Raw genomic sequence first — 72,089 nt, 5'->3', positions numbered from 1 at the left:
GTCAAAAATAAATTAAAAAAAAAAATAAAGTGATGAAAACTACATTTTTGTTTTATTGTTTTAATATCCAGGCATAGATTGCATATGGTCTAAGTTAACTAGGGATGTGATAGTATAGCATTAGGCTGTAAATTACAAACTTGTGAAAGTCTTTCTATTCACAAGAAAACGTCTTGACCGGTCTTTTCTTTGTAAATTGAGAAAAGCTGACATTTTCTGTGCAGCTTTAACTGATATTTGCCAGGCTTGTTATTTGTGGGTTTTTGCTGTACTTTGAAATATTCCACAAATCCTAACTTAGAATCAATCACACCCTTCAGTAGTTTAGCCTGTTGCAATGATATACCGCTTCTGCTGTCTTCCTTCAGTCTCCAGCTTCACGTATATATACACCCTTTCCTGTCTTCGCACAAAGCAGTTGTTAATGTTTGTTTATAAAATGTATCAAATTTAATTGGTAAGTTCAAGTCACTCTTTTAGGCACTAGAGGCAGAGACAAATGCACAATATACATCAATCCTCTATTTCCATTATGTAACCTCTTTGAACTTCCATTCTATCTTCTATAAAATGAGGATTACAATAAATCAGAGAGTTGCTCTAGGAATTAGCTGAAAAAGTGGATAGAAACATCTAGTTCACTGCCAGCCACAGAGTTGATTATTAATAAATGTAAAAATATCTTTATCTCCAAATCATTATGAATGTGTGAAATCACAGCATCTTGGTTCTACTCTATTTCACCCTGAATCAGATTTGCCCAATAACTATTCCTTACTGATAATAAATGAAAGCTCAAGATAGGAGAGAAGATCTCGGATATGTTTATCTTTTTGTTCTACAAAAGGCGGAAGTCTAACATAAGAACACACATAAAAATATATGCCTCTTATTTACTCGGCGACTGATATTTCAAACGCACTGCTTTGTTTCATGTCTCATCTCAAACCTTTGAAGTATTATCTTTATTTTAAAAATAAAGAATCTTAGCTGTGAGATGTTAAGTAAATTCTGTAAGATATCCTGCTTGGGAACAAACCTGAGCCTCACGTCTCCTAATTTCAAGCTTTTTATTACTTAAAAAGTCCTTTTGAACTATGCTCCAGCATCAACCTCTAAAGACATTACGGCTGTTTGATACTGAGCTATCAGACAGTATTAACAATTTCAAGGAAACTAGCAGAAAGGAGGCCCCAAGAAAACAGTGAGAACTGAAGACACAGACATTAGTCAATGGCTCCCAGGTCTTTCCTTTCTGCGTCTGACATTCTTTCTCTGGGCCAAGTAATAGAAATTATTTCTAAGTGAGGTTTTTGTCACCTCATACAGCAACAAGTGTTTACATTACCAATGTTTCCATTGTATAACCCAGATAGTTGTATAACTTATGTGACATCAGAGAGCCACAACTCATAAATCCATAGATTTTAGGATGGGTTACCGTAAACAATCCTGAACCAAGGACTAAGGGCTCCCCTCCTGGCAAATAGAATTAGTCTATTTATAAGAAGGTACAATTACCAGCGTGCTTACACAGATACTAGACAGGATGACTTATCTTTCTTCCCCCCCCCCAAGGGGGTCACCAGATGTGTATGTTTACTTGCTCTCCAACCCAGTTTATATTATTGAGAATATTAATTCCCTTTCGGAGAAATGATACAAAATGTGTGTGTGTGCATAAAATAGCTTTTTAAATATATTTCTTACAGAATCATAGGATTGTAAGTCTGAAAAAAAAACATTAGCTGATCTGCCCTTTCATCTTATTGTTTTGAGAAAATTAGAATAGTTATTCTTTGGATCAATTTTTTCAGCACTAAATTCACTTTGCTGTGTATTGCATCCAGTTTGTTCATTTATTCATGCAACAAATATTATTCTGGGCCTGATATACAGCAAATCAGACAAACATCCCTGCTCTCGAGATATTTATATTCTACTGAGGAAAACAGACAAAAACTCAAGTAAGGTAACATCTATCTATACATAATATAGCATGTTAGATACTAAGTAATAAGAAGAATACAAATTAAGCAAGAAAAGTAGAGAGTAAGTTGGCAAGGGCCAGGATGGGGAGATAAAATCTAAATAAACTGGTCAGGAGAGGTCTCTGTGAGAAGACGGTGTGGTGTCGAGAACGGAAGGAATGAGGAAGTGAAATGTGTGTCTTACTGGGGAAGAGAATCCCAGGCAGGGATCAGCATGTGCAGAGGTCCTGAGACAGGAGAACCTCTGTTCTGGAGGAATGGCAGTCTAGTGTGCCTGGAACAGAATCAGGTGATAGATTGTAAGGTCAGACAAATAGTGGGGTGCTATGTCATGCAGGATGAGCACTGAATATGTATCTGTATTCTTCATTTAACTGAAGTTTCTAGAAGTCAGTGTCTTTTTAGCATGCTAAATCTATTCACCCAACGGTCTTGAATCTATATGCCTAACATAGTGTCTTCCTTATAAATCTCAGATCCAAGTTTGTTGGTTGAAAGAACAATGTTTTAGAATCTAATTTTTTTGACCTATTGAAATGAGATTCCATTAGTTCATGCCAAAATTTTAAGACATAATAATTATTTGAATAAATACATAATTATATCACTTTCAAAGTTGTTAACTGCCTTGAGAACTACTTTATGATTTTCTGCATGTTCTCTTGAGCATAAAATTTCAAAAACTTCTTGGTCATAGAGGCTCACATACATGTCCAAATTACAGAAGCTACTAATTATTTATTAGCCACTACTCTATATGTAACTATCTTCCCAGTTCTATTCTCATTTCCCAAGATCTCAGGTAAGACTTGGCTTATATATTAAATGCATGTTTGGGAGTAAAAACTAGTTCTCCCTAATTCAGTTGGGATTCAGCATATTTAGGTTTGATTAACCGCAAATCATAATGCTTCTCAGAAATTGATATTAATATATGCATCTCTTTATACTATCTTAGATTCTGTAATATTTTCCAGGATATGCGGTATTGTTTCTTGTACTTTTAAAACTTACTCTGATAAATATAAAGGAACACACGTCTCTTTTATAGCTCTCAACTATATTGTGCTTCCTAACGACATAGTTTACCATTATCTGTAATAATAAATCAGGCTTAAAGAATTCTGGCTAAAACATTGCCAGAAACAACAGAATGCAGAGAATGGCAAGATGCCATAGTGGGCCATATGACTTACAGTAAGTTGTCTGAAGAGCAGTTTTTAAATATTCTTACAATCTCCTTATGCACTTTCTCCTTTGATGTAGAGGAACGAATACTTACTCTGAAAAAATAACCTCTGTTGAATGTTTCTTCTCACACATTCTGACATCTGCCATACAGCTATGGTGCTGAAATAGGATTTCACATCAAGTATTTATATAATAATATATAACAGTAGAAAACATTATTAGAGACCATTTACGAAGACCCAAATTGCATAACATTTTCGTTTAAAGAAAGCTTAGCAATTCTATGTAGATAATATTAGTTATCTTATCTCTGTAATAAAAATGTACTAAAAATTAAATTTTACATCCTGTAATAGAACTATGAACACACACACACACACAAAATTGCACACCAAAAATACATGAAATTGAACCTGAGTTGTTTCACTTGGTGCGTGTTACTCTACTTCATACATTTCTCCCAGTCTGGCACATTTGAGAAATGCCTAGAAAATGTCAAATTAAGAAAAAGCCAATGCGGCATCTTCATGTTATTCCAATCCCTGCAATTCTCATGTCTGGGTGACATAAATGGAATGGCAGCTGTTTCTTCAGTGCATTTGATATATACTCTCAGAGTCATTTCCTGATGGATATTTTGGTTGTTACATTTCCAGTTGTTGCAGCAGCGATGATGACTCTGACACTCTTCTTTCGAGGTAATTAAACTTTCAGCCCATCTGTGCAGTAACTTTCATAATATTTTCAAAGGGCACGGAATGCTTTTAATATTTGTACCACTTCACTGTTACTTGCTCAGGGACCTATTATCTAGCTGAATATTGTTGAAACAAGTTTTTCAAAACCTGGCTAGTGAAAGGGGACATGAAAATGTCACATGAGCAGGAAAGTAAGGCAACTGATGCTGAATTTTAAAATAACCCGAAGGGTACCTTGTTTACCAAAACCGCAGTTCGCAGTTAGGCATTTTATCTTTGACTCTCTATGATGTCGAATCTTCAAGTGAAACGACGAGTTCTGAGTATGATCTTTCTTGTTCTGGAGATACCGTCTGCTTTGAGAAGTTTTTAGCTTTTGTGCACTACAGGAAGAGAAGTTAAATTAGTGTTAAAATAGTGAAGAAATGATGACGTGAGTAGACACAGAAAGACCATATGTTTATAAGACCGGGTGTTTCAAAATCATATACAGCAGATGAAAATAATGATTATTGTCTCTAGAAAGTAAACTTTAATGTATCAGTTAGTGTCTAATAACAACTTAGATGTAAACAAGGTCTAATAGAGAAGAGGAACTTTTATATTTTGAAATGTGCTCTTAATTGAGTCACTTTTTTCTTGTTATCAGTATTTATTGTAGGAAGTTTAAAGATAAAGGTATGAAGGGGCACCTGAGGGTCTCATTCGGTTGAGCATCCCACTCTTGATTTTGGCTCAGGTGTGGTCTCACGGCTCCTGAGGGGAAGACCCAGGTCGGGCTCTGCACTGACAGCACGGATCCTGCTTAGGATTCCCTCTCTCCCTTGCCCCCGCTCATGTGTGCGCACTCTGACTCTCTCTCTCAAAAGAAATAATAAAATAAACATTAAAATAAAAGTTATGAAAAAATTCGAATTTTAAAATCTTCTCTAACTCCAATATTCTCATTAATTACTATTATCAATTTAATTTTGTACATACTTAAGTAGACACAAATTAGCAGTACCCTAGGCATTTTGTTTTACTGCCTGCTGTTTTATCTTATCATTAACATTTCGAAAGATAAGTCACATTTCTTTCAATGTCAGCATAGACTTTCATCAATTGGAAGTAACATGTATCATTAGGTGGATCCCTTTTTATTGTTATACAATGTCTATTTTTGATGACCTGTCCTTTTCTATGACTTTTCTTATTTTATATTTAGAAATATTATTCTTTTATAGACAAAATATATATATTCATCCATATTTTCTTCTGTTTTTAAAAATATGTTATTTAACTAAAAAGTATTTAATTTATTTAAATTTATTTTTGTGAAAAGAATAAATTGGCGATTTTATTTTTTTCCCTAAACTGTCAGAATGATCTAAATGCCATTTATGTTATTTTTTACTCTTGCCTCTAATTTTCCAGTTGCTTTGTTTATTACCACTTTCACACTTTATCTTTCTTCTTGACTCATTTTCAATGATTTATAGATCGTTAGCATCAAAATAGAATATCAAAACTTTTATAAATATGTGACTAAAATCCTATGATAGAACATTTATAAATACGAAACACTTATACATAACTAAAATCCTGTAATGGAACACTAAATTGTCTTTATAAAAGGAGAACACAAAGAACTTTAAAATGTATCATTAAGTTTTTAGATGTTACAAGACAGTGAGATCAAAATGAGTGAATTCAGTGTATATGTTAGCTTCCTGGTATGTTCAAGCTCTGCTGTGTACATGTGTCCCAAAGGTGAAGAAGATATAGTCCTTTTCCTTAAGATACTTTCAAGGAGATAATGCCATTTGGAAAGGTTGTGATAGAATTGATGTACATGTAGTGTGATGTGCAAGTAGTTCATTCAACTCACCTTGGCTGTCAGGAAAGGACTCCTGGAGGAGACACATCTGAACTTAATGATAAAGGATGAATAAGAATTTTCCAGAAAAACAAAGGTAAGCCTGATACCACATGAATAAAGCCGTGGAAGTGTATAACAAAACGTTTAAGGGAACTGGAAATAGCAATATTGTAAAACCATGTGAGTTCAGCTATTCTCTGATGGTTTGGTACCCAGAAGCAGAAAACAAAAGCATAATCATACCCAAATGTCTGTCTGGCTATCACCTGTCTGTCTGTCTGCCTCTCTATCTATCCAGCCACAAATCTTATTTTTGGCCAAAAAAAATAATTGCAGAGAGAATAAAAGAGAGAAAGAGAACCTATAAGTAAGAGAATATGAATAAGAAGCATTACAATGTTTGCTAACACAGAGTTGATCAGCATAAACTAAAATGATATTTTCTTTTAGTTGTTCCTCTGCTTACTACTTACTAGATGTATAAAAGGAAGCTTACTGAACTTTGTAGAGTACTGGCAATCCAACATTACAAGAATAGAATGGAGGAAAACCAGCAAATGCCCTCCTGTAACATGCAGCAAGTAAGAGAATGTTTTATTCTAAAATTTTAAATAAAATACTCTTAATTTATCTTTAAATCAAAATGCAAGAAAAAAGGTCACAAGAATAGAGTAGCTTAAGTTAGTGTTAGTCATTCTGTATATAATATTATACTGGGTTTGGTGAGGAAACTGAAATAGGAAATTATTCCTGATCTTGTGGAATTTACAATATGTTCACTTATATACAAACGGGAAAATAGTGAATATTGTCTTTATCAATGTTGGCTTTGTTAGGAGACACATACCACTAGTTTCAAACAAACTCCATAATTTGTAATTTATTAGAATTTTGATAATTTTGAAATTCCAATGAGTGCTTTCATACTTAAATATGAAATATATGACATATATAGTTAATTTCTATCATAATGGCTGCATTACTCTTAAAAAAAACATACATGAAACACCTTATGTTGACCATCTTATTACTCTAACTAACTTGAATTTTTGTCTTTATTTTTTAAAATATCATTAACTACAAAGTGATGCCATTATATAGGTTTTGTCATTCTAACTTTTTGAAAGAAGTAATAAAGATACAGCCCAACAAATGTAAAATTCTGCTGTGGAAATGGCTTATTCCTCTACTCTTTCCTCTTGATTTGTGGGTAGATTAGTTCATTCTAAATCTTCTCTCTCTCCTCTGACATTTCTCCAAGGTGTCTACATTGTAAAGGAGACTGGCTTTTCATTGGTCCCAAACAATCATGACATAATTTCTTACTGCTTTATCCAAACCATCTAAAAACACTCCAGTTAATTATCTTATATAGAAAGAGATAGAATGAAAACAAGTGACTGTTATACACACTCTGATTTTAACATGAAATTCCACTGCATTTTAGGTGAGTTTCATTGAACTAGAAACAGATGGCTACAGTAAATCAGGTTGTAGAGCAGTTTGCACTATGCAGTACAGGATTTGTAGCACGAATCTCACAAAGATAAGACATTGTTTTATAATCAGATTCATGGAAAGTCACTATTCATCCCTTATCTCATGAGGAAAGGGGATAACGTGAATTAAACAGTTGATTTAAAATATACATCTAGAGAAACACAATCACTAAATATTTGAATCGCTTAGTGGGCTGACAATCAGCAGGCCCGTTCTTCATGAGGAATGTAGCAAACAGGACACAGTTACTTTTCTAATAATGTGGATATACTAGTGTCATGCTATCTGGGGAGTAAAGAAAAGGCATTTGTCCCTGATCTTTTGAGAAGTAACGAGATACATCTTACCTCCCCTCTCAAAAACAGACTTCAAATGATTAGGCACAAAATGTCATAATAGGCATAATGAGTATTCGCTTTACAGAATTCCTTTAAGAATCTTATGTTATAGGGGCGCTTGGGTGGCTCAGTCGGGTAAGCGTCTGACTTCCACTCAGGTCATGATCTCATGGTTGGTGAGTTCAAGCCCCGCGTCTGGCTCTGTGCTGACAGGGCACAGCCCACTTTGGATCCTCTGCCTCCCTCTCTCTGCGCCCACTTGCACACATACTCTCTCTCTCTCTCAAAAATAAATACAAACTTTTTTTTTAAAGTCCTATGTTACAGAAACTTAACATTAATCTAGACTCCTTTTTAAGTATTCTTTTACTTTACTTTCTGAGTTAACACCAAAAAAGACAAACTATATTTGTCAAGAATCTCGTATTTAAATGAGTACAAATATTAACAAAATTTAATTACATTAACATGTTTTCAGCATTAAATGCAATTCATTATTTGAAACAATTTTCAACCACATGCTATTTTTGTAGCTTGTTCACTAAATTTTACTTAATACATTTAGCCAAGTTGACAGAAAAGAAGTTCACAGCAGTGGCTTTCTTCATTGAGGGAAATTCACTTTATTTCTCCCACAGGGATCTCACTAGAGGTTCAGCATTTACATTTCTCAGGAATCTTAATATTCTCAGTGGGGTCAAAATAATTGTTTTAGGCATTCAGTGCTTGAATAAATCAAGACTGGCCCAAATTATCTGAACACGTACAGAAGTCATGCCAAAACAGCACCATTCCATATTTTAGAATACATAGTTATCTATAGTATTTTCTCGTTCCTCCCACAAAATCTAAAAGCTTGGTTCAGCCTAAAGTTTACACATTGGCTCAACTTAAACTGTCTGTGCAAATATGAAAATGTATACATTTTAACTAGACATATTTACAAATATTTCAATGAAATATTTTAGGGAGTGCTAATCAAAAAATAAATTATATAATGTGGTAGCTTATTATTAGAACTATAGAATATTCATAGGAAATCTGAAAGTAAATATCCTTTCTAATAACCAAGGACGTAGCCAATATTCAAAATTTCTGATGGTCATACAGCCATTGAAAGAGGCACCTCAACTGGTGAGCAGTATTATTAACAGCTTTATAATCTTTATTTATATCAAGTAAAATCCACATTGTTCATTACTATGATGTCAACTCTGGTGCCTGTATTACCCTCCTGAGCACAGTTTGAGGCACTGCATGTTACAACTAATAACTCTTACTGAAAGAGGAAGAAGAGGTGGGGGCAGTTTTCAAGGGACCCTACCTCCCTTGATATGGAAACTGAAGGCATAGTGGAAGGCAAAGCTAAAAACTAGGCAGTAAGGGATGAGGACCATTCTCTTCCATGGGGTGACAAATGGGATGGTAGTGACGGGTGCACAGCCACATTTGGCAGTTATATGGGGAGGAAGCCCAAGAAAGTTGGGATCATAGGGAGGAAGGAGGTTTCCAGGCAGTTTCCCACAGAACTCAAGACACATTTTGGATTCATTGTGACTAGGTAGCCAGGTGGAACTAGAAATGTGGATTAACCTAGTTTAAGGAGACAGTGATAGAATGAACATACTTGTACTTTCTCCTGTTCAGCTAAGGTCTCCCATTAGTATAAAAATATCCATGTGCCATTTGCTAGTGTGTCACTTTACACAGAAAATGAAGTATATAGAGCTAGATAGAATATTCCAAATGTGAGCCGATTCCCATGTAGTGCAGTAGGATTACCATATCCTTTTGTATTAATAAATACATTCAATTCTCTATACATGGTCCTGGGTGCTTTCCGTATATAGATCCCTTCTGTAGTTCTGCAACCCATACACCTCTGAGAAATGAAAGCTCTTTCATATGTGATGCAAACTTGTTTGCACAAATCCTGATTTGACTCATGAAGAGGTATTTTATGGTCTTTATTAATCCCATCTGATGTGAATATTGGCAGCTTTCACTACAAAAATGTCAAGCTGCCTTGTAACTCATTGGGAATATTTCAGTATAAATACTATTTCACTCTTCTGAAATTGGAAAAATTGTGAATTCTAAAACACTTCTGCGTCTGAAGATTTTAGGTAGGTGATTATAGATCTGAACTCACCCCTTTAAAACTCTCAAAATTAAAACATGAAATAGCTACATTTCTGCATTACATATATGTTGATGAATTGCTCAAGGTAATAGAGCTAATTAATAAACTTTCTAGAATGTAAAACACAGCAATCTGGTTTCAGAGTCCATTCTTCTCCTGAAACTTTATGATCACCTGAAATGACCTTATGTAAAGGTCAATATCCAGTATGATAACATTCTGTTCAATGGACATCATTTAATGTGTATTTTCTTGGCCAGTGAAGTCTTTCATCTGCCCCAAGAATTTGCACGTCTTTTTTTTAATGTTTATTTTTTTATTTTGAGAGGGCGAGTGTGGAGGGAGGGCAAAGAGAGAGTGAAGGAGGGGCAGAAAGAGAAGGAGAGAGAAAATCCCAAGCAGGTTCCAAACTGTTAGCACAGAGTGTGACACAGGGCCTCGATTCCACAGTGTGAGATCATGACTTGAGCCGAAATCAAGAGTGGAACACTTAACCGACAGAGCCATCTAGGCATCCCAAGATTTTGCACCTCTAATAGCCATTTTGTCCAAGGATTTGATTTCTTTAAGCCTTACTGGACATCCTAAAGAAATGTTCAGATGATGTAATGAGGAGTCCTTAATACTATGATTCTATTCTGGAAGCAATAAGTAAGACAAAGAAGGGCAAGGTGTTCTTGATTTGTTTGTTTGTTGCTGTTTTCCAAAACATCTCACTTAGCTATGTGGGAAAATAAAAGTAGGATATTGGAAAGTCTCTTTCTCTTAAACCAACAGAGAAGAAAAATACTATGCATTCATTTTTAATCGGGAGGGATCTTATTATATTTTATTTAGTCTAAGTTGCTTTTTAGTCCAAGTTTTGAAAAGCTCCAATTCTCCCTTACTAGAGGTAAATTCTTAACACCACCGACATCATAGAAAAAAATAATTTCATCTCAAGTCACATATTATATTATACACATATACACATATATGTGTATATATGTACATATTATACATATATACACATATATGTGTGAATATATCTGCATATATTCATATATATTATCTTAGTGCTGCCACAAAAATATCATGGTGTATATAACAGCACGATAATTACATAGTAAGCACTTAATCTTTTCAAGAGCTAAATTTGAAGTATGTAACTCCCTATGGAATATAACTCAATAATGCATTAGTTTTACATGTATTTCTATTAACTATTCTATTTTTTCTTTCCAATTATTAAGCTTCTCTTTCAGCATAACTTCAGGCTACAAATACTCTTTTGTCTATTGCCTTTAGTAGGTAATTTATATTCTTGTGATTTGTTACATTTGCATGTTATGCATTTATAGTTACATTACCCACTAAAAAAAGATTAGATTGTTGGAGAAGTTAACAAGGTTATGAAACTAGTGCATTGATTAAGAGGTGTATTCATTTATTCAAGAATTATTTATCAATATTTCTATCATTTGCTATGTCCACCGTCATCACTAGGAATAAACTAAGAAATTAATACAAAATGTCCCCTCCCCTCACACAGCTAATGGTCATTTCCCTATTCCATCAAAGACACCTAAATAATACAGAACTTCTTAATAATTTCTGTCTTTTTCTTCCTAAAATAAATTTCTCATTCTTAAACCTCTGAGGTCTCTTTGATAGATATATTCATATTGGCTTGTTATAAGAATTCCTATTCTTTTAAAGTGGACACCAAACTGTCTTGATTATTACAGCTTTGTAATATACCTTGAAATCCAGAATCATGATGCCCCAGTTTTGTTTTTCTTTTTCAGGATTGCTTTGGCTATTTGGGGTCTTTTGTGGTTCCATACAACTTTTAGGATTGTTTGTTCTAGCTCTGCAAAAAATGCTGGTGGCATTAAATGTGTAGATTGTTTGGGTAGTATAGACATTTTAACAATGTTTGTTCTTCCAATCCATGTGCACGGAATGTTTTTGCATTTCTTTGTGTCCTTTTCAATTTATTTCATACATGTTGTATAGCTTTCACAGTATAGATCTTTTACCTCTTTAGTTAGGTTGATTTCTAGGGATCTTATTGTTTTGGTGAAATTGCAAAAAGGATTGATTCCTTGATTTCTTTTTCTGCTGCTTCATTATTGGTATATAAAAATACAAAAGATTTCTGTGCATTGATTTTATATCCTGCGGTTTTGCTGAATTCCTGTATTCTAGTAATTTTTTGGTGGAAGTCTTTCAGGTTGTCTACATAGAGTATTAGGTTGTCTGCAAACATTGAAAGTTTGACTCCTTTTTGCCGGTTTGCATTCCTTTTATTTCCTTTTATTGTCTGACTGCTGAGGCTGAGCAGAGAAAGGGGAACCCTCTTGCACTGTTGGTTGGAATGCAAATTGGTGCAGCCACTCTGGAAGGCAGTATGGAGGCTCCTCAAAAAACTGAAAATAGAACTACCCTACAATCCAGCAATTGTTCTATTAGGTATTTACCCAAAGGACACAGAAATACAAATTCTGAGGGGTACATGCACTCCAATGTTTATAGCAGCATTATCAACAATATAGCCAAACTAAAGGGGTGCCTGGGTGGCTCAGTCTGTTAAGCATCTAACTTTTGGTTTTGACTCAGGTTGTAAGTCTGAGCCCCAAACTGGACTCAGCGCTGTGCATGGGGCCTGCTTAAGATTCTTTCTCTTACTCTCTCTCTGCCCTCCCCCCTTGCACGGACACATGTGTGCTCTCTCTCTTTCTCAAAATAAATAGATAAACTTAAGGAAAAAAAAAAAAAACAACAATAGCCAAACAGTGAAATGAGCCCAAATGTCCATTGACTGATGAATGGACAAAGATGATGTGGCATATATATGTATATAATCATTATATCTATCTATCTATCTATCTATCATCTATATGTATATGTATGATCATGGAATATTACTCAGCCATCAAAAAACAATTAAATCTTGCCATTTGTAATAATGTGGATAGAAATAGAGTGTATTATGCTAAGTGAAATAAGGCAATCAGAGAAAGACAAACACAGCATATGATTTCATTCATATGTGGAATTTAAGAAACAAAACAGATGAACATAGGGGGGTGGGGGGGGAAGAGGAGAGAGGGAAATAAATTGCAAGAGACTCTTGACAATAGAGAAAAAATTGAGGGTTGATGGAGGGAGGTGGATAGGAGATGGGCTAGATGGGTGATGAGTATTAATGACGGCACTTGTGATGAGCACTGGGTGTTGTATATAAGTGATGTATCAGTGAATTCTACTCCTGAAACCAATAATGCACTGTAAGTTAACTAACTTAAAATTAAATTTTAAAAAATACACCCTGTTGGAAGAGGCTGAAAAATATTCTTGTGACACCTATTCTTTTTTCAGTTTTGTCAATATTTGCTACGTATATGAAGTGATATTGGGTAAATTCATCTTTTAAACTATTTTTTTTTCTGAAGAATTAATCATTTTATAATTATGATCTCCCTCTTTATCTTCAGCAATGTATTTTGGTTTGAATTTCATTTTGTCTAATATTACAATAAACACACTTGCCTTCTTATGATTAATGTATGCCTAATGTATTTTTCCAACATTTTATTTCTTTGTTTTTCTTTGCCATATTTTTTATTTTTTAACAAATACCATTGATAATTTTAGTTTCAATTTAGTGTTTGCAATTTTAGGCAACTCTTGGCATTATACCACATTCCATTTTATCAGTCATTAGTTATCAGTTCATTAATTCCTTCCTCAGATATGATAGTGTTTCTGTCACCATAGTCTCCTTCATTGGATTCTTTTAAGTTTTTAATTCCAATTAGTTAACATACAGTATTGTATTAGTTTCAGGTGCACAACATAGTAATTTACCACTTCCATACATCAGCCAGTGCTCTTTAACAAGTACACTCTTTAATATCATCATCTACTTAACCCATCCCCACACCTACCTACCCTCTTGTAACCATCAGTTTGTTCTCTATACTTAAGAGTGTTTCTTGATTTGCTTCTCTCTCTCTCTTTTCCTCTTTGCCTGGTTGTTTTGTTTCTTAAATTCCACATATGAGTGAAATTATATGGTATTTGTCTTTCTCTGACTTACTTTGCTTAGTATAATACACTTTAATGTCATCCACATTGTTGCAAATAGCAAGATTTCACTTTTTTATGGCTGAGTAATATTCCATTTTACATATTTATGTGTGCACATATACACACACACGTACCACCTCTTTTTTATTCATTCATAAGGCAATGAACATTTGAACTCTTTCCATAATTTGCCCATTGGGGACAAAGCTGTATAAATATTGAGGTGCAAGTATCCCTTCAAATTAGTTTTTTTTTTGAATTAGTATTTTTATATTCTTTGGATAAATATCTAGTAGTGTAACTGAAGGATCTTAGTTTAGTTCTATTTTTAACTTTTTGTGGAACTTCCATACTGTTTTCCAGAGTGGCTGCATCAGTTTGCATTCCCACCAACAATGCAAGGGGGCTCCCCTTTCTCCACATCACTATGTCGTACAACTGATGCCAATGATGTGTCAACTATACTCAAATAAAAAACAAAATAAATTAATTAAGTGCTAGGCTTATTAAATCAACAGGCAATATTATGAGAAGATATTGTACTCCCAATTCCTCAATTTATTCATTAAAGACATCACAGTATATCTAGCTTTTGTGTTTCCCCTCATTGTGAAAATATAGATGTGATACTCTCTGTACCTGTTTACATGCTGCTGAAGTTGAAGTTATTGGATAATATGATAGCTCAAGTCATTATCCATGTCTCAGAATAAAAAAAACAAAAAAAAAACAAATATTACATTTTAATCATACCCTGTCTTATTTGTTGCCGTTGGCATTGTAAACTGTTCAGTATATTACCACTTATTAGCACCTCCTATGCAACATACTAAGCAGAAAAATAAAAATATAAATTATTTTCTCTTCCTAAAAAGTGCACAAACCAGAAGGGACTAGTAAGTAAGTAAACACCATTAACATAATATGATATGCTAAAATAGAGATACAAATAAATTGCATTAAGAAAAATTCCACATGGAATCTCCTAGGAAGCTTTTCAAAATCCAAGAAGTAAATATTCCTATTTCTACTTCTAACATTTCTTAGCAAAGTTGTTTGAATACGGTAGGAGAGGAGAAGCCAAATTGTAGAATAAATGCCTTAAGATTTGCTATTCTGGAGATATGCTGTGGGTTACTTCACTTTACTGTTCATATAACTTTCATTATTTTCAAAATATCTTTTCTCTCTATCCTATTTCTTGTTCTTGCCCTATTTCCTTTTCTCCTCTTTTCCTTTGTCTTTGCTTTTCAAATATGGCAAAGGCAGTCGCTTTTTTTTTTCCTCAGTGATAGAAATCTTGTTGACCCTTGAACAAGAACAAGAAGTTATTCCAACAAACTTTGAATTGGGCAAATAATTTTACCATTTTTATTATTATTTTTTACTTGTTTTACAATTGTGTAATGTAGTCAAAAGAAAATTAAATTCTGACTTTTGAAAACATTTTTTCTCAAGTGTATAAACAGATAAAAAATCACCACAGGACCCAATTAAATATTGCAATTAGTTATTGCAATAAAAGGCTTCCAGGCTCCACTATTGCAATAAGAACCTTAACAAATGTGTAGTTTAACAAATATTTGCATAAGTAAAGTTCCAGAAATTTTTTTAGGAGAGTGGCCCAAAATAACTAATAAAATCATCATATTTTTTTGGAGGGGGAACAGTAGAAAATGAATAGATTTACCATTTTATGAAAGTTAATGCTGGGTTTTTAGGATTTTTTTTAGCCTATTAGGGAATAAATTATGCAAAATCAGAACTTAGAGCAATATCTACCAGGTAGCAGTAAATGTTTTAAATAATAAATCGGTCTATACTGATTTTTACCAACTTCATACCAAAAAATAATTTAATGTAAAAATTTTTTTTCTGTTACAAAAATATTTACTTTATATAGTTACATCTTTTAAATTTTCTATAGTTCCTAGCATGAGTCTAAACTGATGGTAGGATTACATTTAAAGAAAAAACATTTAGAGATTATCCTACACTATTCCCTCATACTACTGTGATGGAAAATTAGGACAATGGAACACAAAAATATTATCCATGACTTTTATTTAGAGGGAAAACAAGAATGAACACATACTGCTACTGACTTATTTATTTATTGTATTATTTTAATTTTGTTTTTATTTTGTACATATATTATTAACATTATATTGAGTATTCTTAGCTCATTTTTCAAATATTAGTTGACCATATATGTGTAGGTTTGCTTCTGGGCTTTTTCTCCTTGTCCATTGGTATATGAGTCTGTTTTTATGTCAGTGAGAAACTGTTTTGGTTACTACAGTTTTTATATTTTGAAATCAAGAATTATGATACAGGTTTGTTCTTCTATCTCATTATTGCTTTGGTTATTCAGACACTTTATGGTTCCATACAAATTATAAGATTTTTTTTCTATTTCTGTAGAAAAATGCCATTAAAATTTTCTTATTTTGCATTGAATTTATAGGTAGCTTTGGGTAATATGGATATTTCAGCAATATTAATTCTTTCAACCCATGGATACGGAATAGCTTTCCATTTATTTGTCTCTTCCTCAATTTCTTTTATCATTGTCATAGTTTTCACTGTATGGGTCTTTCACCTCTGTTAAATTTATTCCTAAGTATTTTATTGTTTTTAATGTTATTGTGAGTGGGATTGTTTTCCTGATTTTTTTTTCAGATATTTTGTTGTTAGTATATAAAAATGCAACTGACTTTGTATGTTCATTTTATATCCTTCAACTTCACTGAGTTTATTACTTCTAAGAAATTTTGATGGAGTCTATAGGGTTTTCTCTGTATATACTATCATCTGCAAACAATTTTACTTCTTCCTTTACAATTTGGATGCTTGCCCTTTCTTTCTTCTTCCCTTCCCTTCCCTTCCTTTCCTTTCCCTTCCTTCCCTTCCCTTTCCTTCCTTCCTTCCTTCCTTCCTTCCTTCCTTCCTTCCTCTCCTCCTCCTTCTTCTTCCTATTCTTCTTCTTCTCCTCCTCCTCCTCCTCCTTTTTCTGCTGCTGCTTCTGCTTTTTCTTCTCTTTCTCCTCCTCCTCTTTCTTCTCCTTTTTATCCTTCTTCCTCTTCTTCCTCTTCTGCTTCTTCTGCTTCTGCTTCTTCTCCTCCTCTTCCTCCTATTCTTCTGGTTCTTGTTTTTTTTTTTATTTATCTCGTATGTTTTGGTTTTGGTTTTTGGGTTTTGTTTTTGTTTTTGTTTTTGTTTTGCTTTTTTTTATGATTGCTCTGGCAAGGACATCCAGTGCTATGTTGAATAGGAGTGGTGAGACTGGATATCTCAGTCCTGCTCTTGATGTTAGAGAAAGAAATGAGCCTTTTAGTATTGAGTGTAATGTTAGCTGTAGGTTGGTCATACATGGTCTTAATTATGTTGAGGTACATTCCTTATATACCCAATTCGTTCAACATTTTTATCATGAAAAAATGTTCAATTTTGTCAAATGCTTTTTCTACATTTACTGAGATAATCATATGATTTCATCTACCATTCATTAATGTGATGTATTACTTTTATTGATTTGCCTATGTTGAGCCATTCTTGCATCACTGAGCTATATCCTGCTAGATAATGGTGTCTGATCCTTTTTTATGTGTTGTTGAATTTAGTTTGCTAATATACAATTAAGAATTTTGTGAATTTTCTAGCTTCCCACTTGATATTGGTTTCTCATTTTATATCTTGTGGTTAAACAAGATATGTGATATAATTTCTATCTTCTGTAATTCATTGAGACAGGTTTTGTTGCTTTTCATATGATCCATCTTAAAAAATATATCATGTACACTTAAGAATGCATATTCTCATGCTTTTGGACAAAATTCTCTGTATATGTGTGTTAGGTCTGTATATGTGTGCTTGTTTGTTTGTTTGTTTATGTTTATTTATTTTGAGAGACAGAGGGAGCACAAGAGGGGAGGAGTAGACACAGGGAGAGACAGAACCTCAAACAGGCTCCACACTGTCAGCACAGAGCCCAATGTAGGATTCTATCCCACAGTCCACCAGATTGTGACCTGAGCCAAAATCAAGAATCCGACCCTCAATTGACTGAGCCACCCAGGCACCCCTGTTTGGTTAATTTAATATTATTCAAGTCCACTATTTCCTTATTGATTCTCTGTCTGGATGATCTATTCATTTTTGAAAGTTGGGCAATAAAGTCCTCAACTGTTATTCTATTGTTGTTTATTTTTTCTTTCAGTTCTGTTAGTATTTGCTTTATATATTTAGGTGGTTTGATGTTGGGGTACATGCACATATTTACAATTATATCTTCTTGATGAAGAGCTCCCTGGTTTGGCAGGGCTGGTGGCTGTGTTTCACAGTCAAGTGGGCCACTGACTGGATTCTGCAATTACCTCCAGTCAGGCAAGGTCACAGGCTCTCTTTCCTTGTAGGGTAGTACCACTGGTTGTGTTAACTATTTGGCAGGGTTGCAGACTGTGCTATTTGTGTAATCACTCCTGGTTGGGTGGGCTGAACTCCCTGACCAATGTTTCTACTGACCTGACTCTGTTCAAGAGGGGCCTCACACTGTGCCTTATGATTAGGCTACACTTTAGGATGTGTCCCAGAGTTTGGTGGCTATACTACACTTTGGGGTAAAGTCACTGGTCTTTTCTGTTATTATCAGTTATGCTGCTAGACATTGTGATATAGAAGCATAGGTCCAAGTTTCTATTCTGACTTTAATTCATGAACACACATATTTTTTTTTTATTAAGAAAGAAAAATTTGTGCCAAAACATTATCTAGCAATTCTTTTTTTAAAGTAATCTCTTCACCCAAAATGTGTCTCAGTTTCACAATCCCGAGATCAAGAGTCACAAGCTCTACCGACTAAGCCAGCCAGGCACCCTGATTAATTCTTATGATTAGGAAACTATAAATTCATTGCAAAGATTAGTACCTCCCTTAAAATAAATATGGATTTAAAAACAATAAACACGTTTTAATTTTATCCTGTGCCTTTAAACTTAATTTTTTTTAGACTAGTGTGTAAGAAGTAAACATTATAATAGCTGTATTTCAAAAATCACCTCTTCCAAGGAGTGTATATTCTTCCTTAGCTTTTGTTCATAGACAAGCAATGTCTCCACTGTTAATAAAGAATTTCAGGTGTGTCTGGGTGGTTCAATCGGTTAAGCATCCAACTTTGGCTTAGGTCATGATCTCATGGTTCGTGAGTTCCAGCCCCACATCGGGCTCTGTGCTAACAGCTCAGAGACTAGAGCCTGCTTCCGATTCTGTGTCTCCCTCTCTCTGCCTCTCCACCACTAGACTCTCTCTCTAAAAAATAATAAACATTAAAAAAATAAAGAATTTCAAAGGTATATTGGTTTTATGAAAAATTGTAGATACAGAAAAATATGATTTTTATTTTATTAAATCCCATTTAGGTTTTTCAGAAATGCCATATGCACAAAAAAAATAATAATACAGGAAAGACCATCCAAAGTCCTCTAAGTATATATCTCTTCCAATAATTTTACAGCCACTACTCAGTGACACAAGTTGTCATTCATCGTATTCAATATATTCAGTTTCTTCTGATGCAAATGTCCTTATAGCATTCACAGAAACAAAGATGAAGTCCTCATTGACAAAATGCAATAATAAATCCCATCTTATTTTTGTAGCACTTTAGAATTTGCTATTTGATTTTATATATGTTACACCATTTGATAAGAAATTTCCTGTTTTTAAGGCAAATTGATTCTCTCTCCTTCTCTCCCTCCATCTCTCTCTGTCAATCTCCCTCTCTCTCTCCCTTTCTTTTTCACCCTTCTCTTCTTCCCCCCTGCATCAAATTTATATATGTGAAGTTTGTGCCTCTGAATTTCAGATGAAAAATTCCTAGAACTATTCTTTAATGCCATGCAGAACATTCTTTAAAGTTGAATAAATACACTTGCATGGCATTGGAATACAAATGACTGACATTTCTGATACTTTGCCAATATGTTAGAGTGTAATATTTATTGAAAGCTACCTTCTTCTAACCTAACCTTGTAAGCTCAATAACTAAAATGGAAATGGAAGTGGAATGATTAAGCCAATTCTGGTGTTCATGGCAATGTAGGAAACTCCCCCAATTTCCTATGTATTTATGTAAATATAGCTTACTTTGTCTTGTGAGCCTTACCATAAAAACAACTTTTGACAGTTGTTTGTGTGCAATGACATTTTTGTCTTGTTTAAAAATAATCAGAATATTTATATTAATATTTTCTGTAAGTACAATTTTATCTCTCTTTTTTTAAGTTTATTTATTATTTATTTTTGAGAGACAGAGAGCAAGAGCAAGGGAGGGTCCCAGAGAAAGAGAGAGAGAGAGAGAGAGAGAGAGGGAGAGAGAGAGAGAGAGAGAGGGAGAGAGAGAGAGATTGAGAATCACAGGCAGGCTCCGTGCGATCAGCACAGAGCCCGGCACGGGGCTCAAACCCATGAACCATGAGATCATGACCTGAGCAGAAATCAAGAGTCTAATGTTGAACCAACTGAGCCAGCCAGGTATCCCAAATTGTCTCTCTTTTTTCATAAAAAAATATATCATATAAACTACTAAAAAAATTACTATGTAACTTTCTGTCTTATGTAGCTCCTTAAATTTTTCAGTCTTGGAGGACTTGACAGAGAAACAATGAGGAAACTGTTCTGCTTGGTAGGAAAATGTTGATTTCTTTTCATTGAAGTTCATTCATCTCACAGAGTTAACTCTTCCTTAATATGTTTGTATGTTACAAAAAGGCTGATAACTCTATTTACAAACAGATATACTTTATGAGTGCATACTTAAGTCTAAACTGACAACCAACAGTCTATATTTTGTTGAACTTTTTCAGAGACTTTGCCATATTTGAGATTTTTTTCTCTACTGAACTCAGTTTCTAATCTAGATCTTTTGTAACAGACTCCTATCTGACTTCATATATGAGCTTGATACATCCACAATTACCATGAGTAAGTCAACTTTGTCAGCAAGTTACTCTAAAAACAAAAAAGCTTTACTTACATTAATCCATTGCTCAAAAAATTGTGATGGTTTCATATCAAACATATCTTCCCTATAAGTCAAACTCATGGAATCCAAGACCCCCTACAGTCAGCCTCCAACTAATCTTCTAACACTTACTCCATCACACTCCATTAGACAAACCCTCAGGTCACCCTGCTTTCTCAAAAAACAGACATTCCAGATACAATTTTTGTGAATCTTTTATATTTCTAACCATATCAAATTTTTATAAAACCTATCAGGACATTTTGCACGAATATCCACAGGAAAAATATAAAACAATTGTGCAGAAAAAATGAAGATTTTTTTGCCTTTATGGGTCATTTCTCTTATGGATATGAGCTAGCTACTCAATAATGCTTGCCTACTACCAATGATATTAACATATTTACTAGACAGATTACGTATGAGAGAAAGTATTTGATATCCTTATTATCTGCCCCAGATAATGGGATCAATCTGCACTCAACAATACACAGTCTGAGCTCAGAGTCTTTACTATAATTGGAAAATACGTGGCCTGCTTGCCAAAAACTTAGGAGCCTCTGACTATATGATGTGATTTAATGAGTATTTAATCCCACATCTTACCACTGAAGAGTTTCAAATTCCCTTGATTAGTACACATTTATTGTGAGCTGGAATTTTAGTTTTCGTATTTATCTGTTCCCAGATCTTGCATAGTATTTGTCATATAGCACTTAGCCAACACATATTTGTTAATAAAATTCTCCTAAGGTGTTTTTAATCTGCATATGCATTTCAATTAGATTTAGTCATTATTGCCTACATTGGTAAATCTTGAAACTAATATATCCTCCCTGGCCAAGGGTACTGCGAAAGAGGGTAGCTAATTCGTGAATGTTAGAAGAGGGACAGGTCTACATTATGGAAATTTCTGAGGTCGTATATTGGGGTGGAGGAACCTTAAAGCAAAGTGAGGGAGGCTGAGAACAAAATGAGTAGCCTTGATTCAGTGGGAAGATGCTGGGTTCCTATTTTGAAGATGGAGAGTAAAAGGGGAAAACTGAAATTAGAATTGTGCTATGGACTGAATTGCATCCATTCAAAACCCATATGTTGAAGCTCTAACCCCTAGTATGACTATATTTGGAGACAGGGCCTTTATAGAAGTAATTAAGGTTAAAAGAGGCCCTAAGGGTAGGGTTCTGCTCCAATAGCATTAGTTAAATTGTCTCTCCTTAAAAGGAGAGACAACAGAGACTTTCTATCTCTCTGCTGAGTGAGGACTCAGTGAGAAGGCAGCCTCCTGCAGGCCTATTAGAGGGCACGCTCTAAAACCCAAACATGCTGGCATCCAACTCTTGGAATTACAGCCTCCAGATTGTGTGAAAATAAATTTCTGACGTCAAAGCCACCTTGTCTATATTTTGTTATAGCAGCCAGAGTCGTCTAACACAAAGTGTAAACAAAGCCAGAGGTTTACGATGAAACATAGCAGATTAAATTCATTTATTTACCTCAAATGCCTTCCAAAATGGAAACATTCACACACATGTGCACACGCACACACACACGCACAAGAAATATCAAAACCTGTGGCAGGAAAGCCCAAGTGCTGGCTGCATTTCCAAAGCTATGCCCCAGAGAACAAGGAGAGAAAGCACCCTACATGGAGAGAACTAAGAGAAACCTCACCACGGCTGTTGTAGGCAGGCATGTGTACAGGGGAGGACATATGTGAACGGAAGGCAGCCCTGCCTCCTTGTGAGAAAATAAAAATAGGAAAGGGGTTGTTGGAATTTGGTTTCTGCATCCTCCCACTCTGCGTGGGACCAGCAATGCCAGAATCCATACCAGCAGTGACTCAGGTCTCTGGGCCAGTTTTTTCTGGAGTAAGATCACAGCCACTCAAAACCATGGATGGATGGGGAGCTGAGAAGAGCGGGTGTTGGGGATCTAACATGCCTTGGACACGGGCTGTACCACCTCTGTCTTCTACACACCTCCAAGGCTGGTAAGCCAGAGTGAGGAGGGCATCCTTTTCATTCTGTGTCTCTTTGCTTAGCTTGGGAGAACGCCTTGATCTGAGGAGTTGCTAAGAAATTATTATCTCCGGTTCTCTGGTGTTTCTGTGCTTCAGCCTATTCAGCACAAACTTGGATCAGTCGGGGTTCAAGTAGGAAAGGTCAGCAGTTGTTATGGCACAGGGGAACAAGGGAATTGTTTTAGGAAAGCTACCCAGAACCGTTGTGGAAAGAGCTGGGAAGTGAAGATCTGAAAGGAAGAACTGGAGGGTCAAAGCGACTGAGTCAGTCATTCTGAAGGGGGGCTGCAAAGGAGGAACATAGTTCAGAAGCATATTGGGCGTATGTTGGTACTGAGGATCCGCAGCCAAGTGTCCAGTGATAGGCCTAGAGCTATTGTTGCTCAGCAGAAGCAACGTGTTGGTAGAAGATCTGAGAACAGAGCTGGGGAGAGCATGGGCAAGCTACACCCCTGGTGACCTCATGTGTGTCTCTCACGTCTATCTGTAAGGATGTCCAGAGAGTCATGGTGGCTCCTTCACTCCCACCTTCCAAATCTTGAATAAATTCCTCTTTTGACCAACTCTAATCTAGAATCAAAGAAGGTTCAGGGAAATGCAAGTTTGACTTAGCCAAATGGACAGAATACAAAACACTATGCTGCTCTTTGAGATCGCTGGACTTGGCACAGGTTAGGGCCTTGCCTGACTGAATACTAAATAAGCATATAAGCTCATAAGTTGGTAAAATCTTACAAGTCCAAATAACCAGGCATTTGCAGAGCACAACTATTTCAAATGAGAGACAACATACTATGTTTGATTGCATATAAAGTATAAGAATTGGATTAGAGGGACTAATGATTCAAAAATAAGCCAAATAAACATGAAAAAAGGGGCAAGAAAGATATCAGCAATACGAAACTAGAAAAAAAGAAAACAGAAAAAAAAGGACAAGCATACCATCAGACTGAAAAATGTAATGATTGAATCAAAGAAGACATTTGTTAGATAAATAGTGGAGAAGAAGAAAAAAAGAATATACAGTGGAAAGATATGCCTGAAGAATAAATTTGTGTATCAAAGGGAAATTTGAAATGATGCATTGCTGAAGTATTTGTTGAATCAGGGATACAGTGTGTTTTAATATGTTGAGAGAGAACCTGATGAAATGTGCTGGCTGCCCCAGACTTCTCCATAATTTATCCGTATCTCACCATTACCTGTGTCCTTATAAATTATTAGCAAAATTTGATTTCTGACTTGTGGGTCTCATTTAGCAATCCTATACTTTATAGTATTTTGTGATAAGCCTTTTTATTCTTCTCTGACTTAAATATATACATATATTTACCATGTACATATGTCTTATAAGAAATATACAAGTTTGGATGTGCATACATATGTACAATTGACCCTTGAATAATATGGAGGTTAGGGTTGCTGACCCTTCATCTGCACAGTTGAAGATTCAAGTATAACTTCTGACTCCCCCAAAACTTCTTAATTGATAGCCTCCTGTCTACTAGAAGGAGATAGATGATAGAAACTGATGATAGAAACGATCGATTAACACATATTTTTAAATGTTATTTGTATTATATACTGTGTAACAATAAAGTAAGCTAAAGAAGAGACAATGTTATTAAGAAAAATCGTAAGGAAGAAAAAATACATTTATAACACTGCACTGTGTTTATTGAAAACAAATTCACCTAGAAGTGGACCCATGAATTTCAAACATATGTTATTATTATTCCCTTTAATGCAGACTATGTAACTGTCAAAAGTAGCATCATGCCTACAACTTAAAAATCTTGAGATATTAAGTGAGAAAAGCAACTTACAAACCAATATATTTAGTACATACCAAATTTTGAAAAAAAAATCTATATTGAGTATTCTTATACATTTTATACATTCATTAAAAATTTCTGGAAGTGCAAACATTTTACTGTTATGAATCATGAGTTTGGGAGGAGGAGAAACAGCTCTTTATTTTTATTTTAAATAATTTCAGATTATTTTAATTATTTACTTATAACTATTATTTATATTTGAGACTATTCCTATATACAAACAAACAAGGCAGAACAAATAAAACCTTCTAAATTGAGGGTCAGAATTTCAAGTTTTACCTGTCTCATATAGCTAAAATTTCTGTGATTTTATTTATTTTTATTTTTTATGTTTATTTGTTTTTGAGAGAGAGACATAATGTGAGAAGGGCACAGGCAGGAAGAGAGGGAGACACAAAATTTGAAGCAGGCTCCAGGCTCTGAGCTCCAAGCTATCACCACAGAGCCTGATGGCAGGGCTCGAACTCACAAACTGTGAAATCATGAACTGAGTGGAAGTCTGGAGCTCAACCGACTGAGCCCCCAGGGGCCCCTCTGTGTGATTTTAAGCAAGGTGATGTTCCTACTTGCGTGTGTGTTGTAATTCTTGCCTTGAAAGTTTTTCAAGGGTTAATATATGTGTACTTTGCAAATAAAAAGGCAATTCACCAGAAATGCTCATTTCTTTACAAAGTAAAAAGAGAAGGAGGAGGAGGAATAACTCCTTTCTCTAGGATATTTTTGCTTAAAGCCCTTGAGGGAGTTAGAATCATTCCAAAAAGCAGATTTTAAATAAAAGCAAATTAGTACAGTGCTAAAGCTATAGCTTTACTCGCCACCCACTATCAAGTGTTATTTGTGGAATTCTATTGTATAAAGATTAACAAGGGAGAATACAGATGGGCAGAGCTGCAATTTTATATAGATACGAAAAATGAAAAATACCTGTGAATCCCAAGTTGACTGAACTTCATTCAAGATTATTTTACACTTGGGAAGAACCGAGTGGATCAGGGGGACAGTCAGTCCATGGAGACTCTTCCCTATTGTTACCTCTCTGTAAAGCACTTCTGTCATCAATTCCATGCTTAGAAATAGTCCCTGCCAGTGGAAATTAGGAAAGTAATTTTAACAGTGGAAATCAGCAAGTAAAACTCATCAATCAGTAGTCTTAAAAGAGAGAAATATAATCATGGCAGAAACAAATGGGAGTCAGACCCCTGAGGGCAGTAGGAGTTTGGTAGAAAGATACATATGATGACTTTGCAATAAGGACATCCTGCAAAACAATTCTAGATTGGCTGTCCTTGTCAACTCAGAGATGTCCCTAGCCTGTGGTCTTATAATAAGATCTCATTTACAACATAAAGATATTCAAATCATGGTGACTTATAAACAAGAAATCCACTGTAAGACTAGATGTCTTTTCTGAAGTACTCCTGAGGATATTTACTTTGGCCCCTTAAACAGTTTGCTTTGCTGTACCAAGAAAGCAGAAATTCTTATGTGACCACTTGCGCCAAATTTTGTAAATGCTGGCCTCTGGAAAGTCCACTGTTTAAGCTGCATCCACAGCAGCCACGGTGCCATCTGTCACATGGAAGTCAGCATATGCTGCTGGACCTGAATAAAAAAAAATCTACGGCTGGCCCCAGCTCCTGTGGTCCCTTGGTATACAGCTTTCTCCAACACCAATGCACATTTCTGCTGATTGACCCAGGTGGCTTCTTCCTCACCAAAGAGTGGATAAACCTTCAGTGTTGAGCCCAATCTATGAAAAACCAGAGCAAAGGCTCAGGGCCAGAAAAAAAAAAAAAAAAAAAGTAAGTCAGAGGGAATAACTCTTAGGATTTCCACATAGCCATTTTCCCAAAGGCAGAGGAACAGCGAGCAGGTTCAGGGAGAACAGGGAATGAGGAGAAGACTTGGACTGCATGTCCAGAATCTATTGTCTTCCCCAATCCCCTGTAATTTCTTTACATCCAAAATGTCAGGAAGAATTTATCTGACTTTTGCCAGTGGGTCTAGAACTCAGATGTGTTTCAAAGTGGAGCTGGATGTTATCTTCCCAAGAATCACTGCTTTTCCTGAAAATTAATTAAAACACGGCCTTGCTGCAACTGCAGACACCATTGCCAAAAAGAAAAAAAGTATTCTATGGGCCCACTGTTTCCCTTGCTGATCTGATGCCTCTCTCACCACCAAACCTGCTGTAAATTTTGCATCCTTCAGAATAAGAAGGGAGGAAAGAAACAGCCTCTCCCTTCCAGTATCAAGTTACTTTTTTGTGTGGCTTCAGGAAAATGATCCCCAAAATTGATTCACAGTAGGAGTTTACATGCATTAAAACAAAACAAAACAAAACAAAACAAAACAAAACAAAACAAAAACCCTGCACCCAACACATTAGAGGGGATTTTTCACAAAGGGACTCAATAGATCATTGCAAAAATGTCAGGAAAATTTACTATCGTGCTTAAGGGCCAGAATCCCTGGTTTATATCTTAGCCCATCATCTATTTATTAGCTGTGTAAACCTGGGTAAGATCCTTGCCTTCTCTGTGTCTTGTATCTTAATCTGAGAGCAAAAGGAGTGTTCACAGTATAACACAGGCTGTCGTGAAGATGAAATAAATTAGTCAATTAAAGATGTAAAAAAACCAACACCTGCAAACAGTGAATGTTCTATGAATAGTTTTCTCACTCTGGGATAGGTTTATTTCACAAGTTTGTCATGTTCAATTTTATCTATGGACACCTTGTAATAGTAGCCACCATAAGCATATCATATCACAAGGGGTGACAAAAGAGGGAGAGACTAGACAGGTTATGCAGAAGAGAAAAGAAAATGTAGACAAAAACTTGACACTATTCTTGAGACGGTATTACCAAAATCTGGCACTGCTGGGTCACAAAAAGCATTTTCCCCAAAAAACAGATTACAGTTCTCCATCCCTTCAAGCACAGTAGTTACATTGCGACATTTTAAAACTAGGACTGTTGCACAGTAAAAGAATAAAATGTTACAATCTTATGTGTGTTTTGGTTGGATGGGTGGGTGGTAGTTATTGTAGCTTTTCTGAGAAAACTGATAGAGACACAAATGCATTCAGTAGCTCAAGTCTTGCTGAAGGACCATTCTGCCCACTAAAGATCTCCAAAAATAACTCTCTAGCAGAAGACTTTCAGAGAATTTTTCCTTTTTCTTTGTATCAGGCAACTCTTCCCAATTATCCTTTTGTGCTGTCATTTATAAACAGTGAATAGCTATGAAAGAAGAGCTTTTCAGCAAAGGAAAGCAGTGACATCCAACCCTTAGTTTCCACATTCTATTTTCTGACTTCCTTATTTGAGACAGTCATGAAACTGCCACGATTTAAACTATGAGAGTTTGGGGATTGTACTTCAATAGGTCTCAGGAAAAGTTTATGGATACTTTTATTCAATTCTTTCATTGAATGATAAAATGTTTTATCTTCATTGCACAAAATGTAAAATGCAGAAGAGTGGATGGAAGAATTAAGTCACCTGCAGTTTTATAACCAGATGTAATCACTTAAAAAGTAGTGTGTTTGTGAGAAAGAGAGTTTATATTAATACTACACATTATGTTTAATGCAGTACAACTAGGTTAAAATTAGATATGATAGATGATAGATATATAGATAGATAAACTAGAAGATTGGTAGATAGATGAGTAGATTGACAGAATGCATTATATGTGTATTATAAATGGGAAGAAAGAAATTGGGATCATTCTAAAAATCAGGTTAATGTTATCTATTTGGTTTTCCACATACCATGAGGAGTTTTCTACTTATTTAGGCATGCTTTGATCATTAATAGCTACAAAAATGTTATCATATTAATATACCATCATTTACCTGAGCTGAATTAAATGACTTAATTTATTAAACTATTTCTCTACTGTTGAATGTTAGGTTGTTCTATTATTTTTCAATCTTAATGCTTTGAAGAAATTTCTGGAGCATCAAACACAGTTTGATTCTTGATTATTCATTTAGGATTTATTATTGAAAGTAAAAATATTGATCAGAGAGCCAAATTTCCCTCCAGAAAGCTTGAACCAATTTTCATTTTCCCCCACAAGGATATGAGAATACTTAAGTGTATTAATTACTAATTTTAGGGTTAGCCAGTTGGGAACAGGGGACATATCATCTTATTGGGTTTTTTTCTTAATTCGCATTTTAAAAATTATTGGTGAAGCTAAACATTTCTGTTTTAGTCTTTTGCTCTCTTTTAAAAAATTAAATGCCATTATACTTTGGAAGAGTTCTTCAAGCTTTTTAGAAGAAAACAGGTTTGAAAATGTTTTTATTAATCAATTGTCTGTTAGTTTTATCTGTGATGACTTCTGAAATATCAGCGTTAAAAGACCAGGTAAAACATGTCTCAAATAATTTCTGTGTGTCTGGGATATTCACCTGTATTTTCTGGTATTTGTATTATTCTGTTTTTATAAAAAGTGTTATTTAACTTATTTTAAACCTCTGGAATTTATTTGGGTATATGTGGTAAGCAAATAAACTAACAAAAACTCCCCAGATACCTACTATTTCCTGCAACTTTTTATGACTAACCCATCAGTACTGCTCAGATTACTGTTGTTTTTGAGGCTGCATTTTCTGCTCCCTTTACGTATTTGCAGATTTTTATGCAAGCTGATTTTTTTACATTATTCTATTTTATACCATATTTTAACATTTTGTTGGGAAATCATATTTCCTTATTTTCCAAATTCATCTTTATTTTCACTGCCTTAACGACACTAGCCACCATCCATCTGACAGTTCCCTGCTCCTTCTACTACAATAATTACTGATTACTCTGAAGTTGAGAATTATTTTGACAAGTTCCAACAAAAAAAACCCGTGGAGAAGTGATATATATGTTTCATTACATCTATAAATTAATTTGGGAAAATTGGAAATTCTTACAATATTTAGTTTTGCTTATTGTGTCTAATTTATCAAAAGACAATTTTCATTAGAACACATATCTACGGATGCCTACGATGTGCCAGATACTGCTCTAAATTTTGGGAATACAGAAGCAGCAAAACAGATTAAAATATCTGCCATGGAGAGTTTTACATTCTAAAGAGAACAGAAAGACAGTGAGAAAACTAGCAACAAGAAAAAAAGTTAAAACATACTATGCCAGATGTTTGTAAAAACCTGTGGAAATAAAACAAAAACTGTGTGTTGGGTGAAGAGGAGACACATCAGTGAGGAGGCAGCATTTTCTTGGGGGTGTGAAGCTGGGAAAGGCAGAAGTTAGTCAAATATTTGGGGAGGAGGCATTCCAGGCAGAGGGAACCAGTTAAAAATTTTTTCTTTTTAATGGAAGATTCCTTCAAGCTTTGTCTTCTTTGGATGGTCTCCAATCCTTTCTTGCAGCTATTTTAATGTATTTTATATTTTTTATTGCTAAGAAATGTAATTGTTGTATCATTAGTATTACCGTTATTACATCCTCTAGGTTACCGCCATTTATAGAACAGAACTTGATTTTTTACTACTTTCTATTTATTTTGGGGGGTGTATTAAAATGCATTGGTATTGAGGCGCCTGGGTGGCTCAGTCAGTTGAGCGTCCAACTTCGGCTCAGGTCATGATCTCACGGTCCTTGAGTTTAAGCCCTGCGTCAGGCTCTGTGCTGACAGCTCAGAGCCTGAAGGCTGCTTCAGATTCTGTGTCTCCCTCTCTCTCTGCCCCTCCCCGCTCATGCTCTCTCTGTCTCTGTCAAAAATAAATAAACATTAAAATTTTTTTTTCAATAAATAAAATGCTTTGGTATTAAAATACTATTTCAAATACATTTGCATGATAGGTAAGTAAAAATGGTGGTTCTTCCCAGCCCTCCTTATCCTCTACACTTCCAGAAATAGGAACTTACCACTGTTACCTATTTCTTTGGGTGGTTACATCCATATTTCTAAATAATAGGCTTCTAGTACTATTTATTGAATTTTCAGTTTTAGCTACTTAACAACCTCCTTCCATTCCCACCCTTACATGTACTTCTAACAGTGTCTCCAATATAGTCGTATTATGGTTTTTGTTAAACCAGTATCTTGTGATTTTTGTTATGACTCAGGAACTATTCTTCAGATCTATACAACTCAGTTACGATGCTTAAATGTTTTTCTTGTCTGACCTCTCTTTTTCTGTTCGTGTGTTTTAACCTATGAATCATTATCTAATTTGTTTGTTCTTTTTTTCTTCTGTAAGCATCATGATTCTTTCTCTCCAAGACTCCAACAAACCTTTCACATTCTTTTCAATACAATGGACACATTGGAAAGTCTGTCATTTTTGTTTTGTTTTATTTTGCTTGGGTTCAATTTGTCTTCTGGCTCAAATCTCCCCGGAGCCCTCTGTCCTCCTGTTCCAGCCTCAGTGGGTGGTGGATCCTATCTTCGTAGGATCTGTCTTCACCATCATCCTGAGGATTCAACTTGCCTCTTTTCTATGTTGGATCCTCTATATTCTTGCATTTATAACTTCCTCTTTCTTGGTTAATTCTGTCTGGGGGAAGCTTATCTTCAAATAACCAGGAGTCAGCAACCTGTGGGCTTTCAGGCCAAATCTGGTTCTCCATCCATTTTATACTAGACAGAAGTGGAAATAATTTTTACATTTTCAAATATATAAGGACAAGAGAATAATATTTCATAGCATACATGTGACAGTTTATGAAGTTCAAATTTCATTTTCCATAAATAAAGCTAATTGGAACACAGCCATATGTCCTCATTTATGTATTGTCTATAGGTTGTTTCACAGTACAAGGACGGAATCCAGTGGTTGCAACACAGATCTGATGGTCCATACAAAATGTAAATTATTTGTTATGTGGACCTTTAGACAAAAACAAGTTGTTGACCATTGCAACAACCTAAGGGTGGGGAATGATATTAAGTTGTTTTGGAAGTTTTGCATTTGAAAATGTTTCTATGCTACCCTCAGACCTAATTTATAGTTGAGCTAAGTACATATTTTTAGCTTAAAATCACATTATTTCTTCAAATTTAATTTTTTAAATGTTTATTTATTTTTGAGAGAGAGAGAGAGAGAAAGAGACAGAATGAGAGTGGGGGAGGAGCAGAGAGAGAGGGAGACACAGAATCTGAAGCAGGCTTCAGGCTCTGAGCTGTCAGTGCCAGGCCCAACAAGTTTTTTTGTTTGTTTGTTTGTTTGTTTTAATTTACTTTTGAGAGAGAGAGACAGAGAGAACACGAACAGGGTAGGGGCAGAAAGAGAAGGGGACAGAGGATCCAAAGCAGGCTCTGTGCTGACAGCAGACAGCCCGATGTGGGATTCCAACTCACCAACTGTGAGATCATGACCTGATCCAGTCAGATACTAAACCGACTGAGCCACCCAGATGCCGCTCCTCTCTATGAGTTCTTAAGTTATCAAGAGCTCTGAATTTTCAGAATAATCTGTCTTGCTGTGGACATTCTTAATTTATTTTACTGAGACCTCAAGGGGTTTTTTAATCTAGTAATATATTTCCTTCACTTCTGGTGATCTTCTCTGAAATATTTCTTTGATGATTTTCTCCCTTACTTTTCCCCAGTTCTCCTTTCCTACAAATCTTTTCATTCAGAAATCAGGCCTTCTGGTCTGATCTTTTATAGTTTTTGCTTATTTTATTATTCACGTCCTATTATCCCTTCCTCTATCTTTTTGTTATCTCTAGAATTTTGCTTCGACTTTATTTTCCAATTCTCCGTTCCTTATACATGCACGTACAGTGTATGTAAATGTATATAATATATGCCACCTATATAGTATACATTAATATTCAATATCATTCATTTAATGAATACTTTTTTTTAAATATCTTTCTGCTTTCCTTTATGGCTTCACTCTCTTATACTCTAAGGGTACTTGTAATTTAAGTTTCCCTCTACTTAGTTTTTGCCTTTTTTTTCTTTTGCATGTTAGCCTCTGTGTAACAAAGTACCCAAAACATAGAGGCTGTATACAGACACACACACACAAATATGCATATATATATACCCAAATATTTTATGTATTGTTTGTTTGTTACCCCACCGTTTTCACAGGTCAGGAACAGTTTAGGGGGTGCCTCTGGCTCTGTGTTCCTCAGGAGGCTACAATCAGGGTGTCTGTAGTGGCTACCACATCTCAAGAATCAACTGGAGGAGAAGTCCCCTCCAAGCTCTCTTAGGTACTCACATATTTTTAACTTTATAATATACCCTATTTCTGAATTATGTAATATTTCAATGATTATACTGAGCTTATTGTTTTATTTTCAAACTTACAAATTTTTTTAAATGGAATTTACAACAGCTTATGAGTATCAGCACTTCATGGTCACCCCTTGTAAAGCCCTTTCCGAAATTTTGAGTTTTTAATGTTAATTTGTTCTTCAGGAAACCGAAATATGCATTCAATTTATATATTTTTTTCAGGATGGTAACCACATGCTATAATGATCATCTTGTGTTTCTGAGAATATCAATATGTGTAGGCTTTAAATATTAATTTAAACTTACATGAACTTAAAATTCTCAAATAACATTTATATGTATATATATATTAGCATGCAGTATTTCAGGAAAAATTATAAGCCAAAATGAAATTTAATTCTTCATAAATATATTATTTTGCTTCTTTTTTTAGTTGAATGAAGGGCTTTCTTTATGCTTATAATTAAAAATTTGTACATGCTTGAACTAGGGTGAAAATCTATTGATTGATTGTACCTGATTCACAATAAAACCATTCAAATAGTGGATCTATGTTATTGTTTCTTTTCCAGAAAATTTTCTTTATTTAATTCTAATGGGTATTGATTCTTTTTCTTTGAGCTCCTGGAACTCTTAAACTGGATTGCAGGCTTTGTCTCCCATACTTACCAACTTCTCTCTCATATTTCAATCTCGATTTCCTCTTCCACATTATGAAATTCTTTCTCAGATTTGTCTTTTACAATGCTATGATGATCCAAGAGATAAATTTTATTTTTCACTGCCTTTATTGGAAGTTTATATTATTGATTTATGTTTTTAGATTCCTTCCAATATAACTCTCAATGAACTCACATTCAGTATCAATCCTTTACTTTCTGGTAGGATCCTATTTCTGTTTATAGGGAAGAGGTCTTTTAAGGATTCTGAATAATTGTTTTAAAATTCAAATCTATTTATTGTACAACTTTCAGAGGCATATTCTCCCCTTGAATTTTTAGTATGGCATTGTCTTTTCTTTACTCTGAAGAACTTTCTATATGCCCCATGTTGATTTTTATTATTAATCATTTTTGGATGAGGACAGATAGCTCTAGTCATGATCTTTGCCAGCCAAAAGGGTATGGAGGCTGCCCTTGTGGTATTTATTGCCCAAGGGTTGCTGGTTGAATCCTATTCCTTATCCATATCTAGAAAACTGATTAGTACATACATCTCTTGACAAAACTCTCAGCATTGAACAAAATTAAATAGTGTAAGTTTCCTTTGCTCTAATACCAGTGTGTTTCTGTGATGATTTGAAAAATGATAAAGAAAAAACTGCTGCATTTCCTAGAAAATAAATTTCTCTTATAAAACCCTTTACTTGCATCAGAGCATCCTTTCCTGTGAAATCTGTACATCCTAAGATTCACTACATCATGCCTAGTCATCCTGGACGATCTATTCTTTCTTTGTAATTTCTCAATGCCCGAGACATTGATCATATTGTGTGCATCCTTCTATGACTCCAGGGAAATGGAATGATATATATCTAATCTCTCCCTTTGTCTATGTCTCATACCTGCTTTCAAACATGTGCAGTGTTATTAGCCAAAATATTTTTCATGTCCTGGCAATGAGTTATCAGCCAGTCTCAGTTTCCAATGTTGTGAGTTTTATGCTTTCCATGTCTTGATAACTATTTAGCATGAAGAGATGAAGTCTGAGAACTACTAAGACAGTATCTTAAACTGAACATTTGGGTTTAAATCTAATATCCAAATATCTCTACCATATTGATAGAATATATATATTACTTTTATTTATATATTTATATACATATATATGTATGTGTGTGTGTATATATATATATATATATATATATATATATATATTTCTGATGCTGCTCATTTGGCATCAGTACTGATTTTCTTCAAGAATAAGAAAGTCTATTTTTGGTGTGACTGCCTGTGTTTCATAGATCCTCATCTAGATTGTAATTTAAAAGGTGACATTGTTTCTTCTTAGTATAACAATTCCACCAATTTTTGTCTTACTAGGAATAGTAAAATAAATGCATCTAAATAGAAAAATGTTGTTTTGATTTTATCACTTTAACATATTATCACTTTTATTTCTCAACCCCCTACCCCAAATTTTAACAGTTAATTAGCACACCATGTTACTTGTGAAGAGGAAAATATTCTTTAGAATGACAGGTGGCTGGGTCCCAAGTCATTAGAAACTTATACCATTTCTTTTGGAGAACAAAAAGTAACCGATAAAATATGCAAATAATAATGCCGGTTTAGTATTCCATTTCTGGTATTTTGTTTCTCTTAAATCAAAGTGTACTTATAAAATGTAATCTTATGAAAAGATTGTCTAAATTTAGCAAACAGCACAATGTTAAGCTATAATTATTATTATGAGTATCATTTCAAATTCTGTGTATTCACATTGGTCAAAAACTATAATACTGGCAACTTGAAAGTAGTGTTTTTAAAATCATATAAATATGTTTTAAACCTTATCCACAATCATCAACATTTTAGCTTGCTAGTAATATGCTTTAAAATAATATGTATGATAAAGAAATTAGAAAACAACTGATATCAATGTAAAAAATTAGTTATTTGTAATATAAAGTTATTGACATAATGTGACGTTCTACTGTCTTAAAATACACCTATGCCTCAAGGTTCCTGCCAGTAACTTTCTACAGTTGAGGAAACTTCCCTGATTTGCATTGACATTCAATAGCTTCCCCCAGGCAAATACCTGCAGACAATCAGCTGTTGATGCCTGTCTATAGGCAGAGGAAAGCTTTAGAACAGTAGCTCTGTAAAATCAATTATTCCCTTGACTGTTACAAGAAGGACATTAGAGAACCCAGAAGATTATCAGCTCCCATTTATACAGTTCTTTTCATTCCAAAGACTTTTGCAAACGTGTCGTTGATTTTTAATATAATTTAGAAGACAAATTAGTCAATATGTTACTAAACTCTAGGTTGAAAATCCTACTTCCTGGTATATATGACTTTCTCAGTTCTAGTATACCAAACTCCATTTATTAGGCACTCAGCATGCACTGAGCACTGTGCTTGGTCCAATGGGTCTACACAACATAAATTTTTATGAATAGCTTTGAAGTTAGAAGGAATTGCAATAGAATCCTGTCTGCCTTTTGGCTGCATTCCCTTTACCAAATTACATAATCTCCTTAGGAGTTAGAGTCTTTAACATAAAGTGGAGGTATATTGTCTAATTCCTTGAGTGGTTATGATGATTAAATTTTATAATCTATTTTAAGGTCTCAGCCCAGTGGCCAAGTAATCACTCTAGAAAAGGCACTGGATGAATGCAAGTCATTACTATTACTGAACTATCAAGAATCTCTTCGTATCAACTGTGAAGACACAGTTAAATAGATATTACTATTCTCCTTACCTGACAGGTCCTTAAAATATTTCAAAGGAAAAATTCAGAGAAATGTATCTCAAAAGTTTCTTAGTAATGTTAAAATAGATTACAAATTTGGACTGACATTGATAAAGAATTTATAAATACATTCTTGTATGATTCCTTTATTAGATGGTATTTTCAATGCTATTGAAGCATTTATGGGAAAGTATGTTTAAGAGTAGAGTTCATTGAATGAGACAGATAACTACACACAGTTAAATCTCTGAGATTAGGTCTTTCTTTTAAGGGAGAAAAAATATACATATTTTTAAAAAGTTATTTCTCACTCATGATATAAACCAGAAAAGGGGAGAATAATTATAATTATTAAGAGTCACAAAATTAGCAGAACGTTATTGCCAAAAGCTAGTTTGTGTCAGAAATAAATATTCTCCGGGGTGAAAATGATACCATTAGCTAAGTGAGATATTCATTCTCTATAGTCTCCAGAAACAGACTTGGAAAATGTTTATTAAAAAATTAACTGAAGTACTAGATCAAGACTGGTAAAACCCATAAAAACTTACTATATGTAACTTCATTTAAATTTTGCTTGAATGTCATTTTCTTTATATATAAATACATTTTCATCAAAATTATACTATATTTAATAATAGTAATTCATCCTAAATGCAAAAAATAATTACTTTAACATGTATAAATTATTTTTACTTTTCTGATACCCTTTGTGAATAATGAAAATAATGAGCCTAATGTACTGTAACATTCAAAAATTTCTACCTGTCAAATAAATTCCATTAAGATAGACATGATTCAAAGTAGTTTAACCAGCCTTGAGAAGACATGATTAACAAAATCATCTTTATTAGATGCATTAGTAAAATTTAATATCTGTAGAATATAACATAAGTAATGTTGATGAGATTTTAGGAAATAAATAATTACTATTTCTTTCATTTTCAGTTTAGAACTAAGTGAAAAATAAGACATGTAGGAGATCCACAGAGATGGAAATGTCAACTTTTACCTGATAAGTGCATTTGAAAGTGTGGCTTTAGACCTGTTGCTCAAATGGCTTGATGATGGCTTGATACAAAAACACATTCTACAGAAAACACTCTTACCCATTATTCTACCATATCTGCTCTTTTAACAGGTTAACTCCACTAAATCAAGAAATCGAGACTGATATGAAACAAGCATAGAAAGCTAGATAGCCCCCAAAAAAGGTACATTTCTAAGAACTCATCTCAGTTGTTATCAAGAGAGATAGTAGAAAAGAAAGAACCTGCTGGAGCCTGGGGCCAAGGGTCACAGAGAACAGTGGGCAAGGGGGTATCTCCCTGAGAGCAGAATCAGGGCTTACTCAAAGCACCTACCTCATCCCTAGTGCAATATTTTCCCAGTGGGATTTAAAAGTTACTATGGATTTATGATGGTGGAATGTTTTCTGTTCTTCCTGAATGAGAGTGTTCGTTGCAATCTTCCCATACTTGTTTCACCACCGAATGCTTGGTGTATGTACAAAGGGAGATAAAGTGATGGAGCTACATACAACTTGACATAGAGAACACTGTATTATCAGAGATTCTGGACTTCTGAGCCTGATGCAGTGATGGGATAGAACCTTAGAATTGGTTCTAATCCCCCTCATGGAGAGGGGATGAGTGTTTTCTTTCATGGTTATAAGGTAGAAAAGGAATATCTGATGGTCAGAATTGTTACTAGTTCTGGTCAATGGATCATGAGTGGAAGTAATAAGTGTCACTTTCAGGTTGAAGCAATGAAAAGACTTCACCATGTACCAGGTTCTGTGTTCCTTTCCTATAACAACTCTGGACCATTGTGGAGGCACAAGACAGACAAATTCTTTCATCGCAATTAGGAGCTGTCCTAGAGAGTCTCAAACTCTTTCAGAATTTCTTTGAATGAAAAACCTCTGTTTAGGTAAAATCCTGAAATTTGGTGATTTAATTTTATCTTATCTATATAAGATTTATCTTATATAGCTATAAATGTTATCTGATATATCCATAGATTACATATATAATAATTTAAATAAAATTAAGCTTGGGGCGCCTGGGTGGCGCAGTCGGTTAAGCGTCCGACTTCAGCCAGGTCACGATCTCGCGGTCCGTGAGTTCGAGCCCCGCGTCGGGCTCTGGGCTGATGGCTCAGAGCCTGGCTCCTGCTTCCCATTCTGTGTCTCCCTCTCTCTCTGCCCCCTCCCCATTCATGCTCTGTCTCTCTCTGTCCCAAAAATAAATAAAAAAAAAAACAAAAAACAAAAAAAATAAATAAATAAATAAATAAAATTAAGCTTATACATATAAAAAGATGGATCAATGGAAAGCACTGGTAAATTGGGTGATTCACTGTTTCTTTGTTTTTGTTTTTGTTTTGTTTTGTTTTGTTTTCAGAATGAGAAATCAGAAGAGGTATTCTTGTAGAAGCCTTGATACCTGGGAACAAGATGTTAGGAGGAAGAAACTTCTACACACAAGCTTGGGATATATTATTATATATTAATTTGGACATTAGCTTTACAAATATATCTATTAGTTACTTAGATAACATTTTAAATATTTAAGTAAGCGATGTTTAAATTTGTGTGTGTGTGTGTGTGTGTGTGTGTGTGTGTGAATGATCCATTAATTTTAGGCTAAAATACATAGACATGTTTCTATAATTAGTGGCCATATAATTTATTCTCTAAACCTTGACATTTTTTAATGTTAAACAGGACATAATTAATAATTATGCCAGAATAATGGATGTAAACTGAGACTCTTCTGGGAAAACTAGGACATATGGTCATCCTACCTGGAAACAATTTCCAAGCCCTAGAAGGTCCTTCGACCTCCCTCTCCCCTTCCTCCTCCTGGAAAACTAAACAACAAAAGAACTTTCTTCCTTTCTTAAAATATATTGGCTAAAACTATAGACTGTCATTGCACTATTGGAGTTTAGACTTAAAATGCAAATACTCTTGGATAACATATGGATTAGTACACACATTCTCATAGCGGGTTACAATGGGTTGTCATTGGTAAGATGGAGGGGCATGAGAGAGGACAGGAGGGTATCCACAGACGAAAACAAAAGGTAATGAGTAATGACTGGATGCACCAAAGATACACTTCACTTACTTTAGTCTTGCGAAGAGCCAGCCCTGTCTGAATATATAGTTCCTAAAACTGAATTATCATTAACCTTGAGAGAAATTTCATGGTGCATGTTTTATTGTTCTCATTTTATTCCTAATTTCAAACTGAGATCTACTGCCAAGCAACTTTTCTTTCTCCTTCAATAATTACCTGAAATCCAAACTTCTACATGAAGTTTTTCAGTGATTAAGCCATTTAAAGAAATTAAACAGTCTTGAACAGTAATCAGTCAGAGCAGTTATCCATTTTAGATGAGTCATCTGAATAATAAATGTTTAAAAAAAATTCTCTTCAATGGCACTTTTAGCCTGCATTTTTTCTATAATTGCCTTAATCCCTCAGCACAATTACTAAATGTCCACACACTTCTTTTACGATTTTACTACCCAAATCACTTGCTCTTTCTCATCAGCTTTGCAAATTAATAGTATATTAAATGCACCAGGGTAGCTTACTTGAAAGGAATGCTAAAGTGAATTTTTCTAAGTGGCTAATAAACGCGACTTAAATGACATTTAGTAAGTTTTAAGATTTCTTATTCTACAGTAAACCTGTATTTCTTTCTAAATTGCATTCTTCTTATGACATTGAAATTCATTAATGCCAACAATTGTATTAATAATGATAACAATAACTACCCATTCATTTAGTCCCTAGTATGAGGCAGGTGCTGTGCTAGGGATTTTCTGTACATTAGCTCATATTTGGCTCTTAAAATAAGGCTGTAAGCTATTTTTATCCTTATTTTAAACTTCAGACCTTATACACAAATCAAGAATCTCCTACAATAATGTGCCTTTACGTATTTTCTTTCAAAATTCATAACATATACACAACAAACTCTATGGAGGCATAGAACGTGTCTGTCTATTATAGTTGCTCTGCACTATCTCTACCTCATTCAAGGATTCTAAAGGTATCACGTATCAGGAAATTTTCTTAATCATAAATGTTAAAATTTCAGGAAATTACTTTCTATGAAAAAAACATATAAAATAAAATGTAGAGTAACAGAGCTAACTCAAAATAAACAAAATTATGTCTGTTTTAATTTGGTAATAACTGTTATGTGACTTCAGTTATTTATATATCTCCATGCTTGTATTTCCTCATCTGCAAAAGCATGAGATTACTACTCAATTTTCATTTCACTCCATATGGAAAAAAATGTAAACTAGAAGAAGAAGCACAAACGTACAAATGAAGAGAATAATTCTATGACAGATACTAAAATGGACTATCAGCAGACATTTCACACTCAAATTTCTCGCTAATAGAACCCCAGGTTTGTTCTGTAACATTCTGACTGGATATGAGCCAATCTTAGCCGATAGGTTTTTTTTGACAGCTCTTTACTTTCTCAATCTCCCTTGCCAGTTGGAATGGCTCTGGGACCCATCCCCGGTCCATTATATGTTGTCATGTGGAAAATAGCCTTCATGCAATGGTAGCCTCTACATACACTCCAGGTACGTTACTCTGGAAGCCTTGGAGCCAAAAGATTTACAAACCAAGTCAAAATGCTTAAATCTCAGGGATTATCAAACACAAGCAAAACAGGAGGACCATATTACCTGAATCCTATATATGCATAGTTTGTATGTCTTGTCTCTTTCTCTACCACATCAATCTTCTCTGCCTATGGTATAGCTACAGGGACCAGAGTGGATATTCTAGCAGCTTCACCAAAAGACAGAAGGTGTCCTGGGCCCGGGATACTTGCTCCATTGGAGACTTAGGGAAAAAGTACACTTGGACACTGGGCCAAGGTGATAGCTTGACAAACTTCTTGAAGAATAGCATAGGATGTATTTGTGTTTCTTTTAGCAAAGAACTCATGGGGCCAGAATGAGTTTTACCAGTAGATGGCCAAATAAGACCTCATGAATATTTAGTGTCTGAATATTTTGAGACGCTTGTATATCGAGTCACATACATATTTAGTATATGATACATATTTAGTATGCAGGTGCCTCATGAAGATTAGGTATCTCTTGGTCCTTCCATCCTTTTCTATCTGTGTTTAACACACACCTGCTGTACTTATTAACTATTTATCTTGTAAGTAACGTATCTTATGAATTCTGCCTATGTCTAACAAACTCTGCTTACTGGTTACTTATCTATAATGAAAATGCCTCAAAGAGTTTTACCTATGTTTATAAACTACAGACTTATTCATCTGAGAGAATTGAATATTTTCCAAAGGAAATGCATATTTCAGATGTAAGGGAAAATTTCTTGAGGGCATATGGGGAATGTGGTTCTTTTAACGGATAATATCAGACCTCACTTTTTCTGTCTCCCCATTCCTATCTGCTTGGGACGCTGGTATAAAGGCATGACTCTAGGAACTGTGAGGGCCTGGCTGCTTCTATGTTGTTGAAAGTCAACATGCTGGAGAACAAGTTGTCACAGGGTGGAAAAAGTGTTTCTGTGTCCTTAACGTGTTTGAGCCATTGAATGAAACCTGGGAGTGCTTCCTGTAGAGTTTTTGTGGCATAGCACCATGTGCCCTCAGGATCTGAGACATCATTAGATTTTCTTTGCACTCAAACACACCAAACTGATTCAAAGGCCTATCATCACCCTTCACACCAAAGTTCATCAGGAAAACCACAGCTATAAGTAACAGTGTTTTGAGCTTAAAAAAAAAAAAAAAACGCAAGCAAGCAAGGCGTGAGGAAAAATGCAAAGGTGTTTTTCAAGACATTTCTCATAAATTTATTGCCACACACAAAGTTTTTAGAGGCATCCAGTTCATCCTTTTTAAAGCAAATATAGAAGAAAAGAAAAATTGTTTTATTCTTTGGTTTTACATATATGCATGCGTGTGTGTGTGTGTGTGTGTCCTCATGGCATGTTAAAACTATCCCTGTTATTTTTTCGTCCATCTCACACACACACACTATCTCTCTCTCTCTCTCTATATATATATATTTATATTAAAATAAATAAATATAATATATTAAAATAAATATATAATAATATATATATTAAAATAAATATATAATAAGATAAATATTAAAATAAATATATAATAAGATAAACATTTTTATATAATCTGCAATAAAGATGTAACCTCTCTATCCAGTTCCTTGGAGATATATATATATAGATATATATATATTTATACAGATCTACATATCAATCTATATATATATATATATATATACACACTAACACTGTTTCAACTATTTTATTTCACATATATATCTATACCTACATTCATATCTATCTCAATTAATATATATTTCATGTATTATGTGCATATATATCTAAAGAACAGTAAACATATATATGCATGTATGTGTGTGTTTATCCATTTACCATTGGAGGTATACAGATACTGATATAGATAAACACACATACACACACACACACACACACACACACACATAGACATTCATCTGTGGGTATGTGTTTGTGTGTGTATCTCTTCATGGCAAGCTAATACTATACCGGTTATTTATTTCATACGTGTGTGTGTGGGTTGTGTTAATAAAATAAATAATCAAAGTAGCATTAGCTCACACAAAGAAAATATGCCTTCTTTTCTTTTATCTTAGAACACAACACAATACTTGATATAGTGGGTATTCAATTAAGGGCATATTTGAGTGATATCATTGGATCTTTAAGGAAATATTAAGGTCAATTTAAGTATAATTATTAAGAAAAGGTAACAACGAATTTGAATAAAAAATAAACCTATATTAAAATTCAGAAAATAAACTGTGAAGAAAATAATGCCAATTACCTGTAAAAGGTAGTAAATGTTTAGCTTTTGTTACATACAGTACTGTGTAACACCAAAGATGATATTGGAATAATGACAGCTGGTTCCACAAATAAGTAGCTATAACAGAAGGATATCATCACTGTTGAAAACTCATAGTGGTCTTCCAAATGTTCAAATGTTCTCTTTTTTTTTTTTTTTTTTGAAATTTGTTCCAAAAATTCTTAAAGAAAATAGTACAGTAGGATACAGCCACTTTTTAAAATATAAAACAGATGGTGATATTAGACATACATGAAAAAGATTTTAAACTTTGTGTTAGAGATTAATGCACTGATAAATTGAAGAGTAAATTAAATAAAAGACAGTAAATTATAGGAGTAAATGTGCACCAAGGAATGTAGAAGACATTATAAGTTGAGTAATAGATTAAGAATATAGAAGTTTGCGAACCAATCATGGCACCAATTACACATGAAACCTGTTGTCCTGCTTTGTTTTGGTTTCTTAGGAACTCCTTTTTCTCTTCTTTCGTTAACAGATGTGACCCTTCAAGTAATATTTACTAGTATAAGGTGGGCACCTGTCCCTCACTAGACCAAAAGTAATCCATCTCATGATGGGAGAGACAGTACAGAGAAATAATTTAAAAGGCTCTGAAGCCAAATTTTCCATTTCACATCTGCTCCTGATACATACTAGCTGTCTGATTTAGGGCAAATAAGCAAACTTTCTGTTGCTTGGTTTCTTCAACTAGAAAGTTTAAGTGAGGTAGTCAACAATAGGTATATAAGAGTATCCCTTTAAAAAAGGATTCCAGTGGCACCCAGGTGGCTCAGTCCGTTAAATGACCAACTTTGGCTCAGGGAATCATCTCATGGTTCATGGATTCCAGCCCCCATCAGGCTCTGTGCTGACAGCTCAGAGCCTGAAGCCTGCCTCAGATTCTTCTCCTTCTCTCTCTGCCTCTCCCTCCCCCCTCAAAAATACACATTAAAATTTTTTAAGGATTCCATAAATATAAACAAAAATACATAAAATAAAATTCCCAACTTAACCCCTTGAAGCCAGACTGCTATTTTCAATGATAGAAAGATAAAAGCATAATTACTTATTATGAGAAAACATGATTTTCCTATTCCTCCTGCCAAAAACAACTAATCCCCTAGATATTATATATAAAACAAAGGAAGACTGAAAACTAGAGAGAAGAAAGTAGACCAGTTAGAGATCTTGGTATGAGAAACATCCTGGGGCTCCTGGATGGCTCAGTTGGTTAATGTCCAAACCTTAATTTCAGCTCAGGTCATGATCTCGTGGTTTGTGAGATGGAGCCCCACATCAGGCTCAGTGCTGTCAGCACAGGGCCCGCTTGGGACTGTCTCTCTCCCTCTCTCTCTGCCCTTCTCTGTGTTCTCTCTCTCTCTCTCTCTCTCTCTCTCTCTCAAAAATAAATAAACATTTGAAAAAAGAAGAAAGGGCACATGAATGGCTCAGTTGTTTGAGAGTCCAACTTTGGCTCAGGTCATAATCTCGCAGATCATGAGTTGGAGCCCCACATTCGGTTCTCTGCTGTCAGCACAGAGCCTGCTTTGGGTCCTCTGCCCTCCTCTCCCTCTGTCCCTCCCCAACTTGTGCTTTCCAAAAAATAAATAAACATTTTTAAAAAGTGATAAAAAAAAGAAACATCACAAAGGTGAGTTTCCAGGATTTTTGTTTCGTTTTGTTTTATTTATTTATTTTTTGCCTCAAATACCCTAGACTGGAAACTGGAAAAGCTGGTAGCCCAGAAATGCCAATGGAAGCAGAAGAACAACTATTTTTTGTAACCAAGGGGAAGGAAAGGAGCAGCCTCAAAAGACAGAAAACTGGGGCTTCTAGGTAGCTCAGCCAGTTACGCATCTGCTCTTGATTTTGCCTCAAGTCATGATCTCACAGTTCGTAAGTTCAAACTCCACATCAGGTTCCACACTGACAGCATAGAGCCTGCTTGGGATTCCTCTCTCTCCTTCTTTCGCTGCCCTACCCCCCTCTCAAAATAAATACATAAAGGTAAAAACAAAAAAAGAAGACAGTAAACTTTCAGCAACTACTCTGCTTTAGCCAATGCCACAGGAAAAAAATAAAAACAAAAACAACACAAACAACAACAACAAAAAAAAAAAAAAAAAAAAAAAAACTGTGGCCTCACCCTCATCCACACCAGAAAATTCTGAATGGTTGCCTAGAATTCCATCCTGCAGAGGCTATAGGGGAGGTACCCCAATACATCTGCCATGATGGTGTCAAAGAAGGCTAAGTAGAGAGTTGGGAAAACTTCTTCCCCTCCAAATGCTAACAAGCCCCCTTCCCATCATTCAAGGTATGAATGGAGACCACCCGAGAAGGTCGGGCTTCCAACGCCACCCATTAGTGTTGAGGCAACCCTTCTCCTGCCTGCAGGTATGGTGTCAGAGGAGACCGACTAGTTAGGACTCTCACCATCTTAGCAGTAACCAGGCCATGTCCCTTCCATGGTGTCAGTGGTGGTCACATGGAGAGCAGGAACAGGGAGGGCCTTCTTAGCCCCTCAGAGCCTGAGGCCTCAGAGGCACCTGGGTACTTCAGGTATTTCATACTGTTAAAGCAAATAATTTTTTAAAGTGCTGAAGTATTAGCTAAGGGAACTATCAAGTGTAATAGGGGTATTTTTTCTATTCTTCAGGGGTTTTCATCACTTTCTTCAATTCAGTGAACTTCCTATTCATCTTTTCAGTAAATCCTTCTTATATTATGGATGCTACAATGCTCTACATTTTCTAGACACACTAACAGTTGTTTTTTTTCCCCATGTGATCCAAGTTCCACCAGTCATTCACACAAGATGTAAGAGACAAAAATGAGCAAGTTTTGAACCTTCCTTAAGGAAATCAAGGCCAAAGGAAGAGGTGTTTAGCCATTGTATATATGTTAAAATATATATGTAAAAGAATATATATAGTTTTACACTCAAGTTCAAGATATTATAAAACATCAATGAAATAGGATCCACTGTCAACTTCCTAAGGACATTGATGTAAAGAGGAGGGCAGATGTCAGTATAGATTGGAAAATACCTTCCAGAGGGATGCCAAATTCTTTTCTTGCCCAAGAAGAACAACCCTGGGCTGTGGATGGACATTTATGCTAGGTATATTATCTTATGTTATCATTCAAGTTCTAAGACACGCCTAGAAATTCTGTGTACTGCCTATTATTTTCTTCAAAATTGTATCTATCAAAATTGAATTCTGTTGCCTACAACTAACAGTGACCAATAAGTAATTGGTAAAAGAAATGGTTGCAAGAAAAATAAGCTAAAATACATGCGACTCTAAAGAGTTTTTCTGACCTAGAGTTTGAAGGCAATGAAAATCTGGTTTACATAATCTGAAGAAACACTGATAATCTCTGGCACACAATAATGAAACATTATTTAAGTGATTAAATATGGGTAGTTGGAATGAAAAGCCTACTGAAAGCAAAACTTTGAGTGACTCTTACAATAGACACTTTTGAAAGGCTGTGATGTGAGCTGACTGCTTCTAAGCTTGATGGAGAACTTAAAGAAAATGACTCACTTAATTAAATTGTTGAACAAAATCATGGTCAGAGAGCCACTGGGTTTCTTCTTGTAGAAGCAGAGCTCAATGGCTGAATATCAGATGTTGAATCTGCACTTCAGTGGTACTGAAATATACTATGAGATATACTCACAGCATTTCCAGAGGGTTTTTTAAAATTTTTTTTAAATGTTTTTATTTATTTTTGAGACAGAGAGCATGAGCAGAGGAGGGGCAGAGAGAGAGGGAGACAGAATCTAAAGCAGGATCCAAGCTCTGAGCTGTCAGCACAGAGCCCGATGCGGGTCTCGAACTCATGGAGTGTGAGGTCATGACCTGAGCTGAAGTTGGACGCTTAACTGACTGAGCCACCCAGGCACCCCAGCGTCTCCAGAGTTTTTATAGGAAAATGGAAACATTGCCTAGGAATGAGTGGGAAATTAAAAAATACGCTGGAGACATTCATTTGCCTCTGGATACACTAAATGAACAAATTTACTGAGCTTCCCTTCTCTGTAGAAATGGTCCTTCTTCAGTTATTGGATGATTCTCTTGCTGAAAACTCTGTAATGACCATACCTGTTATTTCACAAAAGAATATAAGTTTCCCTCATGTCCCACTTATACTGCTGTGCATAGTCACCAAGCTCATAACCATACCTGGCTGCACATCAGAATTACCTGCAGCAATTTAAAATATCCTGCTGTCTTGACCAGTTAAACCAGATTCTCTGAGGCAAAGCTCAGGTATCTGTCTCTTTTAAATGTTCCCCAGGAGAATCTTACTTATCCCTTCCCCCCAAATTTTATATTTAGAATATATGTAAATATGCTTTATATATTATATATCTGCATATACATTATATACAAATATATACATATGTATGTATCTATATATTATATGTGGGTATAATATGTATACACTCTTCTTATTTATTAATATTGTTAAAAACATGAGGAAATGCATGGGTATATATTCTAAGGATGCCGATGTTAAATTAGGAAATAAAGAATATAAATTTAGACCTGGATGAATTTCTTGATATGAGTACACTTAGAGGTTCTGGATTTCACATATTAAATAAATTATATAAGAATAGTTTTAACCATTTGATTAAGTGGCTATTTTGTGTAAACATGGATGAAAATATCCATTCATCAGTTGATGGACATTTAGTCCATTTAATTTTCTGAGGAACCTCCACACTGTTTTCCAGAGCGGCTGCACCAATTTGCATTCCCACCAACAGTGCAAGAGGGTTTCCGTTTCTCCACATCCTCTCCAGCATCTATAGTCTCCTGATTTGTTCATTTTGGCCACTCGGACTGGCGTGAGGTGATACCTGAGTGTGGTTTTGATTTGTATTTCCCTGATAAGGAGCGACGCTGAACATCTTTTCATGTGCCTGTTGGCCATCCGGATGTCTTCTTTAGAGAAGTGTCTATTCATGTTTTCTGCCCATTTCTTCACTGGGTTATTTGTTTTTCGGGTGTGGAGTTTGGTGAGCTCTTTATAGATTTTGGATACTAGCCCTTTGTCCGATATGTCATTTGCAAATATCTTTTCCCATTCCGTTGGTTGCCTTTTAGTTTTGTTGGTTGTTTCCTTTGCTGTGCAGAAGCTTTTTATCTTCATAAGGTCCCAGTAATTCACTTTTGCTTTTAATTCCCTTGCCTTTGGGGATGTGTCGAGGAAGAGATTGCTACGGCTGAGGTCAGAGAGGTCTTTTCCTGCTTTCTCCTCTAGGGTTTTGATGGTTTCCTGTCTCACATTCAGGTCCTTTATCCATTTTGAGTTTATTTTTGTGAATGGTGTGAGAAAGTGGTCTAGTTTCAACCTTCTGCATGTTGCTGTCCAGTTCTCCCAGCACCATTTGTTAAAGAGACTGTCTTTTTTCCATTGGATGTTCTTTCCTGCTTTGTCAAAGATGAGTTGGCCATATGTTTGTGGGTCTAGTTCTGGGGTTTCTATTCTATTCCATTGGTCTATGTGTCTGTTTTTGTGCCAATACCATGCTGTCTTGATGATGACAGCTTTGTAGTAGAGGCTAAAGTCTGGGATTTGGATGCCTCCTGCTTTGGTCTTCTTCTTCAAAATTACTTTGGCTATTCGGGGCCTTTTGTGGTTCCATATGAATTTTAGGATTGCTTGTTCTAGTTTCAAGAAGAATGCTGGTGCAATTTTGATTGGGATTGCATTGAATGTGTAGATAGCTTTGGGTAGTATTGACATTTTGACAATATTTATTCTTCCAATCCATGAGCAGGGAATGTCTTTCCATTTCTTTAAATCTTCTTCAATTACCTTCATAAGCTTTCTATAGTTTTCAGCATACAGATCCTTTACATCTTTGGTTAGATTGATTCCTAGGTATTTTATGCTTCTTGGTGCAATTGTGAATGGGATCAGTTTCTTTATTTGTCTTTCTGTTGTTTCATTGTTAGTGTATAAGAATGCAACTGATTTCTGCACATTGATTTTGTATCCTGCAACTTTGCTGAATTCATGTATCAGTTCTAGCAGACTTTTGGTGGAGTCTATCGGATTTTCCATGGATGAAAATAAGAAAAGCTGCCATTGATAGTCTCAATTTCAATGTTTTTGGTAGTATTATGAATTCACAATGATCAAAAAAACAGTACCTAATCACCAGAGCAAAACTAGTGGCAGAACTGGAGTGTTATTTGGGACAGTTGGTTAAGTAAAGATCTTTGGTGGTAGCTAACTCATTAAGATTTGATTTTCTTGGGAAAAAAACTTAAGACTAGAAAGAATGACAGCCTTACTTGACCCCCAAAATACAAAGACAAGGACCTCCATGCAATTACAATATTTGAGTTCAAATACACAGAGTATATTAAATGAAATGAATGTTAAGGTGTCTTGAGGTAGGTCTCAGTAATAACCTCTCAAGAATATCTTAAAAATCTCACTTCTAGTAGTCTACCAAAGAATCTTTAGCTATATGTTAAGAGTAACTGTGCATTGGGAAAAGAAAATATCCAGAACTCTGCAAGATTATTGGATACTTGCTCTGAGTTTATCCTAATCAATCAGGATCACAAATGCCTATGTTGATCTTTTGATCCAAGTGGGGACTTCTGGATGTCAGGTTATTAACTCAGTCTCACAGGGTCTATAAAACAATCTTGTGCTTTTGTTCTCCCCAAATTCCAAGTGAATAGTAAATTATACACACACACAAACACTGAAAGAGTCCTCACTTTTACCTTCCTGATCTGTGAGTGAACATTAGCATGGTGAAAAGAGTAGATTTGACTTTTCACACTGAACAGTAAACTAAAAGCAATGTAGTAACCTTGGTAAGACAATTAAGTTCAAGTCACCCTTGAAGATTTGAAATAAATAGTAGTGCTGATACCTATCACATTTTATATAAAACTTTGCCTTGACTTATACCAAAGACAAATGAATTTAGAAAATGACAGCAAATTATTATAAACTTAATCAGGTGGTGATTTCTGCTGAAGCTACCATTAGAGATGTGATTTATTTTTTTCTTTTCTGGAGTAAAAGCGCAGAGTGTCTAGAACCAAAAATTTTCTTCATCTAACAGATTATGTTTACCTTATTACAAAAGAAGAAACATCAAATGGAGTGTTCTTCCACCTGGAGGAATCAGCAATATATCTGTATCATATATTCTGGGCCATGTGGCATCTCTGATGCTGTGATATAATTCCTTCTGCCAAGACACTGACCATCTACCATTTCTTGGTACATCACTACGGTCCAATGTAGCTGGTATCCTGAGTATAAGATCACATAAGCATGAACCTGGTGGTAGCTCTCATGCCTCGCACAAAAGATAAACCTTGAAACCTTAGGAGTCTGACATCTTAGTAAAAGTTCTGAGTCACATGGAGTGTGGCATGTTGGAATGAATACTTTATAAAGATCGAAAGGAGACAAGTCGTTGCATCATGTAACCCACTTTCTATGAAGATCCCAGAAGTGTAGGTAGAAAAGCTACTGTAAAACTTCTGCCTATCTAAAAGTCAGAATGCCTTGGGAATTCATGGGTCACAGTTTGATTTAAAACTCAGATGTAAAATGGATTGAGTCCTCATCTCATCTAAAAGCAGGAGTAAATATCCTTCCCTACCTCCACTCACTATCATCTTTTAAGGATTATCTTCTGTCAATACAGTTTGGCAAAAAAAGGATTGTTTTCTTTTCTGGCTCTTTACAGGTCCCAAATTTTAGTTGTCTTTTGTTTGTTTGTTTTCCTGCTAACTTGTCCCTTGTTACTACTCTGTATACCAGCTTAGACTTCCGCTTTCTTTCCTGATGATAACGGCATAGAATTCCCAGGCTACCAACTTCTTTTGCTATTCCCCGAAGTACCACAAAAATAAGAATTTGGGGAAAAACATATTTGACTGAAGACTTGGGATAATGGCAAATGTATTAAAACTGTAAGTTATGATGTTAACTCTTATTGTTGTGACAGCCTCCAAATCTCAGTGATTTTACACAATAAGCCTCAGTTCTCTTCACAATTGTATGAGTTGGGTGACTCTTCTGAGTGGCTCTCCAAGAAGTAACTCTGAAAGTCAAGTTCCATTTACATCATTGTTCCATTGCCCCCTGGAGCACCATCCACAATTCAGGGAACCTTTGCATTCAACTGTCCAAGAAAGCAAGTTAAGTATGGAGGATGCCATAAGGCACTTTGTAGCCAGGACAAGAAGGGGTGTATTTGACTTGCAACTACATTATACAACCAGTGCCATCCTCATCTTCCATCCAAAGAAGGCTGGAAAATGTAGTTACCATGTGTTCCCAGGAAGAAAAACAAGATTGATAAGCATCCAACTAGAATATGCCCTGGAAAGTAACTATAGTAAATACATGAAACGGGAGAATTTAATATTAGATAACATTATTCCATAAAATAAGGCTCTCAATTTTATATAGAATTTCGTGAACCCTGGTTCCCCCTCATATTTTTAGGACCTTTTTCTTTTTTACCTTCTTACACCTCCCTACAACACCAGCAGCTACTTCCAAAACTCATGTAACCATATTTTGCAAATTATTTTAACTCTTATTTTTGCTTACACATTTCCCATCTACCCTTTGTTCTCACAACCATGCCTTTGTTAAATAAATAGAACCATTAATATTTTTCTGAGGCAAAAAGAGACATTCTCCCACAGAAGTATTTTTTTCCCTAAGCCAACCAGCTCAAAATGTAGATAGCTTCTAAAAGAAGCAATTTTTCTTGCTGTCATAGAATTTTTCAAAATCCCTATACCTTCTCTTCATATAGGAAAAGCTGTCATCAACATTAAAAAGTGGCCTGCCAAATGAGAGATATTGCTAGAAAGACAAACTCATAACAGTTGTATCTGCTATTCAGGGATGCTGTGCAAATTATATGAGAAAATATATGTAAGTGCCATGTCACAAACTATGTGCTCAGTCGATTTTTTTTTTCTTCTTTCTTCTCATCCTGTTCTTCCCACTTAGCCCCTTTCCGCTTGGCTCTGACCTCCACAACATTCACTTCTATGGTTGACTTCTTCAATCTAATATTTATTACCTTCTCTGGAATGTAAGTGGTCTGGACTTCTAAGAACACTGCAAATAAACAGATCAACCTTAGAGATATCCTTTTCTCAAGTCTGCTTCTATTTTAGGGAAAGGTGACCACTTTTTAAAAATTCTATTCCATATGACAGCTCCTTAAATATACTTGCTTCTCTGACTTATTTTGTTGTTGTTGTTGCTGTTCCTTGATGGGTAACAGACACCAGAAACATACCCCAGTGTGACTTTTATGCAATAAAATCATTTCCTAAGATTAATACGGCATACAATGTTGAACAGGCTGCTTTTCATCACATCTCCATGCTGGTTAAGAAACAAAGAGTTGAATCTATAATTTTACATTTTACTACTATTACTTATATTTTTAAAACAACTACTTAAGGGGCACCTGGGTGGCTCAGTTGGTTAAAGCATTCAACTCTTGATTTTGGCTCAGGTCATGATCTCATGGTTCATGAGTTGGAGCCCTGCTCTGTGCTGATGGCACATAGCTTGCTTAAAATTCTGTCTACCTCTCTGTCCCTCCCCTGCTTTCTCTCTATCTCTCTAAAAATAATAAAAATTTTTTTTCTAAAATAAAATACTTAAAATAAAGACCACAATTTTCTTTTATTCAGTATGGCCTCAGCAACTTACATAGTGGCTGGCAATGATCACAAATGCCTTCTTTCTTATCTATCCTGCACTTGTTTAATAAATATTTACAAAAAAAGGGAAATTCTGCTAAATTATACTACAAAGAATATTGGTAGAGGTTGTTAGACAGTGATGTCTACAAAGCTCTGTTTTTAATTAGTTATGATAGCGATCCCTCCAAATCTGTATGAACAGCTCAAATTGTGCACATCAGTTACAGAATTTCTCCCTGTATAGAAAACCTTTCCCCTTTCTAGCTTCACAAAAGTGCTCACCCTTTTTCTTGAAAGACAATCTCCAGCAGTATGCAAAGATTAAGCCAGCACTTGTTAAGCCTGCCTACCCAACACCAAATTTCTAAAAATAATTTTAAAAAATTCAAAAACACCGAAGTGCGTTGGGAAACAAGAAGAGAAGTTAGTGTCTCATAAACTATGCATGATCATTCATACAGAGAAAATAGGCAAAATTAATATGAAGAAGAAATCCAAAGCTTAAAATGTGTGCCAATGTATTACTTCTGTAAGTAAAGGCTAGTGGACAGAAACTGCAGAGAAGACAGGAGGTCATGCAGTGGCAGCCAAAGCTGTCATTAGTTTGATTACGCCCACAGAGGTGGCCAGGAAAAATCTCCCCTGTCCATTGCTGACTTGTGTCAGGCAATAGCCATGGAGGCAGACACCTACAGACAAAAGAACAGGGTTTAGGAATTTGAGCAGAAATGGGGTACTCACTCCCAGAAGATTTGGTCCTAACCTGCGGTGCCCACTGCCTCTCCCACCCCTCTGTCACTTTCCTGGAAAACAGATCAAGTGAAAGCTATAGTTCCTGCTGCCAGGTCTTTACCTGCAAGCAAGCTGTGTAAAGGATACTACAGGCAAAGCAGTCTAATAAATGGAAATCTCACCTAGGAAAATGAGAATACCCGATAGCCAGCACTGAGAAACAACTCAACCAACACAAGAACTAACACTTGAGGAATCAAAATTAATAGAGCAAGCAGAAAAGATGATGATTTCCTCAAATTACAGTACTTAGAGGAATTAATGACGTTGGGTAATGTTCTAGTTATAGAAGAAACACTCAGAATCAGGATTTGGAAATGTTAGTATATACAATCAATCAATTTCATGGTAATATATATATTTTAAGTATAAATATATGTATATTTATAGATATACATATACATATATATATGAAATTGGTTAGCAAGAATAAAATTTAAGTAGCCTCTTGTAATGACATATTAAAGAATGTGCCATTTTCTCAGGAAACAAAGTTTCTGTGGTTGAATCTGATCCAATTTTTCCAAATTATAGATGATGGCCAAGTCCCAGAGAGAGTTAGTGTTCAGAGTAAGAGCCCTCTCTGCAGGCCATGGTCACCAAGCATCAAAAAGGACCCCTCATGCTAGATGGGGTCACCTCTCTGCAAAATCAATACTTCCTTTGCACATCTGTCTACATCAACATTAGCAGAAGCCAAGTGGAAGCCTGTATCTCTTACTTATTCTAAGAGCCTTCCCCAACTCAGCACTCATACTCCCTTCATCACTGTCTGTGTCCCTTTTGTCTAAAGTAATCATGCCGCTCCTCCTTGTTTATGACCATCACACAAGTAGCTCAAGACCCTGAGATTTCCCTTCATCTCCCAAACCTTAATTCTACTATTTCTATACAACTGCCCCTCCGATCTCCTAAAACGCTCACTATATTCTCTGAAACTCAAAGCAAATCGTCACCAAACTCCTCTTTTCTTCTCTTCCTTCTCTTTTTCTTCTTGGAGTAACTGAAGTTTGGCTCCCTCTGATGCTGCTGTTTCTCCTCAAGCCTATCCAAGATAGAATTTATTACTCTCCCAAAGCTCTCACAAGGCTAGATTGCAGGTCAAGTAATTACGGTTCTTATTCTCCATTATAGTATCTAGAATATTTTGGTTTTTGCTTCCTCAGAATATCCAGCCTAAACCTCAAATAATCAAACTACACCTCCCATTACAGCTTCTTGAATAGCTAACTGAGTTACTGCCTCACGTTCCTAGATTTTAGCTCCAGGCTTAACGTCATATTCTCCAATACTACTCTTATTATATAATATTTGGTGATTTCAATCCACATACATCTTCCTGTTGATGTCTTCACAACCTGATTTCTTGATCTTCTGTCTTTTTCTTGCTCTGTTTTCCATTCTATCTCAGCCATTTCTTTCTTTGATCCTGTCTCTGACTCTGTCTTACCATTATCTTACTATCTTTTTTAATGTTTATTTATTTATTTTGAGAGAGAGAGAGAGAGAGAGAGAGAGACAGCAGGGGAGGGGAAGGGAGAGGGAGAATCCTAAGCAGGCTCTGTCCTGTCAGAGCAGACCCCCACATGGGGCTCAGTCTTACAAACTGTGAGATCATGACCTGAGCCAAAATCAAAATCAAGAGTCAGACACTTAACTGACTGAGCCACCCTGGCGCCCCTCAATACCTTTCTAAGCACAATTTAAAATATTCAGCTCTTCTGTTGCCATTTCATGTCTTTCTAGATTATTTCCACTAACACTCCAACACCAACAACTTTGAACCCACTCTCAGTCAACTTATCTAACTTATTCATGATGCCTCATTCTCCACATGGCCTGTCTTCTCACTTTACCCAACTTAAATTCCACAGTAAATCTCTTTCGCATATACTATCCACTTCATCACTCCTGTCTTTGTCATCCTCTTTTGGTGAAACCACAACCCTAGCTAAATCCATCTTTCTCCATACTCCATGCTGAATGTGGTTGAGGAAATTCACACTGTGATGAGTGGTCTCACTTTGAATGTAGCATGTCTTTCGGTCTCTCCAAGGGTCTCTACCATCCTAGTCCAGTTTCACACCTACCCACTGAGACAACTCTTTCATTCTTTCTTCTCTTCTCTCGATTTCCAATATCTTCTTTCTCATTTTCATTCTCAGTCAATGATTATATTGAACAATGTCGTGCTTCTCTGAGAAACATTCTGATCCATTTTGTTTGTTTGTAGGCCCTTAACTGCAGAATGCTTTCATGTCACACAACAAGCACCTGGTTTTTTTGTTTCTGTTTTTGTTTTTGTTTTTGTTTTTGTTTTTGTTTTCCAGAGGACTACCTGAGAATAATGGAGCCTGTTTGGTAACAAAAGTACTGGGAATTTGCCACCCTTGGAAATCATTTAAACAATGAGTGATGAATACTGTTGTATGAAAGTCCAGCTCATTTGCCTTTGATCAGGACAAGTCTTAGGCCTAATTTACACTCCAGAATTCCCCTACAAGATCGGGCTGAATATTTATGGGACTATACCTGATTGATTCTTTTTTTTTTTTTACTTTCGCTCTTTCCCTGGCCTCCTCCCAGCTATCTCTTAATGGTCTCTCCTGAGAATACTTCCTTAATAAATTGCTTTCACAAAAATCTTCAGCTCAAGTCTTCTTCTGGAAAACAACAAACAAACAAACAAACCTAAGACAATGGCTTTGAAGAACTCAGAGGAGTTCTACAAGCTATCACCCCATCTACTTATCTATCCACCAGTATATCTTTGGATTTTTCCCATTAAAATGGGAGGACTATCATGTACTCAACTCATGCACTAATTCTCATCTCCTCTTGCTTCCTCAAGAATATCAATTTTTAGCAGATATCTCCTGCATCAGCAGTTTTTCCCTCCCTGATGTACCATTTCCATCAGTATCTGTTGTGGGTTGAATGATGCCATCCAGACAGATATGTCCATATCCTAATACCCAGACACTGAGAATGTTACTTTATTTGGAAAAAGAGTCTAAGCTGATGTAATTAAGTTAGGGATCTTCACCTGAAAGCATCATGGGTTCACCAGATATGCCCTAAATCCAATGGCAAGTTTTCTGAAGACAGGATGTAGATACAGGAATGGGAACAGGCAATATGACCAGGGAGGCAGAGATTGGAGTAACAGAGCCAAGGAGGCCAAGGAACACCTAGAGCCACCAAAAGCTGGAAGAAGTGGGGGAAGGATTTTCCCCAGAACCTCCCAAGGTAGTACAGTTCTGTTAACACCTTGATTTCAGACTTCTGGCCTCCAGAACCATGAGAGGACAAATTTCTGTATGTTTTAGACCACCCTGTTTGTGACTATTTGTCTCAGAAGCTAAGGGAAATGAATATAGTATCCAGATATGTTATTTATTTCTCCCATGAAAAAAATACAAAAATGACAAACTTTATCTTAGCCCATTTTCTGTTATAGTTACTATGCCATTTTCTTTCCTTTTACTATGAACGCCCTTGAAAGAATTGTCTCTACTTGGTACTTCTAATTTCTTTCTTCTCTTTTTTCTAATGAACCCATTCCAATAAGGTTCCCACCCCCACCCCCATATCACTACAAAGAAACTGTTCTTATTGAAGTTACCAAAGACCTCATAATAGATTCTAAATCCAATTTTCATTTCTCAGCCCTTATCTTTCTTGACCTATGAGTAGTAGCCTTTGACAAAGAGGATCGCTCTCTCTTCCCTTAAATAATTTTTCCACTTACTTCCAGGGGATCTCACTCACCTGTTTTCCATCAACCTTACTCTTGCTGCTTACTTCCCATCACCGCAACATCTACAATTTAAATTTCTCTAAGACTTACTCTTTGAATTTCATCTTAAATATTAATATAACTCTTTGGGTAATTTCACCCAATTTTGCAGTTTTAAAAAATACCTATATGCTGATTTCTAATTTATATTTCTATTCCAGTCCTCTACTCTGTACTTCAAATCCATATATTAAACTTTTTACTTAATACCTGTACTCAGAAGTGTAATAATTATGCTAACTGTAACATGTCCAAAGCTGAGTTCTAATATTCATTCTTAATTTCTTCTTACCTCCTAATAGTCTACATCTTAGCTAATGGCAACTTTATTTTTCCAGTTATGTAGGCCAAAATATTTAAGTCATTTTTGAATGTTTTTAAAGGTTTATTATTATTGAGAGACAGTGAGAGATAAAGCATGAGCATGGGAGGGGCAGAGAAAGGAGGAGACACAGAATCTGAAGCAGGCTCCAGGCTCTGAGCTGTCAGCACACACAGACCCCAACGCGGGGCTTGAACCCACAAACTGTGAGACCATGATCTGAGCCCAAGTCGGACGCCTAGCTGACTGAGCTATGCAGGTGCCCCTATTTAAGTCATTTTTGACTCACCTTTTACTTGCTCCTCAAACCCAGGAACTGATAGCACTTAACAGTTCTTCAAATGAACTTCAAATGAATAAGCTCACTTTTCACATTACAACTGCCAATATTCTGATCCAAGCTAACAACTTCTCTTATGTGGATTACTGAGATAGCCTTCTAAATTGTCTTTCATCTTCTGCCTTTTTCAGTGTCCTCTAAAAATGGCAGACACTGTGATACCATTTAAATATAAGATAGCTAATGTTATGTCTCTGCTCAAAACCATCCCACATCTTCCCACATCACTCAAAGGAAGGAACAGATTTCTTCAATGACTTTGGAGTACCTACATGATTTTCCTGCTGCCTCTTACTTCTGGGATCCCATCTCCTACTCCTGTCTCTCTTGCTTACTCCCCTAAACTGTGATTATTTCATAGTATATCAAACAAACCATGCACACTCCAACCACTGAGAGTTTCTTTCATACCTCTTCTTCCCTTCCCTTCCCTCCCCTCCCCTCCCCCCCCCTCCCCTCCCCTCTCCTCTCCTCTCTTTTCCTTCCTCCTCTCCCTTCTCTTTCTTCTTCTCTCTTCTCTTCTCTTCTCCTCAGTTGTTCATCTCCATATTAGTTCTTTATAAAAGGCACTTTCTCATACAGAGCTACTGTGGGGTCCTTGTCTAAAATTTCAGCTCTCCTTCCTGCATTGTTTTTCCTTCTTAGCACATATCAGCATCTAACATTCTATATATTTAAAATTTTTATATTGTTTATTGTTTGTCCTTATCATAGCTTTTAAAATTCACGAGGTCAGTGATATCTGCCAGTTATTTTTACTTTTGTATCCCCATTACGTGGTATGTTGTAGGTACATAATTAATAGCTACTGAATGACTAAATACAGTGATAGAAAACATTAGCCTTGAGAGGTGAAATATCACAGACTAAAACATCAAAACAAAGTCACCTTATTTACACCCTTTTGTAATTTCTGGCAATAATAAGAGATTCTCAGGAGATGCAAATATTACAGATAACATTTAGGTAAATTCAACTGATATTTTAGATTAAGCATTTAATGCCATATACTATTTAGATCCCCAGTATTCATTTATAACAATCTACTTCATTTTGACTCAGGATTTTATATTTTTCTAAAATAATTAGTATTAACTCCATGCCAGAACATACCATACTGTATAGTAGACAATTGAAACATTTCTAATAAAACATTTTTCAATGTTTGTCACTTTTTTGAACTGCTAAAATTATTATGATTAATGCTTATTACTTTCTATCAGAAAATATATAATATTTCTTTCTCTTTAACAAAAGTACAAACAATATGCTCATATTAATGATTTTACCTAAATCATGCTACAAACAAAAGATATCTTTCTTTTAAAGATTTTAGGAGAAAAATATTTCTATAGCCCTCCTGATGATAATTATGTTTTAATATTAGCATCAGTGTCCTATATCATTAACAACTGCCTCTGGTGTCAGTTGAGGTCTCTTCCCAAGAGCTATACTTGAATTATTTTATCACGTAATAATTTGTATCAAAATATTTCATTAGATACCACCACTTTCTTATTATACACTATAACTAATTCTAAAGAAGAAATACTGTAAAGAACTGGGGAAATCTCTGAATGTTAATATATCTCGATTCTAGTTTAGATTCTTTCAGTAACTAGTTCTGAAACTAGTCATGATCTCACAGTTTGGGTTAGAGCTCCACGTTGGGCTCTGTGCTGACAGCTCAGAGCATGGAGCCTGCTTCGGATTCTGTGTCTCCCTCTCTCTCTGTCCCTTCCCCTACTCGCTCTCTCTCTCTTTCTCAAAAATAAGTGAACATAAAAAAAAGGAAAGAAAGAAAGGAAGAAAGAAAAGAAAGAAAGAAAGAAAGAAAGAAAGAAAGAAAAGAAAGAAAAAGAAAGAAAGAAAGAAAGAAAGAAAGAAAGAAAGAAAGAAAGAAAAAGAAAGAAAGAAAGAAAAGAAAGAACAGGGGGAAAAAGGAAGTACCTAAAGACAAATACAATTATCTGGAGAAAGTATGCGTTTTATAGATTCAATGCACTTATTGTAGAGATAGTCACCCTCAGTTTTTTAGTTTTTATTAATTTTGTTAATAGGTACTTAGTTTTGGCGGTACCTGGGTAGCTTAGTTGGTTAAGCATCCAACTTCGCTCAGGTCATGATCTCTCAGTTCCTGGGTTCGAGGCTGCGTCAGGTTCTGTGCTGAAAGCCCAGACCCTGGAGCCTGCTTCTAATTCTGTGTATCCCTCTCTCTGTCTGCCCCTCCCCCACACTCTCTCTCTCTCTCTCTCTCTCTCTCTCTCTCTCTCTTTATCTCTCTGTCTCTCAAAAAATGAATAAACGAAAAAAAATAAAATAATAAAAATAATTACTTAGTTTTTCATGGAACAAATATTTGAGGAAAGCTTGGATACTTGTCATGCAGGAAGCATTCTGCTTGACCTCAAAGGTGCAACAATGGAATGGATAGACATGGTCAGTGCTTCGAATATTCCAGTGTCTTTACAACATGAAATTAATTAAAAAAAAAATTAAAAAGGAGAGAGAAAGAAAGAGACAAAGAGAAAATATTCTTCATTCTCTCTCTCTTACTACTGGAGTTTTCTTAGATAAAGGAGAAAATAAACCATCCACTATTAAAGAGTTAAGGGTTTGGATCTATATAGAAATTAAGCAGTTCCTTCAGGAAAACAATACTATCATGGCCTCTGAGCCACCTAGATCTGACTTCTGTTCCTGATGTTTCTTTAATGATTTTTTACATAAATGTTTTATTTTAGAATAGCTGTGGACTTATGGAAAAATTGCAAAGATGGTACAAAGAAATGTCATGTACTCCACACTCAGTTTCCCCATTATTAACATTTATATTAGTATTGTATATATGGTACATTTCTCATAATTAATGAACCAATATTGATACTACACATTAACTAAAGTCACTACTTAATTCAGATATTTTTAGTTTTGCCCTGACCTCCTTTTTTTTTTTTCTAGGATGAAGGACACAACACTACATTTAATTCTCATGCCTATTCAGGCAATCTTCTTTCCTTTGCAGAGGACTCCTTTGTTAGAGAGAGGGCTCAGGGTATATTTCACAATGATTACTCTTACCCTTCTGTTGGAAAACATGTACATGAGAACCAGGTTGGTTTCTTGAGTGTGTTACCTCCCACAAAGCAGTCCCAGGATTTTCTCACTCTTAAACTAATGTCAAGCACTCAGCCTCGTGCATTTATGGAAAATCAACGTTGAACATTCTTACCAGTTCATGACTTCAGCAGCTTCTACTCCTGGTAGGCAGATCTTGACAGTGACTTCAAGGATTTGCCTGTCTCTCCAAATTTCAGGGTGTCAGTTTGCTCTGCAACCTCAATTTTCATATGGGTCAAGGAGAAAGTGATCGTTTTTCAATTTGTAAGAATAGAAGTGACAACATCCCAACTGTTTACATGATGTAGCTGATATCATGTCTTTGATTGTATGCAGTGTCAAGGCTAAATATGTTTTGCTGACTTTTATAATTCTTAAAGATACATCCTAGAGGTGATGGTTGTAAGAAACACTTAAACTTTAGCTTCCTTCTTGTAGGAACATTTACTTCTTTTCTGCTGTTTAAAGTAGCATTAGTTTCTTAAAAGACTTCTGCTAAGGAGAGTCATTCTATTAGTAGCTATTAATGAAAAGTCATATCTAGATTGATGATATATGTATAAATAAGCAGAGAAAAGAATGCTCTAGTTTTTTGAAAAGAATAAGCAAAGAGTATGTTATTCCTGTATGGGGGGGGGAATGGGGTACAGAAATGCTTTTTTCTCTTTTTACAACCATTCTTTCATTGAGAAGATGTTTATGAATCTGGAAGGACAAGGAAAAGAACTCTATTTTTGCTGAAAGTGCACAGACTTAAGAATTCTGCAGCTTAAATTTCCCAATTTTATGTGTGAGATGAAGGTTTCAGCTTTATCCTCTGTATACTGTGGATGATAGTTGTACCCCACAGCCTTCTTGTGATTAGATTACGAAATGGTCGATAGCTCTAGAATCGGTACACGTAGCTGGTACTCAACAATCATTAGTTTCTCCTCTTTTTTTTTTTTTTTTAATTCAGTTGGTTACCCTTTCCATCCTATTTCACATCTTTCTGAAGGGACATGAGTTCTTACCGTCTCACTTGACCTTTAATTTGCCCTTGTGAAGAAGGCAAAGTTTGCCAATAGGGAAATGATACTATTTTGAGTTATTTTTATAGTCTGACAACTATGCTACTGACTTAATATTCATTATCTTATTTACTCTCACAATATTCCATGTTTATTTTTTGCAGTTTTGGGTCAAAAGACCAAGAAATGTTACCTGTTTGTCTATGATCACATATCTAAAAAGTGGCTAAACCAGAATTGCAATCAAGTTCTATCAGAAAACAATAATTATGGTTTCATAAACAATCTAAAATTTCATAATAAATCTCTCATATATTAATGATGTCCATTTTCATGAAATGGACAAAGAAAGCCAGACTTGCCTGAAACATGAAGACAGAGAATTATATTTTCTGAGCCCAGATAACAGGCAAATGCAAACTCAAGAAAAAATTTGAACAAAGTACATTTTGCCTAATGCAATTGTTGTGAACAAGTGAAGAAGAAAAAACTGAAACTTGAAAAAGAAGCTGATTGCATTTTTCGTCAGTGACATCTTCATAAACAATTGAACAGAATTATCTTCAATGGCACCTGGGAAGTAAATTTCTGAAACAAAATTGTAGAGTCTCCATATAATGTGATCTTCCAAAATGTCTGACCTTCCCGAGCTAGCATTGAGACTAAGCTTAGTCAGCTTATAGGCTGCTGATTCGGTAAGCCTTTTTAAACTAACAGAAAACTAAAATGATAGCTTAAAACTATCTAGATACGCAATGACTATGAGATTAGCAGTTTTCTTCTAACAGGTTAGTTATAGTTGGATTTGACATTTAGCTAATACCTCTTCTTTCATCCAACTGTAATTAACACTTGATCTGTAGTCTTAATACATGTACCACAGATGCCACAAGGCCAGAGTGGAACTTTGTGGATTGATGGATGACCTGCCAATGGAACATCTTATTTTAATGACGATAGGCCTAAGTAAGCTTTCTTTTATCCTGTCTTACTGGACTTATTGGGATGTGTATTTTGCAACTTGGCTACATTGAAGTTCGAATTCTCCTACCCTGAGGTACTATATATTTTAGCCAGTTATTTAATCTCTTCAAGTTCCATGGATTTCTGAAAATTTGAGTAAGATAACATTTTCAGGTCTATTAGAATGTAATAAGACTTGATTTTCTCTTATATGAGAAGTTAAAAAAAATAATCTTGGGGCCTGTGCTTTTCATTAGATTGCAGAAATTTTCTTTTGAAAAACCCAAGTTTTGTGACAGAGATGAGATTAATGTCATAAGCACTAAAAGCACACAGACTCCAAAGTGTTTAAATCCGGGTCCGTCCCTTATAAACTCTATGTCAGTGGAAAGTTGTTCTAACCCCAGTGAACTTCAATTTCTTCACCTGTGAAATAGAGATAAAAGCATCTTTCTTATATGGTTATTGTGAGGAATGTTTTGGGCTTTTTTTTTTTTTATTTTTTTTCAACGTTTTTATTTATTTATGGGACAGACAGAGACAGAGCATGAAAGGGGGAGGGGCAGAGAGAGAGGGAGACACAGAATCGGAAACAGGCTCCAGGCTCCGAGCCATCAGCCCAGAGCCTGACGCGGGGCTCGAACTCACAGACCGTGAGATCGTGACCTGGCTGAAGTCGGACGCTTAACCGACTGCGCCACCCAGGCGCCCTGGGCTTTTTTTTTAATGTGTGTAAATCATTTGTACTTATTAAACCATGACCAGTATTATTATTCAATTAAAACGAAACAGCTTTCTTCTATCCTTACTATTGCTAAGAGCACCAATGTAATTCTATTATTCTCTTATGATATAATGGGAAAGAATGCAGTATTCTGATTTCAAATATCTACAGAGGCAAGCAATATAAATCGGGTGAATCTGAAGTGCAAAATGATATAAACAGAGATGAAGAATGTGTAAACTGGAAAGTGTATGCCCATTGAGAATCTTTTCCAATTGAAAAAGTTTTAAATGCTACTTTGACCAAACAAATGAAATCTGTAGGATTAATCTGGCCCATTGTTCCCATTGTAAGTGGCTTAACATGTTGCATAAGGGAGTTGGAGTGTAAAACAAATAACTTTGTCCTCTATAGCATTTTATTTTCCTTTTTGGCCCAGGGAAAATGCTTCCATGTGTTAGAACTTATATTGTATATTCTTCAAAGATGTGTGGCCCTAGAGGTTGTAAAATAATTTCAGAAATCACACATATAGTGATTCTAAATCCACATAATAACTTTTAGAATAACTGTTGTTGGTAGGTGACTTATACCATTTTTTTTTCTGCAGTGGGAATTAAAAACAAAACAAACATATGAGAAATCCATATACTAGTAACTTCAAAGAATTATTTGTAAGGTTCTTTGAGGTCAACCCTAATTCAAGACCAAGGAAAAAGCGTGGAAAGCAGCAGAAAGACATGCCTGTCCTGTGATGAGGACACATCATGCTCCATATACTACTCAAATATCAAAAGTAGGTTATCTATTAAAATACAATTTTTGATGTTGCCTTTATTATAGGAAAATGAGTTTGTCCCTAGTGTTTTCTTAAACTGATCCATTTCTAATTTAATCAACTCCCAGGTAACTTTTCCTTCTACTGGATAAACCTGGAAGTTTTTTAATCTTCAATCAGTCTTTTGTTTCATACAGTGGGTAAGTTGAGAGCTGTGGGGGGAGATCTCGCAACTCAAAAACTAGCCCCTCAGTGTGGCCCAGGAGCTCTTCCATAGTTTCTTTGCCATTATATCCAAAACCCTTTTCAAAACCTCTCTGCTCTCATCAAATCTCCAAACCCATTGCTCTACTCTGACTTAAGATTTTCACCTTCTACTTCACAATGAAAAAAGAAGTACTAAGAATAGTCAATTCCATTCACCCTTAATTAGGAGAATTCATGGAGCTCCTTCTTCCCACCTGACGTATCCTCCAACTCACCTCACGACATAAACAACCCAACAAAAACAACTAACAATAAAGAAGGGCTCTGGTTTCTAAATAAACTGGTCATATTTGCAAATTGTGTAAAATGCCTCTTATTAGACATTACCCTTGTCCTATCTGTCCCTTGCATTTGACAAGTAATTCATCTTGTTTCTCTAATATCTTCTGTGCTTCTCTCAATCATGGTGCCTCATAAATGCTTGACTGAAATGATTACTATTCAAGTATAAACACCAGAAATACTTAGATACATTTTGAAGGATAAAAATTTACAAGAATCTTTAGTCATAATTCTCTGAAAATGACTTGAAAAAGAATATTCTGAAGTTTAAATCTAAACTGGGTAGCTTAGAATTAAAACAGCGCATGTCCCCTTAGACATAAAGGAGATGCAATAGCTACTCAATTGTAGAAAAGACTGTACTAAAGATGAAAGAAAAATTGAATTAGGTTGTCTGTCTTTGTCCAGTTGAGTTACTTTTTTTTTTTTTTTTTTTTTTTTTTTACTTTACTTACTCTTTCTCAATTACATGGGGAGAATTACTCTTTCTTCAATTACAGTAACAAAACCTCCACTTCCACAAATTCCTTCTGAATTCTGCCATTTTTGCTCTGGGTAGCAATCAGAAAAACAAACAAACAAACAAACAAAACACTAGGCAGTTTTCACAACAGGAACATTATTATTCAAGACTTACTTAAAGGGTGGCAAGGGGGTGAGAGAGGAACCAGAGGAAAGAAGTAAGATAAGGAAAAATGGAAAAGGAAATTAAAAGGAAGTAGAGAAAATAAAAGAACATAGAAATGCTAGAATAATGGAAGTAGAGTCAGCTTGGAAGTTGGGGAAAGGAGAGATTTACACCTAAATTTATTTACAGACAGATCATGTGTCCTTGAAGAGTGGCAGCAGATGCCGTCTCCCTTTTTCATTCTAGAAGCCTCCACTCTGTTCCATTTAGTGTGGTCACTGACAAATTATATTTACTTACCAACTAAGTAATCCAGCAGCATACGTAGAGGTCTTCCTTCACTGAATTGCCTTAAGGTATGAATTAAAATGTAAACCTGTGAAGTATCAATAAAGCTGACATAAAACTTTTTGTTCCCAAAGATAGAAAGCAAAAAGAGCATGGCCTTGGGGTAATATACTATGCCTAAAGGCTAACCGCGTCTCCTGCCACACATTATATTGGAGTGTTATTACATTTTGTCTATTAAAGGCATAGTGCCCTTGGGATTTTACAGGGTTTTGAACATAAATCCTTCTGCAGCTCGAAAATAGTTGATGCAGAAGTATATACCATGGCTCTAATATTCATGAGTGGGACAAAATACCAAATCATATCTTGAGATGCCTAATGTGAGTGTCAAATTACAGCCTCCACCAAGCAAAAGGGAATGCTAATTAAAAGGGTAGGACATGTTCCAGTTGTTCTAATCAAAGAGAGCTTAATCCTTCCATAAGCTGGCTGGCTTTGTTGGAGGAAATTCTGAACAACCTTGTTACTTTTGATAACTGTAAGCCACTGACTCATGGCCCCTTGACAGCTAGCTGAGCATGTAATAACATTTCTCTGTATTTGGGGACTGGCTTAGCTGGCTTTATAATAGATTATTGTGGATGTTAAAGTGAAATGTTAGTCTTTCTTTAAAGCTCTGTATTCCCCAGTAATTAAGGTTATAAAAAGGGCACTGAGCACAATATAGTTTCAAGGTCGCCAAACACAGATATAACAGCCTTCAGTTTGTGTAAATAAAGTATTAACCATAGGTTTATTTTGCAATTGTGTCATGAAAAATAGGTTTTTCAAGAGCAGTTTGATGGGAAAGTATTTTGAGGTGCATTTATAAATGCTTTTTTTCTCTTTTAGTTCCAAAGAAATTAATGAATAGAAGGGAAAGCAAGTGACATTACAGAAAGGCAAGAAACAGAAAAAGAAAAAAATATATACATATATATATATATATATATATATATATATATATATATATATATATAATTTTGAAAGTTGAAAGCTATCAGTTAAAGAGAAAAAAACAGATACCTGAGCAGAGTTTCATCCCAAAGCATTTGAGGTTATGGATATAACAAGAACCTTGGAGAAATCACCACCTTTGGCATGAAATGTCTACAGAGACCACACAAACAAGGATTTCACTTTCACTTTCAAGGCAGTGACAGTTATTGGCTATTTGTGTTTCCAATTCATTGTAAATGGAAAAAGTTAAAGAAAAAGTTCACCCAAGAGAGCCATTTAACCACTTATTTCAAAGGAAGAAATTGATATAGTTTCACTTAACTTTACAGTTTTGATACTTACTCACCATTTGAATCAGATCCTTATGTTCATCATTAAAATAAACAGAAACGTTACATCGTGTGTTTCATAGGAAATACTTCTTTGTGGTGTTCAATTGCCATATAATTTGAGATGAAAAAAAAAAGAAAGATTTTCTATTTAAGTACTGTAAAGGTAAAACAACTTCCTATAGAGTAAAAAAGTCACACTAATGGTGTAGATTACTATTGCAGAAGGGTCCTCCAGTTGGGAAAGCATAATTTATAGTGTCAGTAAGGCAATCATATTTTCATTCTACCAGATAAGATCAGGGCAGGTACTCCCCAAGGAGCGAGCCTCTTTGCTTCAATTTTAAACTGATGAAAGGGAGGATGTGCAATGCTTTATAGTGCAGACAAAAATGTCACATCAGTAATTGCTATGCAGGTGCGTAAGTACATGCCAAATAAAACCATAAATTATATTTCTCATGCATTAGGCGTTAATTGTGTCAGTAGTTAAAAGAACAATTACCACATAATATGTACCTTTTTAAAAGATAGAAATACTCAGGAAATCATTCGGATAACCTTTTGTGAAGAATTAAGACTTCCTTTGAAGGTATTTTACATTTTTGTGCCTATCTTCTAAGCAGAAATCTTTATTTTAGTCAAATTCCTGCCATCAAATGCCACATATAATATATCGAAGGCTTCCAAAATGTATCAAATAAAACTATAATTAGGGATATAATGAATTCATTTGAAGTTACATGGTAGAATAAAATGAAGCTTGCATAATTTTCAGGAAATTAAAGCCATCGTAGACATCACCAGCCCCTTTCTCTCTCCCCACACAAATTTACTCAGTTCCTCCTTTAGAAGAGACAAGAATTTCAATAGCTGTGTACCTCACACCTGTAAACCTGGTAACCTTGTTTGGGTTGCTCCTCCCATCTGCTCTTTCCTAGGCACAATTTCTCTCCCACATTCACCCAGTCTTTGCCAACCAGAGCCCTTTTCTGGTATTGTTCAAACACAACTTAGGGAGAAGTGTCTTGTTCCTCTCTGGCCATAAGGCAATGAGGATACAAGCACTGGGCTGGTAATGCTGAGGTTTAAGTATTGCTGAGAAATGAATGCCCAGAGGAAAGCAAAGACAAGAGCAAACAATGGGAAACTGGTGGTATTAAAGTTTCCAACATCCTTAAGGGCATATCTACCACTGACTTTTCTGGAGTTGAGTTTGGTGCACTAATTACCAACTCCTTTTGGTTTATGATACTTTGGGTTTTTTATACCCACAAACAAAGGAAATGTGGGAAACACATCTGTGTTCCCATTGGACTTTGTTGTTGTTGTTAAGCTATTTTATATGAATTGCCTAAGATGCCTAGAACTTGCATTTGAATATGACTTAACCATTTCCCAGATAGATCTCAGTCAAGTGTCTAAACTTCTCTGTGATTCAGTCCCCTTATATTAAATTAGGTAATAAGTATACCTGACTCATGGGAATGTTATGAAGAGAAATGAGTTAATATATGTAAAGAACTTAGACCAGTAGCTGGCACAAGATAATTACAACAATAATAAAATAATATTAGGTTTTATCAAGGCCACTTAAATTGATTATGACTTTTAATCATAACAAAAATCCATATCAGTTGTTTTCAGTGTTGTCACTTCACAGATAAGAACACTGATTACAGACAGTCATAGTCCTGGCACTGAATTCCAGGTTTCTTTGAATCTGATTATTGTGTTCTTTCCCTTTTATGAGGCTACCTCTCATAATGTTAATATGAAACTCATTTCATTATATTATTGTTTATTATATAAAAGTCCATTTCTTCTGCTAGATGATAAATCTTGTGAGGATGGTAACTATACTAAATTCATTTTGCTAAACGAAGTACTTAGCAATGTACTTGTTCTTCTTCCCTCTCCCCCAACACTTTTCCTTCCTTCTCTTCTGTCCTCCCTTTCCCAGGTCAAATACCTATGCCAAAGGGTCATACAATCTACTGGAAATGATTTGGACTCAGTCTCCTGGCTCCCAAAGTTTCCTTACCTCCACAGAATATTGTCACCCAAACAAAAAACATATTTGCTTATTTTCCCGTGACCTGAGACTGCCCCCTACTTAACTCTCACAGGTGCTCTTTCATGAGGTGATCTCTTCTCACTGGTCTGGATTTTGTATGGAGTCTCTGCTATAACTCAGCTTTGCATCTATAGCTCATTTCTCTCCAATCTTCATTGCCCTTGATATGTTCCACAAAGATCACCTTGCCTTTGATTCTAAATTCCCAGCAAAGAACTACTATGAATCTCTACTGTGGACCTGTTATACTTGATTACTAATGACTGATCACTTCCACTGTCAAGCTGTATTCCTTCCTGCTAGCCCCAAGATGACACTTCCTGCTCCAGAGAGCAAATCCTCTCCCTAACACACAGCACTACACATACCTCAGAAGGCCATGTTTTTGTCACAAAGCCATGAATTCATAACACATGTAAAGCTAGAAGTGTTGAGGTCAAAGACGGCTCAGTAATATAAAGCCAACATGTTTCTCAAAGGCTGAGGAAAAGCCTAGAAAGTTGCCAGTGACAATTTATAAGTGTCAGATCACTTACAATTGTACTCAGTAAAGGTGGCTTAGATTGTAGGACATTCTCCTTTACTTTTATCATATACTTTTAGGAATATCTTTTCACCAAACCAACTTTCCTAGTGTTTGCAACATCTTTCCAGTTAGCATGTATGATGTGTTGAAACATCTATTATCTAGTACTCTGAAATTTCTCTAAATTTCTCTAAACTCTAAATGTCTTTTAGTCAAGTTGTATATTTATTTGTAAAAATATATTTACTTATAACAAAAAAAGCTAAAATATGTGCTAGACAGGGGCACCTGGGTGGCTCAGTTGGCTGAACGTTTGCCTTTGGCTCGGATCATGATCTCATTATTCATGGGTTTGAGCCCTGCATCAGGCTGTGTGCTGACAGCTTGGAGCCTGGAGCCTGCTTTGAATTCTGTGTCTCCCTCTCTCTCCCTGCTCCTCCCCTGCTCACACTCTGTCTCTCTCTCTCTCTCTCAAAAATAATTAAACATTAATAAAATTTTTAAAAATAATAAAATATCTGCTAGACAATAACAGACCAAAGTAAATAGCCTCAGAGCATCCAGAAAATTACCTAATTCATTTTAACTTATGAAATTTGGAAATATCTTTAAGAGTTTAACTAATACATTTTTTTCACTGTAACATTGTGGCTATCATCATCACAGTGGAATACCCCAAAAGTGGTAGGTTAGAAACATGTAAATAGAAACGATGTACCCTTTCTCAATACATTTTAAGTAATAAGGAATAAACACAAATAATATCTAAGTTAGCTTGCTGTAGGACTTCATGATAAACAAGTAACAGAGGACTACTTAGCGACTGCTGGTAGGCGTGTAAATTGGCATAACCAATTTGAAACACTATTTAGCATTACTGCTAAAGATAGACATTCCTATATCCTATGAACTCCAATTCCACTTCTGGCTACACAACAACAAAAAAATTAACACATATGCCAAAGATTGGTGAAAGAATGTAAGTAGCAGCACTATAATACCTCCAAACTGGGAACAACCACAATGGATTATCAGAGTAAATTTTTTTAAAAAATAATAAACTGGAACATAATATACTAGAAAATACTATAAAGTAATGATAACAAAAAAATAAATGCAACATTCAAAAATATAAACATGCTTCACTTATGTAATATTGAGGGAAAAAACGTAGGTCTAAGAAAGAGTATGTACAGTATAGATCTATTTATATAAAGTTCAGACAAAACCAATCTATTTTGTTAAAAGACAGGATAATGATTATCCTTTGGTGGCATGTAGATATTGAAATTGATTACAAAAAATTCTTCTAGAGGATTGATAATAGTTACACGAGTATATTTGCTTTCTGAAAATTCACTGAACTGTGCAATGATGATATCTTCACCTTTCAGGTTTTATGCTATCCTTCAATGAATAGTTTACCTGAATCAGAAAAACAGTCACAAAGTGAAATATTAAAAAAAGGCAACTTCTAAGGGCACCTGGGTGGTTCAGTTGGTTAAGTGGCCGGCTCTTGATTTTGGTTCAGGTCATGATCCATGGTCGTGGGATCAAGCCCTGTGTCAGTATCCAAGCTGAGGGTAGAGCCTGCTTGGGATTCTCTCTCACCCTCTCTCTATGCCCCTCCCCCGCTTGCATGGGTGCACTCTCTCTCAAAATAGGTAAATAAACTTTTTGAAAAAATTAAAAATGGCAACTTCTACATGAGTTTACAGAAGAGTTCACTTAATCCCTGAGAAGTCGAGCAAGGGCTTGTGGAAAATATGAAGATTAAATGGAGTCTTGAAAAAAGTATAGGAGTAATTCCCTGTAATTCATCTCGATAGT

At 35.4% G+C, this 72,089-nt stretch overlaps 2 long non-coding RNA genes across 2 annotated transcripts; both read right to left on the bottom strand.

The window, feature by feature from the left end:
* Nucleotides 1–30,992: 30,992 nt before the first annotated feature.
* Nucleotides 30,993–61,720, bottom strand: LOC121037960 (uncharacterized). Its single transcript, XR_005794082.1, has 2 exons — nt 61,498–61,720; nt 30,993–31,294 (listed from the first exon to the last, which is right to left on the bottom strand). It is a non-coding gene; the product is annotated as an uncharacterized LOC121037960 (long non-coding RNA).
* A 2,578-nt stretch (nt 61,721–64,298) lies between these two features.
* On the bottom strand, nt 64,299–67,479 carry LOC121037959 (uncharacterized). The gene is made up of 3 exons (XR_005794081.1): nt 67,394–67,479; nt 65,865–65,960; nt 64,299–64,578 (listed from the first exon to the last, which is right to left on the bottom strand). It is a non-coding gene; the product is annotated as an uncharacterized LOC121037959 (long non-coding RNA).
* Between the last annotated feature and the right edge of the window lie 4,610 nt (nt 67,480–72,089).

This window comes from Herpailurus yagouaroundi, unplaced genomic scaffold, assembly GCF_014898765.1.
Source record: "Herpailurus yagouaroundi ecotype Mexico unplaced genomic scaffold, PumYag 164, whole genome shotgun sequence".
In the NCBI taxonomy this organism is placed as follows: domain Eukaryota; kingdom Metazoa; phylum Chordata; class Mammalia; order Carnivora; family Felidae; genus Herpailurus; species Herpailurus yagouaroundi.
Note: the sequence above shows the minus strand (reverse complement) of the source record. Positions and strands in the feature narration are given on the sequence as shown.